Genomic DNA, 72,089 nt, shown 5'->3' with positions numbered 1-72,089 from the left:
CTCTGAGGAAATCCAGAGAATCATCAGGGCATAATTGAAAATCTGTACTCCACAAAATTTGAAAATTTAAAGGAAATGGACAATTTCCTGGATAGATATCAGTTGCCAAACCTAAATCAAGAACAGATAAACAATCTAAACAGACCTATAACCCCTAATTAAATAGAAGCAGTCATCAAAAGTCTCCCAAATAAAAAAAGCCCAGGCCCAGATGGCTTCAGTGCAGAATTCTACCAGAAATTCAAAGAAGAGCTAATTCCAATACTCCTCAAAGTATTCCACACAATAAAAGCAGGAGGCTCACTGCCAAACTCTTTCTATGAGGCTACAATTACCTTGATACCCAAGCCACACAAAGACACAACTAAGAAAGAGAACTATAGACCAATTTCCCTCATGAACATCGATGCAAAAATACTCAATAAAATACTCGTAAACCGGATTCAAGAACACATCAGAAAAATCATCCACCATGATCAAGTAGGCTTCATCCCAGGAATGCAGGGATGGTTCAACTTTAGAAAATCTATCAATGTAATCCACCATATTAACAATCTGCGAAAGAAAAACCACATGATCATCTCACTAGATGCTGAAAAAGCCTTTGACAAAATCCAGCACCCCTTCATGATAAAGGGTCCTAGAGAGATCAGGGATAACAGGAATGTACCTGAATATAATAAAAGCAATATACAGTAAACCAACAGCTAACATCAAACTAAATGGAGAGAAACTCAAAGCAATTCCTCTAAAATCAGGAACAAGACAAGGCTGTCCACTGTCTCCATAGCTCTTCAATATTGTACTTGAAGTTCTAGCTACAGCAATAAGACAACAAAAGGAGATAAAGGGGATACAAATAGGGAAAGAAGAAGTCAAACTTTCACTATTTGCAGATGATATGATAGTTTACATAAGTGACCCAAAAAACTCCGCAAGGTTACTCCTAGAGCTGATAAACACCTTCAGCAATGTGGCAGGATACAAGGTAAACTCAAAAAAATCAGTGGCCCTATTATATACAGATGATGAAGTGAATGAGAAAGAAATCAGAGAAACATCACCCTTTACAATAGCCAAAAACAGCATCAAATATCTGGGGATAATGTTAATCAAGGAAATTAAAGACCTGTATATCAAGAACTTTGTGTCTTTAAAGAAAGAAATCAAAGAAGATACCAGAAAATGGAAAGATCTCCCATGCTCTTGGATCAGTAGGATCAACATAATAAATATGGCAATCTTGCCAAAAGCAGTCTACAGATTCAATGCAATCCCTATCAAAATTCCATCACAATTCTTCAAGGACCTGGAAAAAACATTAATCAGCTTTATGTGGTAAAACGAAAGGCCCAGGATAGCTAAAACATCCCTATACAATAAAGGAACTTCAGGAGGCATCACCATACCTGACTTCAAGCTCTATTATAGAGCTATAGTCCTGAAAACAGCTTGGTATTGGCACAAAAATAGGCAGGTAGACCAATGGAACCAAATCGAAAGCTCTAATTTTAACCCACACACCTATGAACACTTGATTTTTGACAAAGAAGCTAAAACTGTACAATGGAAAAAAGAAAGCATCTTCAATAAATGGTGCTGGCATAACTGGGTACTGGTATGCAGAAGACTGCAGATAGATCCATGTTTATCTCCTTGTACAAAACTTAAGTCCAAATGGATCAAAGATCTCAACATAAATCCAGCCACACTGAAACTTTTAGAAGAGAAAGTGGGAGATACTCTTCAACGAGTTGGTACAGGAGACCACTTCCTAAACATAACACCAGTGGCACAGGCACTGAGATCGACAATTAACAAATGGGACCTTCTGAAACTAAAAAGCTTCTGTAAGGCAAAGGACACAGTCAAAAAGACAAAAAGGCAGGCCACAGAATGGGAAAAGATATTCACTAACCCTACATCTGACAGAGGGCTAATCTCCAAAATTTACAAAGAACTCAAGAAACAAGTCTCCAAAACACCAAAGGATCCAATTAAAAGGTGGGGTACAGAGCTAAATAGAGAATTCTCAATAGAGGAGGCTAACATGGCCGAGAGACACTTAAGAAAGTGCTCAACATCCTTAGCCATCAGGGAAATACAAATCAAAACAACTCTGAGATACTATCTTACTCCTGTCAGAATGGCTAAAATCAAAAACACCGAAGACAATTTATGCTGGAGAGGATGTGGAGAGAGAGGAACACTCCTCCACTACTGGTGGGAATGCCGACTCGTACAGCCTCTTTGGAAATCAGTATGGAGATTCCTCAGGAAAATGGGAATTAATCTACCACTAGACCCAGCAATTCCACTCTTAGGCATATATCCAAATGAGGCAAGTTCATACAATAAGGGCATCTGCTCCACTATGTTCATAGCGGTATTATTTGTAATAGCTAGAACCTGGAAGCAACCTAGATGCCCCTCAACTGAAGAGTGGATAGAGAAAATATGGTACATTTACACAATGGAGTATTACTCAGCAGAAAAAAAAAAACAATGGAATCTTGAAATTCGCAGGTAAATGGATAGCACTGGAAGAAACCATCCTGAGTGAGGTAACCCAGTCGCAAAAAGACAAACATGGTATGTACTCACTCATATATGGATTTTAGACATGGATCAGGATAGTGCCAGTCTGCACTTCCACAGATAGAGAGTCTAGGAAATAGGAAAGAACAAAAAAGATATGCATATATGCATAGTACCCAAGAGAAGAGGTTTGAGACAAGATCCTCTGAATGGATGGGGAACACGGCGAGGGGTGTGGGGGAGTGGGACCGGGGAAGAAGAGAGGGGGTGAAGAGGAAGAGAGTTGGTCATGGGGGAACAGGAAGTTGAGTGGGGTGGGTGGGGGTAGAGTAGGGGGAAGAGGGAATCATAGGATAGAAGACAGATCAGGCACCAGAGTGACCTCGAGTGATCTAAAGGGATAACACCAATTGGCAAGCTAAGCAATAGTGGAGAGACCACCTCGAATGCCCATTCATGATAATGAACTTGATGTCTATAACCATCCGGGAGCCTTCATCCTGTGACAGATGGAAGCAGAGGCAAACACACAATTAATCAATGAACTGAACACAAGGAACCCAGTGACAGAGAGAGAGGAGTGATGAGCAAATTGGCAAAGAATGGGCGGGCAAAACCAGCAGAGACAGCTGATCTGAACAGGGGAGAGCTCTTGGACCCCAGACTGACAGTGGGGAGGCCAGCATGGGACTGATCTGGACCCCCCCAAGTGTGAGTGTCAGCGAGAAGGCCTGGGCAACCTATGGGGCCCTGAGCTGTCGATCAGTGTCTATCCCTGGTATACAAACAGTCTTTGTGTGCCTATAGCACAAAGAGGGATGCTCTCTCAGACTGGACTCGTAGGGGAGTGCCTGGACCCTACCAAGAGTAAAATGACAGACTCTAGATATCCCCTATGTGGAAGGATTTGGCAATAGGGTGGGAGAGTGGGGGAAGGGGAGTGCGGGAAGAGGGGAGGGAGAGGGAACTGGGATTGACATGTAAAACAAGCTATTTAAAATTAAAATAAAAAATGATAAAATAAAAAAATAAAAAAAAGATTTTAGTACACAGAAAATGCTTATACGTATGATCTCTAAAATTTAAAAAAATCTAAAATCAAATGGCAGGTAGTAATGGTCTAAAACTCCACAAAGCCAATGGGAAAATAGCTACCAACAGCCAATGGGAAAATAGCTATCATCAGTATGGGACAGAAACAAGTGAGGAGAGAAACATGTGAACTTTAGGAGGCAGAAACTCTAAGTTATAAATCAGAGCCCTAAATTTAAAAGTTTCCGAGAAACTTAGAGAACTCTTAGCCCCACCTCAGTTTTTAAGAAACTAGTTCTTCAAGACATGTCATTAAAGACTATAGATATAATGTCAAGGTACAAAGTCACTTTACACCCTGGGTGAAAAAGACTGGGTAAGACTGTATTTATGATACAATAAACCTGAGACTCCAAAGAATGTGGGACAATGACAAGGACTGTTCAGTGTCCACAGGTCTGCCTACACCCAAGCTCCTTTCCAGAATCAGTGCATTTGATTCCACCTAAATTTGTGTTATCATTATAGTACAGAACAAGCACTCAAAGTCTTAGCTGTGGAAGGGGATGTGTCTAATACCCCAGGGCTGATGTTTCCTAAAAGCATTAGGATATTTTCATCACTCTGAACTCAGTGTACATGGTTTTTTCCATACTGAGTCTTGTCCATCGGGAAACCTGAAATCCTCCAACATCCCTTTGCAATCCTACGCAATTTTGTAGAATACAAAAATGCTCAAAAGTTTATCTAGTAATGAAGTAGTTGATAAATCAAAAGAAATCAGGGAAGTCCCAAAGAAATGCTGTTTGGGGATGAAGTTTGACTACAAATTATACTATCATATGTAGCTCCCTTGTTAACTTCAACAGGAGATCATTCCCTACGTACAAAGTGTGTCGCCTAGAAAAACTATACAAATGTCAATACACACACACAACGGGAGGCCCAGGGTTTTTCCTTACCTGTGTGATCTAAAGAGGTATCTGTTTTGTGTACTTGAAGATCAATTTAATTTTTTATTTTATTTTTATTAATTTAATTTTAAATACCTTGCTTCACATGTCAATCCCAGTTCCCTCTCCCCCTCCTCCTGCACTCCCCCACCCCTCCAGCTTCCCACCCTATCGCCACTTCCTTCCACATAGGGGATATCTAGAGTCTGTCATTTCATTCAGGGCAGGGTCCAGGCACTCCCCTAAGAGTCCAGGCTGAGAAAGCATCCCTCTTTGTGTTATGGACACACGAAGTCCGTTTGTATGCCAGGGATAAACACTGATCTACTGCCCATGGCCCCATAGGTTGCCCAGACCTCCTCACTGTCTCTCACACTCAGGGGTTCTGGATCAGTCCCATGCTGGCCTCCCAGCTGTCGGTCTGGGGTCCAAGAGTTGTTCAGATAAGCTGAAGATCAATTTTATTTAAACATAGCTTTTTTGTTCTCTTCTAGCTCAGAATAAATACTAAATTTCAGTATATTTGTTATCTGTAATCTGATATGTCTCTCTATGCCACATTTTAAACTTTTCTCATTTTTTGCTTCCTAAATATATGTAATTCACCTCAAACTTCTTCAAGAATGAACAAGAGACAAAAATTGATTTCGAAGGAGGCCTAAACTTATATTCAAATGAGTTTCTTTCTTCTTTGAAGGTGACAAAAATAATTAAAAAAAATAGAACACAAACTGGATACTCTCAAAATGCAGTCATCCCCAGTTCTGCCTGTGCCTATGCACAGAAAAGCCAGATCTTCCAGGAGTTAATTCTTACTTATTCTTACTTTTCTTTCAAAAGAACAAGCATGACTCATCTCTGGAACAAATTGTTCTTCACCTACATGAAATTCCCAAAAGTTACATCATTTTATGCCTTTAGGGAGTTTATGCTTCTGAAGTGTACAGCATCTTGGGAATTTTGTTGTTGAATGATAAGTAAATTAAATGTACTTGATGTCATGAAATTCTTTAAAGAAAAAAACAGTGAAGTCAACTTAATTTGTTTTGGATATTTGAGTGGATAACCTTGTTGTGCTGAGCTAATTCCAAAAGAAAGTTTGAGACAAACTTGCTTTAATAAATAAAATAAGTAATGCATTTATACATTAGAAGACAGTTTGACACTATATCAGTTTAGCCAAACAACAATAGTAAGTTCTTACTCTAGAACCTATGGCTTCCATTGACCATGGACTTTTGAACAGGCTTATAGTACCAGGTTTGTATTTCTTCTTTCAGAGCAGGCCTCAAATACATAGAATTGTTGGTTACTCCAATAACAGTTGTGCCACTATCTCAGCAGTTGGAACATCTTGCTGGGAGTTGATATTGCAGTTGATAGTGTTCATATTTGGGTAAGACCATTGATGCTTTTTCCTTCCCTAGCAAGCCTTGTAGTATCTTCCAGCATGATGAAAGCTAGCAAGGAATGATGAAACTCCCAGCTTAGTACCAGCATTATTTCTGTCTGTATCCTGCAACCAATGTTTGTAATGTCTTCAGCAATAAGGTCTTACCCATAAGTTCTATTGGACAATTAAGAAAAATTACAAGAGTCTGTGTAATTTGTGGAGCCTCTAAGCCCTCTCTGACCAACAAATAATAATAAAACACTGGATACCTGGCAATGGGACTTGTGTTTAACAGTCCATAGTATCTTGGAACTATCATATCCAGCAAATCAGAGTATTTCCCTCCTACCCTTTACTCTTCTTATATTATATTAATTATCTTATAAAATAGTATGTTTCTGTATGTCTTTTTCATACCATATTTATTTATGTTAACTCTCCCTTGCCTACTTATTTCTCTGTCAATATTACCATCTCCATCTCTGCTTAAACCTTGCTCAACTTTCATAACCCCTTCTCAACTTTCATATCTTCTATGTCCTAATTCCCTCCTTTCAAGTAGTTCTTCTCCCAATATCCCCTTTCTACTTTCTCTGCTTTGGGAAGACTATGTATTGGTTACTTTTCTGCTACTGCAGTAATAAGACACCATAACCAAAGCAACTTATTGAAGAAGGTATTAATATACCTTTATGATTCCAGAAGAATAAGAAGCCATCATTTCAGGATACTATGACAGCAGACAACAAGCATGGTGGCTGAAGAAGAATTCTAATAAGTCATAGCCTTTATGCAAGCAGAGAGAACTGGAAATGGCATGTATCTTTAAATTCTAAAGGCACACCTCCAGTGACATAGGCCATACCTCCTAAACCTGCCCAAATAGCACCACCAACTGAGGACCAAGTGTTGAGATCCTCAATGCTATGAGGGACATTTCTCATTCAAATTACCACATACAAGTAATCCAAATTAAACACATAGCACTAAAGATTTGAATCCTTTATGAGCAAAAATATGTAGCATTTATCTTTCTGTATCTGAAAGTCATTCAGCATAATATAGCTGGAAAAATTACTGTGCTCGGGATTGAGATGAAGTAAGCTAATCTTATAGTGGGAGAATCACTTACATGAGAAACTGACAACCCAAGGTCAGTACTCCAATAGTCTCTGCTGCTCTCCAAGACCCGACTGGAACCCTGAGAGAGAGAGAGTTGCCTTCCCGAGGTTTTGATCCCACACCCCATGCATGCACCTGTGACCACATCAGTTTGGGCATGGTCAGCACCACAGGTGCCTAGTAAGATCTCTCCCTACAATTCCCCTTTCAGTCTAAAGAAAAGATTCAGACTTTATACAAAACTATATACCAAGAAGGCAAAATTCATGTATGCACTAGGAAAAGGAGAAGTATGAACGTACTCCCTCAGGATCTAAAGCCAGTAAACAATGTCGGGAGCCTTTTGCCATAATTCTGCCATAGCATTATCACATCCTCATAGAGAAGAGGTGACTCCAGGTCACATTGCTGAAATACCACCTCTTAAGATAGGAAGCAAGTTCTGAGAAAACAAACCTGCAGCTTATCTGCCTAGTCTAGGGCATAGGTTTATATGATAGAAGGAGGAATGTGAAAGTTAGAATCTGCAGTTACCAGTTAGGTTACCAGAGGACACAGGATGACCTACCCATCCCACTGACCTTTGCTCCCTCAGGCTCATTGCAGCTGCAGTACACCCCCCCATTCCTTCCTCTCCTACCTTCCACTATATAAATCCCTTTGGGATGAAATAAAGCCATTGCCTTGATCAGAATCCTGTTTTGTTATCTTTCTTCATATCTCCTGTCCCCCAGCTTTCTCCTAGGTGCCCTCAAGCCCCCATGTTGAATGTCCCGTGAGTCGGGGCAAAACAACAAGAGCAAATGGCAAGAATCACTTATCCAGTCCTAGAGTAAAGGCATCACAGAGATTATTATATGCCTGTACTAAGCTGGAAAATTTAAGTCTACTACCTAATATTTCTATGTAGGGAGAGAAAACAATAATTGTAATATCATCTAATCTTCAACATCATCAAAGACATGAAAAAGAAGATAATAATACTAGGATAGGCAGGAAGCACAGGTGAGCAACTTCCAAAGGTGCAGCAAAGACAGAGGTGGTAGGCTACCAAAGCAGTCACCCAAAATCTCATAGCAGCATAGGAGCAACCAGCTTTGGCTAAGGCCTAGAGTATCAGACTGACCAACACAAAAGCAGGGAGGTAGAAAGGCTGTCTTACCCTGCCTTTGCAGGGTTCAGCAGTCTTCTAAACTATGTCCTGCAAGCACAGTAGAACAGCATGTCCAAAGTCAGTGGTAGAAGTGGGGGCACTTCTTTTCCAGAGAGGCCATTAGTCGAGGAGAGAACAGACTCCAGAAGGAGTGACATTGGTGCCCAACATTTTCTCAGGAAGTTTAGTGCTGTCAGGAACAATTATGTCTCATGTCAACAGAGTACTAATATTAAACCTTTAAAATGCCATTTTTTGTAGTTCTATGAAGTGTTTGAAGACCAAAATGTATGTGTAACTAATCTCCAAGAAGTAAGAATCTGAATGAAAATATCTGTAATTCTCACAGAACCTAGATATAAAACAGCTTTAGCTTCCAAAAATAATTTAACAAGGACCAAGATTACAGCAATATAACTATACATACAGCACACACACACACTCACACACACACACACATACACATATGTGAATTTCTAAAAGAGATGTAGAGTTGAAGTATCTTAAACAGAGGTAGAATTGCAAGGTGCAAATTGATACAAATATACTAAATTGTGTCAATATACAAAATATCTTAAACACATGTAAAAGCATATATACATAAATTATGATAAGAATGTTTGTATACCAAACATCATAAATGGAAAGAAGACCTTACACAGTATGACAATATGCAATATACAAATTATGCAAGAAAAGAATACAAGTTGATTGTACATAAGTTAAAACATACAAGAATCTATAACAATGTAATTTGTCTATAGCTAATAATTAGAGGTAAATCACAAGAAAATATATTAATCTATCTATATCCCATCCTAACTATATCTTTTCCATACATGCCCTATGCTTATCTAAAAGAGATACCATAGAAGGCACACCTCCTTCCCTACCCAACCCTAAACAGCTGAAAACCAACTCTAAATAGGCGTAAATTATGTAAACATTACAGAAAGGGGGAATTGCATTCTAAAAATTATTTCTTGCTGAAATGGGATGGTGACAATCTCATGGGACCCTGTAGGAAGAAAATTTTTTGAGTAACAAAAGTATTGAGATGACTAGATGTAACATTTGTACAAATTTGTAAAAATGTACATTTTACAGGAGATGCTTGACAGGAGTTATACCTGAAGCTCTGGCCAGAGTGTAATAAGAAGATACACGATTTCAGAGAACTAGCCTGTAGTTGTCTGGAGCAATATAGTCCTAAACTGGTTTTAGGATGTCAGTTCAAAGGCATCAAAATTGTTGGGTCCCTTCCTGTTAGTTAACAAAGCCTTAATTTGACTTTTAGAATCAAATCGGAAATCTTCCCTCTGCATCAGTCCCTGAAGGGTATTCTCTAGGTGGAAAATTAACCAAAATACAGTCTAGTTCTGGATCTACATGGTCAACATGTGCTTCCAGAATCCTCTTTTCTACTCACTGTAATTTTTTTCAGCTTCAGCTGTTAATATTCATGGATTATTTAAGACCTTTTCCCCTTTTAGGGCCATTTTAAATGTTTCAAATCATGCCCTTCTACTCTAACTGTCTGTAGTTGAGAAATCCCTCCCAGTAATATTTGAAGATTATTAAGAGTCTGGTAACAATCTCTCCTGATCTATACTTTTTGTGGTCTAATTTTTTGTAGACCTATTTTATAACCTAAATAATTTATAGAATCTTCTCTTTGCATTTCTTTTTTTTGGGGGGGGATCTGCAATCCCAGTGAGGAAAAACATCCTTTATAGTCTCAAGTATTTTTCCAATGTTCCTTCCTCAGTTTCAGCCAGCAATATATCATCCATATAATGGAAAATTATGGATTGTGGAAATTGATTACAAATTATTTCCAAAGGTTTTTGCACAAAATATTGGCACAGGGTGACACTATTTAACATTCCTTGTGGCAAGACCTTCCACTGATATGTCTTAACCAGCTGGGAATTCTTATAAGTAGGCATCATGAAGGCAAATTTTTCCCTATCTTTTTCTTTGTAAAGGTATAGTGAAGAAGCAATCCTTTAAATCCAAGAGTATAATAGGCCATCCTTTAGGTATTAGAGAAAGCAAAGGCATCCCAGGCTGTAAAGAGCCCATGGGCTGAATTACTTTATTAATGGCTCTCAGGTCTATAAGCATTCTCCATTTGATAGATTTCTTTTTAATGACAAATACAGGAGAATCTCAAGGGTTTGAATATTCTTCGATATCTCCAGCATTAACTGTTCCTGAACCAGCTTTTGTAAAGCCTCTAGCTTCTCAGAGGTCATAGGCCATTGCCCTACCCTGACAAGTTCATCCGTAAACCATCTTTTTTTTTTTTGCTTTTTTTATTATTTATTTTTAAGCCATAAACCATCTTAAAGGTAGGGTTTTTGGTACCTCTGTAGGTCTGGCACTTACATTCTGTTTATGTACAGCCTGGATAGAAGGTATCTGGTTTTTGTAGTACCTTACAATATTTTTTCTACCACCATGAGCTTGTTTATGATTCATATCTGGTACTGGATGAATGTTAATCTGGGTAGTCAATGACTGCAATATATCACAACCCAAAAGAGATATTGCTATGTCAGCCTCAGTCTTCCTCTTTGTCCTTCTGGACCTATACATTCAACCCATCTCATCCCTTGTTTTACTTGAGATAGGCTTCCGATTCCTAAGAATTGAACATTTACCTTCTTCAGAGGCTATCTTGGAGGCCAAAATTTTTAACTTCTGATTTATAATAGTTACATCTTATCCTGTGTCTACCAAACCCATTAATATAGTATTATTTATTTGTACTATTAATTTAGGTCATCGATCATCTATAGAAGTTTGTCAAAATATGTTTTGTGTTTCCTCCAGTTACATTTGGCTCATTCTCCATAGCAAATTTATCATGTAGAGTGGTATCATTTTGTACATTAGGCACTGGATATTCTAATCATCCTGGGGAAGATTGTCTTTCACAGTGATTGGGAATGACCAAACCACCTTTGACATGGGGGTCTTCGAGAGGCCCTCCAAGGAGTTTCCTGATTGTAAAGGATTTTGTTGCTTGCCTCTGGTTGATCTAAATTCATTGGTCCAGTATCAGCCTTTGCCACATGTACATAATCCAGAAGGTTGAGCCCTTCTGTTTGAGTCACTCCTAACAGGAACATTATTTCTAGGAATGCTTTCCCTACAATTTCTTCTTAGCTGTCCTATTCTATCACAGTTAGGACATCTGGTACCTTGGTATGTTTTTAAAACTTTGAAGATCACTTCTCCTACCCAAGCTCCAGTGTCATAATCATTGTAATCAATGCTGGTTATATACAGGACCCATTCATCCAATGGTGCTGATCTGATCTTTAAGGGCCAAAGCAACTTTTTGCATTGTGGATTTGCATTCTCATAAGCTAGAGATGCTATGAGTATTTGCCTAGAATATGAATCTGTTACCTGTAATACAACTGCTCTAGGCAATCTTTGTAAGAATTCACTGTATTGCTCTTTTGATGCCTGTACCACATTGGTATAGGATTCTATTCTCTCTCCTGGTTCATGATCTTTGTCCCAAGCATTCAAAGCTTCTATATGACATAGGGGACAAGATGTGTTCATCATATGTAGCTTGAGCTTCTGGGTCAGCATAAAGACCCTCACCAAGAATCTTATCTTGGGGAGTTTTATAACCTGTCTTTAATCCCTCAAGTTTGAGGACTTTTGCTTCTTTCCACCAGATGTAACTGGATAAATTACGGTACACAGGATTGGGATAAAGTAAGTTAATTTTCTTGATGGGAGAATCACTTACATCAGAAACCAACAACCCAGGGTCAACATTCCAACAGTCTCTGATGCTCTCTGAGACCAGACTGGAACCCCAAAAGAGAGAGAGATCTGCCAACCCTAGGTCTTTATCCCACACCCCATGTATGTACATATGTCCATACCTATTTGGGCATTGTCAGCACCACAGGTGACTAGTAAGATCTCTCCCTACAGAATAACCTTTTCTAGTTCCATCCATTTATTTATGAATTTCATATTTTCCTTTACAGCTGAATAAAATTCCAATGTGTACATACATAGTTTTTATTCTGAATTAAGTACCTTGAGTCAGTGGAACATGAATTAAATTGTATTAAATATATTAATTCTCTCTCATCTCTCTCTCTCTCTCTCTCTCTCTCTCTCTCTCTCTGTGTGTGTGTGTGTGTGTGTGTGTGTGTGTGTGTGTGTGTGTGTGTGTTTATGGTTTCTCTGTGTGGCCCTGGTTGAACTGGAACTCATACAGATCTGCCTACCTCTTGAGTGCTGGGATTAAAGGTATATGCTACCATACCAGGCTTGCTTTCATTTTTTATTTTTTTATTGTTTAAGGCTTTGATATGGGACTTGAAGAAGTTATAGAATCACTTTATTTGTTATCCCTTCTCACCATCCATTCTCAGGCTTTTCTATTCAGGTTGTCCAGTCCCTGATAACAGATGGTGGTTTTTAAAACTCTTTATTCCTTATCTGATTAGGAGAGACATTTCTCCAAAAATGTAAAATTGACCAACTTACCTATACAAAACTCATAATCACTAGGAATGCCTCAAATTTAAACCACAATAAGATATCACCTCACTCCATTGACATCGATTATTTAAAAGAGAAGAGAGAAAGGAAGAAAAGAAGGAATGATGAAGGATGGAAGGAAGGAAGGAAGGAAGGGAAGGAAGGAGGGAAAGAGGGAAGGAAGGAAAAAAGTCCTATGAAATGCCAACAAGACTGTGATAAATGACATAGACAGAAGGTAAATTATGGCAAGCATTATAGAAAACATTGCATTTCAAAACGAAACCATAAATATTACAAAATCTAGTATTACTACTGATGGGTGCATATCTAAAGTAAATGATGAAATTCCTTTATAAATATTCACATTGATATTCATTACAGCACTGTTAGCAATTATCCAGATAGAAATCATTGTAACTGTCTACCAGCAAACACATAATAAAGTATTGTATATAGTAGCTAACCATAAAATGATTAAATCCTTGTATTCATGACAACATGTTAGATCCAAAAAACAATTAATGTATCCTAATTAAAAGTAAAAAGAAAAGAGGAATTTCTTGGTCAAAAAGAAAGATCCCATGGAGAAACACATACATGCACACATGCACAATTTTCTCAAAAATCATTTCTTTAAGGTAAGACATACTTAGAGAATAATAACCAAATACTCCTGAGATCATATTAATCTTTCCACTTTGGGTATATGTAAGCCTTTGAGGTTTGAATTCTTTAGAGATCTGGCTCTAAATTGCATGTTCCCAGGCTGAGGTCCCTAGCTGTGTACAATATGTGAATGAGGGATTCTTTCTTCATGTCCTGGATAGGAACTTCATTTCTTCTCAATCTGTGTAGAATCTCTCAAGACCCATCACCACCATGCAAGGGGTTGACTCATTCTTCCTTTTAGAAAACGTTATAGCTTTTGAAGAAGTTAAAGCAGTGGTGATATCTTGGTTGTACAAATAAAGCCTGTCTGAAAGTCAGAGAATGGAACTTGCCACTAACTAACCATAGAGGTTTCAAGGTCTGCACAGACAGAAAGAAAGTGAGTTAGCTGGGTAGAAACAGGATATAAGCAGGGTGAAACAGGAACTTGCTCTCTTGTCTGCAGAGACACTAAGGGGATAAGGTGTTGTAGAGGCATTCCCTATATTCTTCTTCCCAGCATTTTCCTATGCTGGCAGCCCCATCTATACTTCCTGCATGGCTATATCCTGCCTGTCCATTGTCCACAACAGTCTTATCAGTCAATACAAGAAATCACATATATTCACAGAATACAGAAAGACATCCTCCATCATAAAGCAGTTGCAGAATGAAGTGAGTACCCAACATTTCAGGCTATTTGTTGTGCTTGAAATATGGAAGAGAAACATCAAATTCTTTGAGCGGCTCAGAATTAAGGGTTTTCTTCACATTGTCATAGGGCTAAAACATAATGTAATAAGTGTGAAGTTTTCTGAATTGATACGTCTAGATTTTGAAAACTAATACAAGATATTTTTAATATGAATATCCTGTATTGAAATTATCTAGGATGTGTTAAGTGTCTCATGTTTTTCCATCATAGGTGGTAGCAAACCATGATTAGATATATGGAAAAATTATATAAAACACCACAATGTATGTGGGAATGCATAAACTTTGGTAGCCATTAACAATAAATAACTATTTAAGAAAAAGTAATAATGTTTAGGGCTGTTGTTCTCAACTTGTGGGTAAGAACCCCTTCTTGGGTAGCATATAAGATATACTACATATCAGATATTTAAATTATGATTCATAACCGTAGCAAAATTATAGTTTATAAGAAGCAATTTAGTAATTTTATGGTTTGGGGTCAACATAGCATGAGGACCTATACTAAAGGGTCACAGCATCAGGAAGGCTGAAAATCACTATTTTAGAGAAAGATGAAGACCACATTAGACATGAATGGTATAAGGATTATTTTTTCATTCTATAGAAGACTCAAAGTAAATAAGCAAATAAGTAAAACTTGAATATATTAACTAGTGATTGGCAACAAAATATAATGGCATAGTGTGTTATCATACATCTGAGAACTTATGGATGATGCTTGGAAGTGCTATGTATAACATATCACTGCTATCAGGAGTACAAATTGGTTGATTTTGGCGGTTTCCAATATCTATTTTACAGTAGACATATGGATTCTGTAGGGTTCAGAGGAACAAATAGAGTACAGAGAGATAACAGATTATCTCTCCTGAAAATGTCATACCTTAATAATAGTAGTAAATTCTAGGTTGGAGTACTCTGGAATCCTATCAAAATATTGACTGAAAGAAACTTAGAACCCATGATAGCCTTTCATACTAGTGAAGTTTTCATCTAGTTAGAACCAGTATTCATTGTTATATTTATTTCTTGCTATAATGGAGGAAGTAACCTTGGGGATTTCTCAAGGAAAACACTCATGAAATGATAAATTTCTTGGTATTATGTAATTAAGGCCCTTGAAAGCATGTTTGTACTCCAAGTCTTCAACCTTCTATCTCAATAACATTCAGTACTGTATATAACTTACATGGTGTACACAATTATATGGGAAACAGGAAACAAACTGTATACTTGAGCAGTCTTCTCAGTATCTCTCAGTATCCCAAAGTACCTGAACATCATCTCTTCTCTCTCCTCAACTTTCCCTGTCTATATCATATATAGAACTAACAAAAGAAGTCAACATGCTAAAATCCATGCAAAAGTACCAACAAAGTATCCTGTAGATATCTTTGCCAAAGAAAATTACCTACACAAACTCATAACACAGAATTTTAATAAAACATAAATTTCATCAAAGAATTTAAGGAATTTAAAGATGCAAAGAAACCACTTAATGAAATTGAGGAAAAAGAGTTACAATGCCCATGAAAACTCAAGCATAAAGCTAACAGAAATGATGAGAACAATCCAAAATTTGAGAACAGAATACTTCAATAAAAACATGACACTGTTGAAGAGTGAGCTAGCTGAAATCAACATGGAATTAAAAAATCCTAAGTAGAAAACTCAAAGTAAATCTGTATCAAATAATCACGGAATACTGAAAAAGAAAGCTCACTGGAAAAGCATATATAGGAAACATGTGATACCATGATAAAACAAAACCTTCAAATTATAGGCATAGATGATTTACAAAAAAAAAGAATGCAAGTCAATGCATAGGCCACCAGATCTTTAACAAGTTGATAGAAGAAAATTCTCCAAACTAAGCAACAACACAAAATATCAAATAGACGAGGCCAGAAAAGAAAGCCTTGATTTCATGTAATTGTTAAAACCCTAAGTATTCATAATAAAAGTATATTGAAAGCTGAAAGAGAAATAAAAGAGAATCACAAGTCATATACAAATAGTAAGGCTGATTTCTAAATGGTAACTTTTAAAACACAGAGAGAATGGAGAAATACATCCAAAGCTCTAAAAGACTATGATTCCCATTTCTCTTCTCTGCAGAGATATTTAGGGACAGTCACCATGTAGTGCTTGAGAGAAGTAACAGGTCCAGACCCTTCACCAGTAAGATACGACAAAGTAGAAATACATGGATTAGTAATTATGGCTTAATAATTAAGTCAGAGTTAGCCAATAAGAAACCACAGATAGTGGCAAACAGTTTCATAATTATTATAGCATCTGTGTGATCATTTGGGAGTAAAGCAGTGGTGGGGCCCAACCATGCGAGAAAACTTAATTAGTGAAATGGCTCCTGAACTTGGGACACAAATTTCCACTTAAAATTTGACAAAGGCTTAAAAATGGATGTTAGAAACAAAAGAACAAAGTCAAGCATCGCTTCTTGGTTGCAGTATTTTCTTGGGTGATCTCTGTTTAGCTAAAGACAAGCAGAAACTCACATGGATCATTTAAGAGATGTTTGCTGACTTGGCTTAAGTGACAAAAAACTGCAAGGCTCTTGTTTGGCCTACTACCAAACAAGAATGGTGTATACTAGCAGCTGACAGTGGCAGTGACGACATCTCCAAGCCAGCCGCATGCTGCTCTTTGGCAGCGTAGACCAAAGTGGTGAACACAATTCCCAGTGATAGATCCCCTGTCATCTTGGAAAGCCACTAGCTAAAACAGCCACAGCTTTAATTTTAGCAATGTTGTTTAGCAGATAAAAGTCTCATGACCAGAAAAAGATAAACATATACAGTAAAGGCAGATTCAGATTAAGTAAAACCTCTAAAGTGTGTACAGTGTGTTTAAAATACATGTAGGCTTTGGAGAAAAAAAGGGAAAAAGAAATAGAGTAGCTAGGTGTGGTAGCACACACCTTTAATTCCAGCAATCCGGAGACAGAAGTAAGCAGATCTCTCTGATTTCAAGGCCAGCCTGGTGTACAGAGTGAGTTCAAGGGCAACCAAAGTTACACAGAGAAATCCTATCTCAAAAAAGGGAAAAAATATAAGAAATAGAGTAATGAAAAAGACACATAAGGATACTGTATGCTATAGTGTTGTCTTTGAAATTTTTGATTGCTGAGGAAAGAGCTACAACTGCTAAAATACACTTTATTATAAATGCTGTTGGATTAATACAATTTATATATTTAGGAAACACTTTGACTTTAAAATTTAAGTCTAAGGAAATGTTGTTTTGGAAAAGAATTTCTTCTTTTTTTCCACAGAAAATGAGAAGCAGTGTATTCCTTCTAGACTAATATTTTTTGATAAAGCAAGACACCCTGAAAAAGTGTCCCAGGTGATCCAGCATCTAAAACAGATGAAACGATGCAGCGTTGCAGATTACAAAAGTAAAGATTTGGCAAGGCTTCTGTTTGCTCATGATCCCATGATATTTCAATGCCCCTAATAACTTGAAGCAGTTTGGAGAGAAAAATGCCCACATTCACAAATATTGTTTATAAATTATTTTTCATTTAAATGGGGATGATTATGAATGGTTAATGATAACAGTCAATCTTCTTCTAAAGAAAAAAGAGAGAAGTGATATATAAGTGAATATTTTGCATTGGTGTGGGTTTTCATTTATTGATACAAATTTAGGTCAATTTTTTATGTATATATTTCTCCTCTTATTTAGGCATTGTATTTATATACCTCATTAAAATGCAATACATAATTAATTACAGATTATAGATAGTTACCTATAATAGTCAAAACATACAGTTAGGTTTGTTATGTTTTCTAGCTATATAGAAATATATTTGAAATGGATAGTCTTTAAGCATTTCAAAGACCTTCAGAATATGGCATTTAAAACATTTTGGGGTTTTTCATGACAGTGAGGCACAACTGCTCCTCACAACACTAATTACATCTGAGAAGAAGATGGACATCAAAGAAACTAATTATGGAGTTTGCTTTCAATATGGTGAAACTGGCCATTTGAGCAAGAAACCACTCTTGCCTGGACTGTTTGACAATATATAAAGTGGACATGCAGGACCCAAAGGAAAGTAACTGCTGAATTTGCCAAAACAAGATGGGTTACTGCCAGACATGGATTAGTAGTTATGGGTTAATAATTAAGTCAGAGCTAGCCAATAAGAAATCATAGGCAGCAGCCGATAGTTTCATCCTTAAAAAATAAATAAATGAATAAGACTTTGATTCCCAGTCTGGAATAATATACCTAGAAAAACTATCTGTTGAAATCAAGAAAGATAAGATATTACCACAGACACTTCATTTCAATCAAGACATTACCCAAGAAGACATTACTATCCTAAACTCAGGGGTACCAAATTTCATTAACTATAGATCGGCAGGTAGACAGATGATAGATAGATAGATAGATAGATAGATAGATAGATAGATAGATAGTGATGTGGAAGTCCTGTGTATATGTCAATAAAACACTGTTGGCCAATAGGGAACCAAGATAGGTGGGACTAGGAGTCCAGGAGTACTCTGGGAAGGAGAAACACAGGAAGTCACGATGTAACGCCATCAGGTAGGAAGCCCAGAAACCTCTCCGGTAAGAGAAATACTTAGATTAGCAATTACAGGATGAATACTTAAGTTAGAGCTAGCCAGTAAGAAACCAGCAAGGCCAACAGCTTCATAATTAATATAGCCTCCTGTGTGTTTATTTGGGACTCTTGCGGCTCTGGAACCAGGCTGGCGGGAAGGCTTCTCTCAAGGAAGGCTTCCCTTTACAAGATAGATAGATAGATAGATTATAGATAGATACAGATAGATGATTGATATATAGATAGATACTTATATGGATACAGATAGATTTAAAGACACAGCTTTGTATCAATCCAGCAATAGTATGTTGTGGGAGTGAACCCCACAAGCCAGCCATGCTTCTAACTCCTGGTTTGTGCAACTCTCTCTCTCTCTCTCTGGTAAATAAATATATTGTTTTCCTTATAGCATTGAATATCCTTGATATCTGGTGTCAGCTGAATGGATTGGAATCCCATGCCTCTGTGGCCAGTGGCCGCTTGACTCGGCATCCTGAGCTGAGTGCTAATCGGCATTCCAGCCGCCCAGCCTCTCACTGCAGCGGCAGCTGTATTGTGCATGCTCGCTCCCGTTTCTCCTGAATTCCATTTATCACGTCTTCTGTTTCCCCACTCCGGATACTGGGGTGGGACGCTGCAAAAGACTCCCTGCTGCCACCACACGAGACCGCACCCGGGCCGTCTGCTGCCCGTGGCCATCTGCTACCCATTTCCCCTGCCACCCACCTGATTCCCTTGCCCAGTTCTCCCTTCCACCTCCTTAGCAGCTACCAAAGCCACTGCAAGCTCTGCTGCTGTGCAGTGAATCTGCCTTCCCAAATCTGTTCACTATGTTTCCTGGGGAGCATCCGATTTTCCGCAGAGAATCAGTGTTTGGCAGTACATCTGCGCTGTCTGCTGCCAAGCGTGGTAACTACAGGTATTTTAATCTGAGACAAATCAAGAGGTGACTTTTCCAATTTAGGAATCACCAACTGGTGGTAGAAACATCTAATTATAACATGGCAGGTAATTTAACACTACAGGATTTTAGAGATTTCCTTACCAATGTGATGGATTATGCAGTAAAAGACAATTATGATATTTTTCATATGTATATGTGTGCCATGCTTGTGATTAATACATGTAATCACATGGAAGAAACATGTTCATATGATTCGAAAATTAGAGTCAAAAGTTCAGGAAAAAGGTGATTTAGTTACCAAAACAGATCATTTGGAATTTGATCAGAACAATCTTCGAAGCACATTTAATTCAATATCTACTGCATTTATAGCTAATACTGAGTCTAACCAGGTGGAACTTTCCAAATTAGCAGAGTCAATTGAAAAATTAGAGTAAAAAATTCAGGAACAAGGATATTTGGTCAAATTTTATCAGGAAAACCTTTGAGACACATTGAATTCAATGTCCACTACATTTATGGCTAAGATGGAGTTTAGCCAGGAGGAATTTCCAAAATTAGCAGGGTCAATTCAATCTATTTCTGACAATAATGACTATCTAGCAGACAGAATGTGTTTTCTGGAAGGAAAAATAGATGCCTTTGGAGTTTTTATGGAGGATGGTATGAAAAGCTTGGAATCACGTTTAACTGAACAGTCCAATGACTTAAAACAATCTTTAACACAGGAAATCCAAGACCTCAATTAACACTCCAAGGACTTGGAACAATTTTTAATGCAGGAAATCCAAGACCTAAAGGATGACATGGTTGCAAAATTTCAGTCTTTAGAAGATACATCCTCTGAAACATCAGATGTTGAGTCAACAGATGCTAGGCTACCAGGAAATAAATGAAATATGACTACTAGACATCCTAAGGTGGCCTTTCCAGTAACCATGGTAGAAAAGCCAGCATCGTGGAGGAAAACTGGTTCCACTACACATAAATTGGAATCTATTCCCATGAAAGAAATGAAAGCTATAAAGCAAGCGATAATGTCTTTTGGGGTCCACAGCCCTTATGTAAAACAGTTACTAAACACATGGGCTACTACCAATAAGATAACTCCCTCAGATTGGAATGATTTAATATCTGCAGTGCTGGACCAGTCTTCCCAAATACAGTGGAAAGGTTTGTGGAGACAGGAAGCCAAGGCCCTTGAACTTCAAGGTTTGAATGATTGCTTTGAAGCTCCCAAAAGTAAGATTATTGGGGAGAAGCAATTTTCTGACCCGCAAGTCCAAGCTGGTTATGATGAGCATACATTTGATTTATGCAAAACAGCAACACGAAATGCTTTGGATAAGGTTCGTGAACCAGGGGAAAAAGTTGAATCATATTCAAAAGTGATAGAGGGTCCGAGAGAAAGATTCTCTGAATTTTTACAAAGATTATCCAGAGCAGTAGTTTTACAAATAACTGATCCTAATATTAGGTGACTTCTTACAGAACCTTTGGCATATGAGAATGCAAACCCACATTATAAGCAGATACTGTGGCCATTAAAGGTAAGATCAGCACCATTGGAGGAATGGGTCTTATATACAACTAATGTTGAGTATGACAATCCAGAGGCAGGAACCTGGATAGGAGAAGCCATTTCTAAAGGATGTAGGAGGTATCAGGATGAAAAATGGCCTACCAAAGAGGTGATACCAAATTGGGTTGGGGAAGCAATCTTTAGAAGTTTCAAAAGACATCGAAACTTTAGATGTTTTAATTGTGGTAAAATAGGACATCTGAGAAGGAACTGTGGACAACACATTCCTAGAAATAATGCTTTTACCAGGAATGCATCAAACAGAAGTCCTCAGCCTCCTGGTCTCTGCAGGAGGTGTGGAAAGTGCAGACATTGGACTGATGAATGCTGGTCCACAAGAGATAGACAAGGTAGATCTTTACAGCTGGGAAACGGAATCAGGGCCTCAAGCAGGCCCCAGAAAGAAAGAGTATCCGGTCATTCCCAGTGACAGTGGAGGACAGCCTCTCCCAGGACATTTAGAATATCCACTGCCCATTGTAAATAATACGGCACTGGATAATACATTAGCTCCAGAGGATATATCAATTATATCAGGAGGAAATACAAAATATATATTTTGGCAAACTTCTATACAATATCATAGACCCAAGTTACCAGTTAAAGTAAATTATATGGTAATTAATGGCATTTTAGACACGGGACGTGACATCACCATCATTAATCAGAAGTCCTGGCCCCCAAATTGGGCTTTAAAAGAGGTTAACGTTCAATTCTTAGGGATTGGAACCCTATATGAAGTTAAACAGAACGTCAGATGGATTGACTTTATTGGGACAGAAGGACAGAGAGGAAGGTTAAAGCCATATGTTGCAGATATTGCTATAAACCTCTGGGGTCGTGTTCTATTGCAACAATGGAATACGCAGATTAACATTCCTCCTGTATCAGCTAGGAATTATAGACAAGCTCTTAGTAGTAGAAAGAATATAGTAAGTCAGTACAGAAAACAGATGCCAAATGTACAGGCTGTACAGAAGAAGTATGCTAGTGCCAAACCTACAGAGCAAACCAAAAGCTCTACCCTTAAAATGGCTGACAGATGAACCTGTCGGGGTGGGTCAATGGCCTATGACATCTGAGAAGTTAGAGGCTTTGGAGAAGTTAGTTTAGGAACAGCTAGATGGTGGACATATTGAGGAATCAACTAGTACATGGAATTCACCTGCTTTTGTTGTCAAGAAGAAGTCTGGTAAGTGGAGAATGGTTACTGATCTTAGAGCCATCAACAAGGTAATTCAGCCTATGGAGTCTCTACAACCTGGGATGCTGTTACCTTCCCTAATTCCTAAGGATTGGCCAATCATAGTTATAGACCTAAAAGATTGCTTCTTAACCATACCGTTACTAGAAAAAGACAGAGAAAAGTTCGCCTTCACGGTACCTACCTATAATAATTCCCATTCGGTACAGAAAATCCAGTGGAAGGTACTACCTCAAGGTATGTTAAACGGCCCAACTTTGTGTCAATATTTTGTGAATAAACCTCTAGAAATAATTCGTAAAAAATTTCCACATTCGTTAATATATCATTATATGGATGACATATTATTGTCTGATTCAAATGAGGATATTTTGGAAAAGATGGTTGAAGCAGTAAAGGAAACTCTGCCTCACTGGGAATTACAAATTGCCTCAGGAAAAAATACAAAGAGGAGATTCTATTAACTATTTAGGTTATAAAATAGATACTCAGAAAATTAGACCACAGAAAGTACAGATCAGAAGAGATACTGGACTCTTAATTATCTTCAAAAACTATTAGGAGAAATCTCTCATTTACAGACAATTATCAGTATAGAAGGGCATGATTTAAAACACCTGAAAATGGCTTTAAAAGGAGATAAAGACCTAAACAGCCCCCAAGTACTATCAGCTCAGGCTGAAAAAGAATTAGAATGGGTAGAAAAGAGACTATTAGAAGCACATGTAGACCATGTGGATCCAAAACTGGACTGTATTCTGGTTATTTTACCATCTAGAGAATACCCCTCAGGAATATTAATGCAGAGGGAAGACATCATACTACCATGGGTATTTCTGCCACATAGACAGAATAAAAAATTGAAAAGGTATATAGAAAAGATCTCTGATTTGATATTAAAAGGTAAGTTAAGGCTTCGTCAACTGACTGGGAAACACCCAGCTGAAATTATTGTACCTCTAACAAATGATGAAATTTCCTCCTTATGGAAGGATAATGAGTATTGGCAAAGAGCTTGAAGTGACTTTTTGGGAACTATTAGTAATAACTATCCCAAAACAGAGAGAATCAAATTCATAAAGAAAACAATTTGGATTCTTCCATGTATCGTGAGACAAACACCTATTTCTGGAGTTCTTACCTTCTACACAGATGCAAACAAATCAGGTAAGGCAGGGTATAAATCAGGAAATATCAGTAAAGTAGTTCAAAGCCCTTACAACTCCATACAAAAGGCAGAGTTATATGCCATTCTCATGGTACTTAAAGACTTTACAGAGCCTCTCAATATAGTCACGGATTTTCAGTATGCAGAAAGAGTTGTCTTGCACATTGAGACTGCAGAATTTGTTCCTGATAGTACAGAATTAACCTCATTATTTTTACAATTACAGGAAACCATCAGAAACAGGACTCATCCTATATATATAACACACATCAGATCCCATACAGGTCTGCCAGGTCCTCTGGCACAAGGCAATGATGAAATTGATCATTTATTAGTAGGTAATGTGTTGGAAGCTTCAGAATTTCATAAGAAACACCATGTTAACAGCAAAGGCTTAAAGAAGGATTTTTCTATCACCTGGCAACGAGCCAAAGAAATAATAAGAAATTGCCCCAGTTGCTCATTCTACAATCAAATTCCATTACCAGCAGATTGTAATCCTAAAGGTATTCACAGAAATGAACTTTTGCAAATGGATGTATTACACTTCCCAGAATTTGGCAGTTTGAAATATGTACACCATACCATAGACACATTCTCAGGATTCCAATGGGCTACTGCGCTCAGCTCTGAAAAAGCTGACTCTGTTATTACACACCTTGTAGAGGTGATGGCTGTTATGGGTGTACCTAAAACAATAAAAACTGACAATGTTCCAGCATATGTCTGCAGTAAATTCAAACAATTTTTCAAATATTATAATATAAAACGTGTAACTGGTATACCTTACAATCCCACAGGACAAGCAGTGATTGAAAGATCTAACCGAACCTTAAAAGAGATGCTTCATAAACAGCCAGGGAGAACAAAGACCCCCCTAAACATAGGTTACATAATGCTTTACTTACATTGAATTTTCTTAATGTTGATGAAAAAGGACAAACTGCAGCAGAAAGGCACTGGACTACAGAAAAGACTTCTGAACTGAACCAACCGGTGTATTTTAAGGATGTTATGACCTCAGTCTGGAAACCAGGATATATGTTACATTGGGGAAGGGGTTATGCTTTTGTTTCCACAGGAGAAGAAAAGCTTTGGGTCCCATCTAAATTAATTAATATTCGATCAGAACAGAAAACGTCTCAGGAGGAGGAAAGATGACGGCTCATCTACAAGGTCTGCTATGTATAAGGAGACCTCATCAAAGGAAAGAGAAGTATTCTGTTTGTGTCTTTACAGGAAAAATTAGTTCTGAACTAGGTATATGGATACCTAAAGAAGAAAGGATAGCTACCCAGAGGACCACCAAACATGCAATAATATGATGTGTTATCAATGTCTAAATCTCCATATTTTGTTATTATAATTTCTATTTCCTCCACTTCTTAATATGCCTCAGTCCCAATTCATCTAATTAACGCTGGCTTTGGAGTTGGATTGGCTCTCCTGCTTTAAACCCAAGCATATTGTTAAAATGCAATTCAGACTTTCTGTATTATATCAAAGAGCCATTGATATAAGACAGAAACAAAAAAATATATTTAGGGACTGTCATCTGTGTATATTTGATTCTTTTCTAAAACTCTAATCTTCTTCATGTGTATTATCTTCCTTAGGGTCGCCTTTCCCAGTATTCATACACATAAAAGTTAAAAATTTCTGTGCTAACATTAATATTTCAGTTTTCCAGAGAAATAGGGATTTCTTGACAGTGACCTTCAACTGCTTCAGAAAGAGAATGTGTATTCACTTCCCCGACTCTGCCTGATTCGACTGGATACATCTAAACTGCCCCACATCATCGACCCCACCTGACAAGCACCATCCGGAAACCAGCTTGGAACTACATCACTCGACACATCTTCAGGCCAAGGAAGTGATACAGTGCATCTTCTACAATCTGATCAGAGCTTCAGACAAGAGCTTCAATCAAAATTAGAACTCTAATCCAGAACTTCAGTCAAGCCTCTGCTGCAAAACAGAGACTAATTGACCTACTTAAGACTCTTGTTACTCTAACAGTTTCTTCCCACGTGTCCACATGATTATCATTGTCCCACTTCAGCAGGAAGTAAATTTGAGAATTCCACGTCCCTTCTCCCTACTATTGATATTAGAGGATAGTTTACACCTTTTAGTGTTAATTTACAATTGTTTCAGGATTGGGATTGGAAGGAGGTGTTCAGACTTAGGCATCCTTTTCATATAAGTTTAGAATTTAGGTGGAATGGATATGTTTAGCTTAGGATAAGTAGATTACAACTTAATTATCACCGTCTATGTATATATGTTGTATATGTTTGAGTTTGTATCAAATTTAAATCTTCTATTTAGACTAAAAGGGGAATTGTAGGAGTGAACCCCACAAAGCTATCTGCCCATGAGGGCTGGGACATGTAAACTGACACAGGTAGATATAAAAGGAAGTGAAAGGAAAAGGAACCTCCCTTTTCTCCTGGAAGCCAGCCACGCTTCTGGGAGGGTATGTGATTTCATAATACCCCATTTTCTCCAATTGGCATGACATTTGGACTAAAAATGAACAAAAAAAATCAGAAATGGACTTAACAGATATCTACAATATATTCTATACAAACAATACAGAATACACATGTTATGCATCATCAGAGAAAGCTTTTTTGCAAATACAAAAAGACTGAAATCACTCATTATATCCTACTTGACCACAATACAGCAAAACATAATATTGACAAAAACAAGTCTCTGGTAAATACACAAACTCATAAAGATTAAACAATTTATTACTAAATGATGAATGGGTCAAAGAAGAAATCAGGAAATAAATAAAAATTTCATGGAACTAGGCAAAGTGGAGAAGGCACATGCCTTTAATCCCAGAACTCGGGAGGAAGAGGCAGGCAGATCTCTGAGTTTGAGGCTATCCTCGCCTACAGAGTGAGTTCCAGGACAGGTTCCAAAGCTACACAGAGAAATTCTCCTGTCTCAGAAAAAAAGAAATCCAGGCTGTGGTGGCCTACATCTTTAATCCCAGCACTCAGGAGGCAAAGTAAAGCAGATCTTTATGAGTTCAAGGCCAGTCTGGTCTACAGAGCTAGTTTCATGACGGCTAGAGTTATTACACAGAGAAACCATCTCAAAAAACTAAATGAAAGAAAACATATATGCTAACAAAAAGTCTTGGACACCTTTTAAGCAGGCCTATGATGAAAATTTATAGCTGTAATTGCCTACATTTAAAAATCAGGAAAAGTATAAATAATTTAATAATGCAACTCAAAAAGTTGTAAAACTAAAAAGACACCAAGCACAAACCAAATCAATGGCAAGAAAAAATTTAAAAATCAGAGCAGAAACCAATGAAGTAGAGATAAAGAAAACAGCACAAATAATCAATGAAAGTATGAGTTGATTCTTTGAGAAGATAAAGAATGTTGACAGACCCTTGGCCCAATTAATCAAAATAAGTAACTCAAATTAACAGAATCTGAAATGAATAGAAAACATTACCATAGACACCAAAGAAATTCAGAATAACAAGTGAATATGTGTGGGTTTTCTTATTATTTTTTTATCCTACCAAAGCTTCTCTTCCCTGCCCTCTTCCGAGACATCCCCACATCCCCACCACCTGACCTTATCTACTCCTCCTCCAGTATTCCTCTTCAGATACAGGAAAGCATCCCATTGATATCAGCCAGTCATGATATATCAAGAAGTAAGACCAGGCACTCCCTTCTCCACCAAGGTTGGATGAGGCAATCCAGCAAGAGGAATGGGTCCCAAAATGAGGCAAAGGAATCAAAGACATCCCCCACTTTCACTTTAAGTACCTCACACAAAAGCCAAATTACATAACTGTATCATATGCATAGGGCCTACATTGGTCATATGTAGGCTTCCTAGTTATTAGCTCATCTCTGTGAGAACCTATGAGCCCAGGTTACCTGATTCTGTGGGTTTTTTGTAATACCCTTGGTACCACTGGGTCCTACATTCTTTCTACTCCCTCTTTTGCAGGATTTCCCAAGCTCTGCATAATGTTTAGCCGTAAGTCTCTGCATCTGTTTCCATGAGTTGTTGGGTGAGACTTCTTTGATTACAGTTGAACTAGGCATCAATCTATGAGTACAGCAGAATATCATTAGGAATCATTTCATTGATGTTGTTTCTATTTGGTTCTATCCCAGGTCTCTGAGATATCCAGCTTCTGGGTACTAGCCCTCAGTGGGAGCTCCCTCTTAGGGTATGGGTGTCCAGCTGTGCCAGTCATCAGTTGCTTACTCCCATAATTCTGAGCCATCTTTACCCCTAACATCTTGTAGGCAGGACAAATTGTTGGTGAAAGAATTGTGGCTGGGTAGATGTCCCAGATCCTCTAATGAAATTCTTGCCTGGTTACAAAAGGACAGTTCAGGCTCCATTTCCCCTATTGCTAGGAATCTTAGCCATGCTATCCCTCAAATATTCTAGGGAGCTTCTACTGCTCTAGGCTCTAGTTCATCCCAGAGATGCCCCACCATTCAAGTTGTGTCTTCTGGTACTCTCTCCTTCCATGCTTCCCCCTACCTGATCCCTCCTGTTGTCATCCCCACTCCCCATTCCAGGTACCTCCTCCCCTACACTAGCAATGTCCATTCTATTTCCCCTTCATGGTAAGTTTCATGTATTCTCCCTTGACCACTACTTTTTACTTAGGTTCTCTGGATCGTGGGTTGTAGCATAGTTATCATTTATTTTACAGCTCATATTAACTTATAAGTGATTACATACCATGTTTGCCTTTCTGGGTCTGAGTTACCTCAGCTCAGGATGATTTTTTCTAGTTCCATCCCTTTGCCAACAAATTTCCAGATGTCATTATTTTTGACAGCTGAGTAATACTCCATTGTATAAATTTACCACATATTCTTATTCATTTTTTGGTTGAGGGACATCTAGGTTATTTCCAGTTTTGGATATTATGAATAAAGCTGTTATTAACATAGTTGTGCAAGTGTCCTTGTGATATGGGGGAGTGTCCTTTGGGTATATGCCCAGGAGTGATATTGCTGAGTCTTGAGGTAGATTAATTCCCAATTTTTTGATAATTTTTTTACCAGGGAGGGTAAGGCCTGCCATGAGGGATTTTCAAATCTGTTATATCACACCAGGCAGAGAGTAGACCCTCCCCCATGTGTCCAGGCTGAGAGAGCCTCCCTTCCGGTGGAGTGGACTCCCAAAGTCCATTTGTGTGTCAGGGATAGATACGGATCTACTATCCAAGGCCCCACAGATTGTTGAGGCCTCCTCTCTGAAACCCAGGTTCAGGGGGTCTGGATCAGTCCCATGTTGGCCTCTCAGCCATCATTCTGGGGTCTATGCATTCCTCCTTGTTTATGTCAGCTGCCCCTGTGGGTTTCATTAGCTGGGTCTTGATTCTTTTGCTTGTCACTCCTCTGTGCAGCTGGGTTCCAGGAGTTCAGTTCCGTATTTAGCTGCAGGTATCTGCCTCTGCTTCTGTCAGCCACTGAATGGGAGTTCTAGGTAGTCATTAATCTCATTATCAGGGGAGGGTATTTAAGGTAGCCTTAATGCTAGTTGATGTCATTCTTGTAGATCTATGAAAACTTATTAGTGCCAGATCTCTCTTTGAACCTATAATGGCTCCCTCTTTATGGTATTTCTCATCCTGCTCTCCTATATTCTTGCCCTGACTCAACCTTCCTGCTTCCCCATGTCCTCCTTTCCTGTCCTCTTCTCCTCCTTTCTTTCTTCCATCTTCCTCTCCCCTCCTCTCCCCCCATGCTCCCAATCTCACCAGGAGATCTCATCTCATTCCCCTACTCCTGGTTACCATCTCTCTTAGAGTTCTCCATTTCCCAGAATCTCTGGCAGTGGGATTGTCAGCTGGCAATTCCCTGATCCATGTCTAAAATCAATATATGAGTAAGTACTTGTTTCTTCCAGTGCCATCCATTTGCCTGCAAATTTCAAGATTGCATTGTTTTTTTCTGCTGAGTAGTATCCCATTGTGTAGACGTATCACATTTTCTCTATCCACTCTTCAGTTGAGGGACATCTAGGTTGCTTCCAGGTTCTGGCTATTACAAATAATGCTGCTATGAACCACCACTTATGGCAAACAATTGAGACATTGAACTTCATGAAAACAAAAAACTTCTGCATAGCAAAATAAATAATCAACTGCATGAAGAGGCAGCGCAAAGACTGGAAGATAGTTATACACCTGAAAGAGGAACAATATTCTTGAATATATTTTTAAAACTCAAAAAACAAAGAATTAAACACACACACAAATTTCTCACTCAATAAATTGCTCCAATACCTTGTCTTATTCAGTGTTCTATTGCTGTGAAGAGACACCATAACCATGACAACTCCTATAACGAAACATTTAATTAATTGGGGCTGATTTATTTACCAGTTCATAGGTTTAGTATACTATCATCACTGCGAAAACATGGCAGCACACAGGCAGACCTGGCACTGTAGAGGTAGATGAGGGTTCCAAAACAAGACAGGCAGTCAGCAAGACGAGAGAGTGACACTGGGCCTTGCTTGAACTTCTGAGATATTGAAGCCCACCCTCAGTGACACACTTCATCCAACAAAGCCATACATACCTACTCCACCAAAAAGGCCATACCTCCTAACAGCGCTACTCCCTATGGGCCTGTGGGGCCCATTTTCATTCAAGCTAAGCACATACCTGAATAAGATTTCCTAAAAGTAGAAAACAGTTACTGAAAAATATTTTTTGAATGTTCATTGTCCCTAGATTAAGGAAATGCTAATCAAAACAATTTTGAGAAGTTGCATTAGCTCTATCAGAATGGCAAAGATCAACAAGAACAATAATAACAAATTCTGAATGAGACATGGTGGGAAGGAAACCCTTGTTCACCACTTGTGGGAATACAAACTAGGGATGACGTTAGGGAAATCAGCACTGGAAACTCTCAAAAATCTAAAAGTAAATCTTATATAGGACTCAGCTGTACAACTCATTGGCATATGCCGAAAAGACTCAACATTCTACTTAACAAATACTTGCTCAATGATGTTCATGGCTGCTCTATTAATAATAGCTAGGAAATAGAAACTACTTAAATATCTTTGACCTACAAATTTGTAATGAAAATGTGGCACATATGTACTACAGAATAGTATCTATCAGCAGAAAAAATGAAACAATACACTTTGCAGGTGAATACAAAAACTAGAAAAGATCATGTTGAGTGACAAACATCACATGTTCTCTTTCATTGAAGGATCCTACCTCCAAATCTTCTGATTAACAGCAGAAAGTAGGAAAGTTAAAATGGACCTTTGCCAGTGGAGAATAGTAGGGTATAAGTGATCTGGTAATGGTACTTAGAAAGGGGGGACATTTAATTAGTAAGGAAGCATTGAAATAAATTCGAAGAAAGAATGAAGAAGGCAAAATGTCAGTAAGAATGTTTGAAAAGTAAGAAACAATCATATTATTAACTCCCTAAATTAATCTTCAATACCTATAAATCTATGTATAAATATGCATACAGAGGTGGGAGCCAAAATGAAATTTTCTAATCTGGACTTAAAATGCCCCCTTTAAGAGTCAAAGACCACTGTAGTTATGTATTATATATGATTTATTAAAACTGGCCTGAGGATTCAGAAAGCAAAGTCAGCCATAAGCCATAGAAGTCAGGCACACACCTTTAATGCCAGCAGCCAGAAGCTAGGAGGTGGCGGTACACACCTTTAATCCTAAGACTCAGGTTTAAGAGATAAACAGATCTCTTTGAGTTCAAGGCCACCCAGATCTACACAAGATCGAACCAGTCTAAAAGGGAATTATAGCTCACACATTTAGTCCTAAAATTTGGGAAGCATATAAGAAAGAAGTAAGGAAGGTTTCACAGAGGCATTTGTTCTCCTGCCACAAAGAAAAGAGGCAGCAGTTTGAGTGTGGGTATCAGCCTTTTCAGCCTGAACCAGAAATTAGAACTAGTGACTAACTGCTCTCTGATCTTCAGCATGAACCCAATATCTGTCTCTGTGTTATTTATTAATTTGAGTTCTATTTTGGTGCCCAATGTGAGATATGAACCCATGACCCTAAGATTAAGAGTCTCATGCTCAACTTACTGTGGTACATACAAGCAGTAAGTTCGTCAACAATGTCTAGTCCATTTGCATTTGACAAATTCAAAGAAAATACTTCATTATCTGTCCTATTTTGGTGAGTTCAAAGACTTGTACTTAATTGATTTTCTAATTTGCATTATCAAATTATCTTTTAACGTCTTTCAAATCACTTACACTTCACACATCTTTAGTTTCCTTTCTGAGTCTTGTAAATTATGAAAACTATAATTGCATAAATTAGTCTCCAACACCCTCAGAGATCCAAGAAGGAAATAATAGTAACTAAGCAAACAGGAAGTACAATCAATGGATGTTCCAAAAATGTGAGAAATTATAAAAGCAGTTGGCTACCTAGACAGTCACACAAGATTCCTCTGCAACATTCTTCAGTCTATAGGCATAGCATATCTGACAGAATTTTCTGTGAAGCAGGATTTTTTTTGAAGGGCTGTCACTCCTTGTCTTGGCAAGGTTTCTCCAACCTATCTGAGGACAGGTTACAGTCTGAGTCTTGGTGACAGCTCATGGAGACAGAATCAAACCTTTTAGTCTGAGTAAGAGGTGAGGGCTAGTGGCTGGCTGCTTTGCTTCTCTGATCTTTGGCTTAAAACCCATTATCTGTCTCTGGGTTGTTTATTTATTTGTGTGACAGACTACCTAACAAAAGCTCTCAAACCAGGCATGAAAACCTTACTTTGAGTTGTTGGTCAACTTTGTTGATGGAATTCCCAAAATTGGCTATTTCTATTACCCTTTACTGTCCATAGAAATGAAAGATAAGTCCCTATTGCTGAAGACACCATAAATTTCAGCACTGAAGCCCCTGATCTAGAACTATACTGAATGTCCCCTCTGTGAGGACTAGCTTTCATGGTATCATTAGGCACCATGCATGTATGAAAGAAGGGATACACTCGAGAGTTCAATGATGCCTATGAATCATAACAGTGACTAGTGTGACATAATAATGCTATGAGTGAAGTAGTGGCACATATACTTTGGTGGTAACCAGCAGGTCTCTAATTAGACTTAAAACACATACACACACACAGACAGAGAGAGAGAGATACTCTTCTCCATTAATCCATACCTTCCATGAGGACTTTTATTCTTAAAATTCATAATGTCTAATGACACGACTGACCCATAGTAGACACATTTGTTAAACTAATAACAGCTTCTTTTATTCCTCTTCTGTTGCCTTTTTCACATGTCAGTGTTTATTGAAAACTGGTAGAGATTGTAGTGAAGAAACAGGAACAGGCCCAAAATTATTCTAGAACATTCATTATTACTTGTATCATTCACAGTATGGGAGCTAAAAGAAATTTCCTTCAGGAAGATCTTAAAAGAAATGCAGGATGTGGATTTTAAATGAGTTTTACATCTATCCTTGAAAGTATAGATTTTATCCCCTCATTGTTGAAATATTATTTTTGTTCCAGTAAAGAGGCATACAACAATGAGTAGGAGGATATCACATTGAAAGGAGAAATCGAACTGCATCACCAGGATACAGAAAAGGTTGTGATTATCTCTGGATATCATGTTTTTCCTCTGTAAAATGATGTTTATCTTATGGCACAAAAACCAGTAAGACCTGCCACTTAACATTCATAGCTCCCCAACCCTGCAACAATCCCCTTTTACTTTCTAGTTTCTTCAGTTACTACAGGTTATATACTCAAATCTAAAGACTGCATTTGTTTTGTTAATATATGTAGAGAGAGATGAAAGTAGGTGTATATAGATAGATACCTTTCCCTCTCTCAACTCTAAACACTTATGCTTCTTGATTCTGTTTTGTGTAATTTAATTAAAATTTAGAGAAAATTCATTGTGAGTTATCACATTACTAATTTGAGATGACTTTTGCATATAAAGCAAGCATTTCCACCGTAAAAATCTTTATCATAGATAATCAAGCATATTCATTTGTTAGGAACTCCATACGGAAACACCACACATCAGGCACCCATTTACTTTCTCAGAGTTCTGAAGGCTGAAAGTCAAAGTTCAATGGTTTGACAGAGCTGGTTTCTTCTGAGGGCTCTGTGCCTGTACTCTATGTTCACAAGAGACCTCTCTGTTTACTGATGTCTCTCATGTCTCATTATCTAGCACATCTTTGGGTGTATGTATCCTTTGTTTTTAACCACCACTCTAAAGGCTCTATCTCAGAATAACTTGCATTTTGAGGCACTGAAAGTCAAGCCTTCAGACTATTAACTAGGGGAGACATGAGTCACTTTCTAAGACTACAGAAGGATAGTAATCTGTACACAAAGAATACAGAAATGAAAAATTCTGGAACAATGATATATTCTAGAAAATTCTGAGTAGTGTAATTTGGAAAAGTTTTATCATAAGATGTTTTATGCTTATATTGTAACTTGGCTGTACATGCACAACTTTTAACAAAGCACTATGATTATACCCTAATTGATATCATCCCCAAACTCTGAGTGAACTCTAATTGTGTCTTTGGAGAGTGACATGTATATTTCTGGTTACTATGTAGAAGTAATCTATTTCCTGTTACTGTGTAGAAGTAATTGGCCTCAATAGGCAATTGAGGAAATAAATACATTGGGTCAAACAAAGACACACCAAAATACCAAAGGAAGCAAAATTGTGTCACTTCCAAGAACTGGTTTTGCAGACAAAGGGTAAGTACCTGGGAATGAGGGAAAGTTAGACCACAGTTTTCTCTTTCTGGGACCACAACTACAATAAACATAAGAATATTATGTAGAGTCTGGTTTGGCCAATCAAAGATCACTTCTTACTAAATATGAATACAGATGTATACACACCCCCCCCCACACACACACACAAGAAATGCAAGCATGCACATTTCATTTAAAATTCTATTTGTTTGTATATAATTTGAATACATGTTTTATATTTATACTGACGCATTATTATTAATTACACAGTATGTGTGGGTTGCTTTCAACTCCATTGTTTGCAATACTTTATGCATTTCCATCTGTGGCATGTGTTTCTTCCCCTAGAACTGAGTTTTAGATGCCAGAGAGATACACTTAAACAGTTTGGTTTTTCACTTCATCGAAGCAGCTTCTAACAGGGGAGATGCACAGGCAATACATTTTAAAAAGCCATCCTGCCTGTGTGCTGTATTGTGACTTGTTCAGACATCTTCTGTGCTTTGTATTTTTATAACCATGTATAATCAGCAATTTGTCTCAAATTCAGAATGTATTTGAGATTCTGAGTATGGGTTTTCCCTTAGTCTTCCTTCTTGCTGTGACACAGCATGCCACTCTTGACAGGTTTGTGTTGTCAGACATTTAATGGTAATACTATTCTGAATTTTAGATCTGAATTTTTAAATTTCTGTTGGAAATGTGCAATCATTTAGGAAATACAAGTCCAAGAAATGTGATCATGTATTTATTTATTTACTCCATGAAATTTTTTCAATACCACAATATAGCAACAATTATCAGATATATATTTTGGCCAGTGGAAGTTGCATTTTAGTGAAGAGAAACAGACAATGGATATATTAGAAACTGATGGGAGTTGTTATAAATATTTCAACACAGTGATCAACAGAGCAGGAGCTCAGTAGAGCCACAAGGATGACCACTGTTGGTGGGGAGAAAGGTTGTTTTTAAGTGATTGATGGTGGCTCATAGTCAGAAAAAGATATTTGGAAGGCACTTACAGAGAATATGTATTAGCCATGAAGATGTCCATCAGTTAGTGTTTTAGGGACTGGGAATGCCCTGCTAAAAATTCTTTGATAATGTACATGAATGCCATTTTGGAGAAAGGAAAAGAAAAAATGGTTGAAGCAGAATTGGAGGTTATAGAGAGTGTTAGAGATAAAGCCCTATAATGAGGGAATTCCAGAACAACAAATCCATAGTACGGGAACAAGACAAAGACAACTGGACACTGTGGAACATCTATGTCATGTTATACATTATGGGCAAATCAGATTTGCATATCAAGCATGTTTGCTTCCTAAATAAGAGAGGACTGGTAACAGTGGTGTTCTCAAGGTAAGTTACAGCTTCCTTAAAGAACCTCAAGGGTAGGTTTAAAGGGCTTGTCTCCTACATGCTAATAGAAGTGATGCATAGATTAGCAGTAGTGAGAGATGTAGTCTGTCTTTACATCTATAAGCTTCACTGACCACAATGCATCAGTGGTTAGTGAAAAATATGAAGTGCCTTGCCTCCTTAGTTTGAGGAGGGCAGATAAAACTAAAGGTCTTGAGTGCATCCTTCTAGTGACAATGGTGACTGGCTTTGCTCAAAGGTAAATTTTTGAAAATTGAAATTCATCAGCAACCTCTTCTAGTTTCTTGACTGTCACTTGGCATTAACAGCTAGAGATAAAATCTGCTCTACATTGTAGTTCTAATCTTGGTTGTACTTTGGGGAATTTCTGGAATTTTTTATGAGAGCAACTTTCTAACTTCATGATTCATAGTTCCTTGATGCATTATCAGTAATACAAATTATTTAAAATAAAAGGTTCTTCCTAGTGTTTAGTATCTACCACATTAAAAAATGCTTGACAAATTCTTCTGTATCTCACATTGACTGGAATAAAGTGAATAGTAAGTGGTTTTAGTTTATATAAGAGCTACAGCTTTATAGTTTTATCCACCTTAACATGGGTGAAATAAGTAATCCTTACAAGACACACAAGGATCTTTGAGAGCATGACTCCCTTCCCTCACTGCTTCCATCTCCCTGACTCATTTTTGCCCTTCCATTCTTTTCCCTGCTTCTTCCTTCTTCCTTCTTTCTTCATCCTATTCCTCCATCCTTCTTCCTATCCTGCTTTCTGGCTTGCCTGTCTTCCTGCCTTCCTTTCTCACTTCTTTTCCCCACTATTTCAAATTTAAACTAATTTTTAATGACATCCTAAAGACCTCATTAAAAAAACTGTGCAAATTTATGTAAATCTGGTATTCAGATCCAGTGTGGAATATTATACTTGGATTAAATATAACAATATCATCAAACATTCATGTTTTCATATATTTTCATTTTATCTAGATTTCTATTAGGTGTGTGTGTGTGTGTGTGTGTGTGTGTGTGTGTGTGTGTGTGTGTGTGTGGTGAAGGTCAGAGAACAACTTGGAGAAGAATCATGTCTCTCCTCCTACTATGTGGGTCCTGAGGATCAATCTCATGATGTCAGTCTAATGAGTCATCTCACTAGCCTCATTAATCACTCTTTGATGGGAGAATGTTCAATTTTTTCTAGTGTTTGAAATAGTCATTACAGTTGTCTGTAGTCTATGACACAGCAGCATACTGAAATTTTTTTATACTTCTAAGTCTCAGCTAATTCCTCACAACACACTCTTGGGTAAGCTGATTCAAGACATAAATATCTATTTTGTTGATGACTTGGATTTGTGGCTGGTTATTTACACTCTACGACTTGTGTTTTGTCAATTCCATCATGAATTATGAAATACCTCTTGAGCTATGCAAAAATAATGAGAATTGTGTAAATTAAATTAGTCATAGAGTTTAATGTAGAACCTGCTGTATGATCTGTATGTGTCTGTTCTTTCAGTTTGTTACACGAACAGAAGGAATAAAGTATATGAACGTTTAATTCTTATTTTGTTTGTTTGTTTTTTTGTTTTTTGAGACAGGGTTTCCCTGTGTAGCTTTGGAGCCTGTCCTGGAACTAGCTCTTTAGACTGGGTTGGTCTTGAATTCACAGAAATCTGCTTACCTCTGCCTCCCAAGTACTGAGATTAAAGGTGTGCACCACCACCACCTGGCTATGACTGTTTAATTCTTGACACATGAAAATTCTCAGTTAATTATGGAAGAATACTAAATTTGTATGTGTGTGTAGGTATGAATTTTCTGTTGGAGATACTATGAAAGCTTAAGATTAACCTGAATTTAGGATTTTCTTGTCTCAGTTACCTATGTATAGTTATGTGACACCATGTCCAGCTTACCATACTTCAGTTTTATGAATGGTGACTACTGACCAAACTTTCTTCTGGGCATCTTCATGTATATATTCTTTATATAATCAGAAATGATACCAATTCTGTAAGCTCTTTCTCTTATCCATTTCACGTCCTGCATTAAAGCTATTATATATAATTTCCCTAGTTTTAAATTCATTCATACCACAATTGAGGTGATCTTTCAAAGTCACAGACTAAAGTTCTATAATTCAATATAGTAAATAATATAGATTAGACTTCCTAGTAATTTCTAAACTACCTGATATGTTTTCTATCATGATTTACTGTTTATTGATAACCAGGTTCTCCTCTGTGACCATGGAGGTTGACAACCGAACCATCCTGACTGAATTCATCCTGTTGGGCTTCTCAGCAAACCCCCGCTGGCAGCAGATTCTATTTGGAATATTTCTAACCATCTACTTGTTGACTTTGTCAGGAAACATGATGCTGGTTGTCTTAATTCGTATTGATTCTAGACTACATACACCTATGTACTTTTTCATTGGCAATCTGTCATTTCTGGATTTCTGGTATACTTCTGTATATACCCCCAAAATATTGGCCACTTGTATCTCAGAAGACAAGCGCATTTCCTTGGCTGGATGTGGGACTCAGCTATTCTTCTCCTGTGTTGTAGCCTACACTGAATGCTACCTTCTGGCAGCCATGGCCTATGACCGACATGCAGCAATTTGTAGCCCATTGCTCTATTCAAGCATCATGTCCAGTACTCTCTGTACTGGGCTAGTAGCTGGCTGTTACATAGGAGGGTTTTTGAATGCCATAGCCCATACTGCTAACACCTTCCGGCTAACTTTCTGTGGTAAAAATATTATTGATCACTTTTTCTGTGATGCACCACCATTGGTAAAAATGTCCTGTACAGACACCCGTGTCTACGAAAAGGTCCTCCTGGGGGTGGTGGGCTTCACCGTGCTCTCTAGCATTCTTGCCATCCTCATTTCTTATTTCAACATCCTCCTGGCTATCTTGAGAATCCACTCAGCCTCAGGAAGACGAAAGGCATTCTCCACCTGTGCGTCTCACCTGGTCTCTGTCATGCTATTCTATGGCTCCTTGCTCTTCATGTATTCAAGACCTAGCTCAACCTACTCTCTAGAAAAGGACAAAGTGGCTGCCCTCTTCTACACTGTAGTCAATCCATTGCTCAACCCTCTCATCTATAGCCTGAGAAACAAAGATGTCAAAGATGCCTTCAGGAAAGCAACACAGACAATACAACCACAAGCATGAAGGTTATTCCTCTTAGCTAGGTGCTGTTAATACATTCTCCCAGTAATACAGTTTTTCATGTGCTCACACATTTATGTGTTTCACTTAAATTCAACAAGTGATCCTCTAAACAATGAAATGTTGAGCAAATGACTTTTATCTATTATCATTTTCATACTGTGTGTAATATAAATCATTAATACATATAGTTTATAATAACACTCGTTAATATTATGTCTTAATTTTTCATAAAATTCATCTATTTGAAATGATTTAAAAGAAAAGAAATTACAGTTTCAAAGGATATGGTCTAATTTTAAGTTTTTCTAGGCATTGTTGTTCCCTGAGAAGAAGGTTCAGACTGCTGAGATCCTTGGGTGTGTAGGCATGACTATAGAATTTTACTTTGGTACAGTGCTACCTCCAATCAACTCCTTAATAAAATATAAATGGAGTGTGTAGAAGCACTCTTCGCAAACCACATATCTTTTATATCAATGTAGCATTAGTCAAAGAATTTAAGAGTTATAGAGATTATGAGATGCTGCTAAAAATACCAATAAAACTCTTTACAAATCTATGAAAAAATATGAGTCCTTCTAGGTGTGTAGTCTCCTAGGTAGAGTATGTACTTGACAGGACCCTCTCTCAGGTCACATATTAAAGTGGCTCAATTGTGTGAGGGGGCAACTTTAAGATTAAAGAAAATGCCAAGGTCATTCTGCTTGTATCTGTCGAAATCAGGCAGTTGCCTGTTTGTCTTTTAGGAACAAGCTAGGGAATTATAAGCACATTTCTAGCCCTAACAAAGCTGTTTATGTTGCTACTGGAAACCCTGGAGGATCAAATAGTTGGTACCCCTGGCTCTGAGCCAACTGCCTTATACCTTCATATGAACTTAAAGCCATAACCCTCTAGTGAATGGATACCACAAGGTAGAAAACCTCTGCCTTAAGGACCTGCTATAATCCTCTTAATATCCAAGTTACATTAATAAATGCAGTAGATCAATCAACATGATTTATTTTCTTGGAATCCCAACAGATGGTGTTTTAGGATAATATGGAGCAATACCTTGAAGCAAATTCTCTGCTATCTTTTCAAGTGATTTCTACCTTTATGTTCAAATAAATGAAGCAATGCTCTAGGTACAACACTAGTATTATTCTAACAAGCAATTAAAAACTATACTTCAAAATTTAGTATATGGCAGGTTTGGTTATTAATTAAGTTTCTAGATCAGAGATTAAAGAAGGGGTTCCTTTATCAGAGATTAAATTTCATTGTTACAATTGATAATAATGAGCACCTTATATATTCAGTAAAATTTAAATATAGCCAATATTGGCAGACACTACATCAGGTGAACTATCTCCCAGATCCTCATTTTTCTTTTGTCTTTAGTTGTTCTGTCATACATAATTTTCCCTAAAACCAATTTAACATTGCACATTTATTGTTCAATGAGAAACCCTTACCAATACATAACTATTAAAACTTGCAGATTGTCTTACATATATTAATAATTCATAATGCGTTTCCTTCGCATGTCTACAATACCTATTGTGCAAGGACAAGAATGGATCAGTCCTAGGAGGGAGAATAAACTAAGCATCAATCCAGTAACAAAGTATAAGTTTTCATATTTCACATCCAATTAATTTAGTTTTTTTGTTTTAAAACTGCATTAATAATGTAAATTGATAGTCAATACCAGACTTCGTCCAATTACTCAACAACTAATACAAAGCAAGTGAGAAAAAGATACATTGTGTACAATTATGTACTCACATGGAGACAAAAAATGAAATCCTTAACATATTAGAAAACAAAACTGTTTATATTTTTTGGTTGTGAGCCTAGGTGAGCTATCACTGAACTGAACTCTTGGAATACATTTACAGAGAGCGAGGAGTGATGAGCAAAGAGGTCAAGACCAGCCTGGAGAAACTGATAGAAACAGCTGACCTGAACCAGGGGGAGCTCATGGACTCCAGAACAATAGCTGGGGAACCAGCATAGGACTGTTCCAGACCCCTGAACATGGATGTCAGTTTGGAGGTCTGGGCAATCCATGGAGTCCCTGGTAGTGGATCAGTATTCATCCCTAGTACACGAATGGACTTTGGGAGCCCACTCCACATAGAGGGATACTCTCTCAGCCTAGACACATGGGGGAGGGTCTAGACCCTGCTCCAAATGATGTGACAGACTTTGAAGATGCCCCATGGAAGCCTCACACTGCCTGGGGAGCAGAAAGGGGATGGAATAGGGGGTAGGTGAGGGGCAGAAGAGGAGGGGAAGGAGAGGGACCTGGGATTGACATGTAAAACATGCTTGTTTCTAATGTGCTTAGGAACTTTATTGTTAATAAAAAGCAAGGCATAATAATGTCACTGGTTCTTCATTTTGTTCCTGTTACTTAAAACAGGGTCATGTATAGTACAGAACAGACATCACCTTCTCTCTGTAGAAAAGATGACTTTGAAGTTCTTTCTGATTATCCAGCCTCCACTCACTGATGACTGGAATTACAGACATATAGCACTATGCCTGGCTTTGTTTCTTATAGCAGACTGAAGAAGCCAACGCTGCCTATATGCTAGCAAGAATTCTATCAGCTGCTACATCACTAACCAACAACTTCACTTTGATGTACATATTTTTTATGCTGTTCCCACAAGTTTCTTTATCCAGGCCCTATGTTAGATGTTAGGATTCTCTCCTAGCATCTTTTATTTACCTTCATTTTTCACCAAAATCTATAAGTAATTTCCATTATTTCTCTTTATTTCAATTTTGATGACCTGTGGGGATTTTAAACACATTTGGCTTGTACTTTAATTATATCATTATATATAATATATATACATAAATAATATGTTGAAAATAAAGTAAATATCCATAAAATGCTGTTTGAAGACATTTTGTTAGAATTATCACTGTTTTAGAAAATCATCAATCTATATGAAGAGCATAGTTAGAAACTATTGACTTAATTCAGGAGAAAGCATTTCTGTGGTCATCCAAATTGTTTCCCCACTTATCCCAACCAAAAACACTCATGCCATTACTCTTTTCACCTCCACTTAATCCAAGCACAGACTTCGCTTGAATGCTATTTCAAGAATATATTACAAACATTTTTAAATCTTTATATTCATCTTTGATTTTTTATTCAAAATCTGATCTTAGAATTTTCACTATAAAAGGAGAAAGTTATTCAAATGGACTTTTGTATGTCTTTCTATTTTTAATGTCATTCTCTAATATTTTCTCTGAGAAGGTTAGTATTTAGTTACTAATTTCTGATGACATGCAAATACTATATTGATTGCATACTAAGCTGTTTAATCTGCTGATCTAAACCTAGCTCCTCTTGATCTCTATATTCTACAAGATGTTAAATCTGTAAAGAGTCAGCTATACAGAAAATTATTGTGCTCTGCTCTTCCAGTATTATGATGTAATTGTTATCAGACTGCATTTAATTTTCTATTGTTAGCACACTCTCCATAATTTAAATTTTATTACATTAAAATTTCACCAATATAAAAACAAAACAAAAGAAAACATGTGTATTAATGAAAATTTTTGTTGAGTTTTGAATAATGGAAATTTTATTTCTAGATTTTCAGATCTTTAACCATGCCCCTAAGTAGTTTGCTATCAGTTAGTCTTATCATGCAAAGCATGTAACAAATTAGACGTCAAAATGAGCTAACCTGAAGAGTTTTCTCAGAGCTTCCTTCACATCTTTATTCTTCAGACTATAGGCCATGGGGTTCAACATACATAATAAAATAGTACATAAGGTAGACACCATTTTGTTCCTCTCCAGAAGGTGGCTGCAACTTGTGCAAAAGTTAAAGTGACAGAATTAAGTCATAGTACAAAGTCACAGAGATGAGGTGCGAGAAGCATGTTGAGAAGGCCTTGAGCTGGGTGTGCGTGGATCGGATCCTCCAATGGCAACAATAATGAAGAGATAGGAAGCCAAGATGAGCAGGGTGGGAGGAACGGCATTAGAGGCCAGGAGAAGCATATCATAGACTGGTAGCTTTCCCTGACATCACATGCCTTCTTCATCACAGGTGGGTCATCACAGAAAAAGTCATCATTGACATTGTCTCTGAAGAAGCCATTGTAATGTGTTGCTGGTTAAAATTACTGTGTTGATAAGCCCTCATGTATAGGAGTACACAAGCGAACAGATGCACAACCTCTTTGATAAGACCTGTACATGAAGTAAGGGCCACAGCAAACATAAACTATGTCACCTAGAAGGTAGTACTCACTACAGGCCAATCCGGCAGAGAAGAAAAACCAAGCCAAACTCCAGCAAGGAGATGTTTTTGCCTTCAGAGATGCAAATCACTAGGATCTTTGTGGAGTGTAGACCCAGGAAAGACACGTGGAATAGGATCCAAGAGACTCATTACACTGGGTTGGGTCACAGCATATGTGACTTGGATTTGGTCTTAGAATTGTGGAAGACAAAGGTGGCCTGCAGTCTCTGGAACTTTCCAGGCTAAAAAATTTGATTCTGATCATAAGACCTAAGGATATTGAGTAAAAACATTTCTGATCCAATTCATGATATAAAATCACTTTGGAGAGCATGAAGAAAGAACATGTCAGGGAGAAAAACCAGGTGGTGGCATCAGCTAAATGAAGAGGGGATGGTTCCTCTCTTTCAAGTTGCAAAGTGGTCACAAGTGTTCTCACTCTTCAAACATGAAAATGCACTTCCTTCTTGGTGTGAATCACAAAATCACAAACAAAATATCACCCTCATTGCTCTTCTCAAAGTCTCTCAATTGACTTCCCACGTAGAAATTAATGATTCTAACATATTCTACTTCCCATGTTTGCCAGGCTTGGTTTCTCTCAGTAAAATAAATCCTTTGCATACCAAGAAATGGCATAAAATGATACAAACCTTAAATGAACAGGTTGGTAAGTTATTACAAAGCTAAAGAATATCAGAACATATTATTTTCTGTCTATCTATGTTTTAATATCCATCTTCTAACATCTGACTATCCTTTCAGGCTTCTCAATCTCTAGTAACTGATACTGTACATTTAAATCAACTATTTTTTAATAATGCCTTTATTTTAAAAGTATGTCTGTAGAAAGTGCATATCTTACATGTTGGGGGTAAGAGTTTTATTATAGATATTTCAATTTGATTAAGTGTCCAGTATTATTTTCCAAAAGTAGTAATTCTGCTACATTCTATAGATATTTTGCACATCAAGGTGATTCTAATTAATAATATATTGTATCATGAAATTATCTAAAAGAATAGACCTCAGCCCTCAATTTGATTATTTCCTGGCGTCTGCTCCTCCTGGGGGAGTTTGCTTCTTTTTGTTCTAGAACATTCAGCTGTGCTATTAATTCTCTAGTATGACTGTTCTCCAGTTTTTTCATGTGGGCACTTAGTGCTATAAACTTTCCTCTCAGCACTGCTTTCAAAGTGTCCCATAAGTTTGTGTATGTTGTGTCTTCATTCTCATTGAAATCGAGGAAGTCTTTAATTTCTTTTTTTATTTGTTCCTTTACCCAGGGATGGTGCGATTGTGCATTGTTCAATCTCCATGAGTTTGTAGGGTTTCTGCGATTTGTGTTATTGTTGAATTCTAATGTTAATGCATGGTGGTCTGATAAGATGCAGGGGGTTATTCCAATTTTTTTGTATCTGTGGAGATTTGCTATGTTTCCTATTATGTGGTCAATTTTAGAGAAGGTTCCATGTGGTGCCGAGAAGAAGGTATATCCCTTTGTATTTGGGTGGAATGTTCTATAGATGTCTGTTAAACCCAGTTGGGTCATAACTTCTATTAATTCTTTTGTTTCTTTGTTAAGTTTCTGTCTGGAGGTCCTGTCTAGCGGTGAGAGCAGAGTGTTGAAGTCTCCTACTATTAGTGTGTGAGATTTTATGTGCATTTTGAGCTTTAGTAATGTTTCTTTCACGAATGTAGGTGCCTTTGTATTTGGGGCATAGATGTTTAAAATCGAGACCGTCTTGATGTATTTTTCCTTTGATGATAAGTGATCCAAAAAACTCCGCAAGGTTACTCCTAGAGCTGATAAACACCTTCAGCAATGTGGCAGGATACAAGGTAAACTCAAAAAAATCAGTGGCCCTAGTATATACAGATGATGAAGTGACTGAGAAAGAAATCAGAGAAACATCACCTTTTACAATAGCCAAAAACAGCATCAAATATCTGGGGATAATGTTAACCAAGGAAGCGAAAGACCTGTATATCAAGAACTTTGTGTCTTTGAAGAAAGAAATCAAAGAAGATACCAGAAAATGGAAAGATCTCCCATGCTCTTGGATTGGTAGGATCAACATAATAAAAATGGCAATCTTGCCAAAAGCAGTCTATAGATTCAATGCAATCCCTATCAAAATTCCATCACAATTCTTCAAGGACCTGGAAAGAACATTAATCAACTTTATATTGAAAAACAAAAGGCCCAGGATAGCCAAAACATCCCTATACAATAAAGGAACTTCAGGAGGCATCACCATACCTGACTTCAAGCTCTATTATAGAGCTATAGTCCTGAAAACAGCTTGGTTTTGGCACAAAAAATAGGCAGGTAGACCAATGGAACCGAATCGAAAGCCCTAATTTTAACCCACACACCTATGAACACCTGATTTTTGACAAAGAAGCTAAAACTGTACAGTGGAAAAAAGAAAGCATCTTCAACAAATGGTGCTGGCATAACTGGGTACTGGTATGCAGAAGACTGCAGATAGATCCATGTTTATCGCCTTGTACAAAACTTAAGTCCAAATGGATCAAAGATCTCAACATACATCCAGCCACACTGAAACTTTTAGAAGAGAAAGTGGGAGATACTCTTCAACGAGTTGGTACAGGAGACCACTTCCTAAACATAACACCAGTGGCACAGGCACTGAGATCGACAATTAACAAATGGGACCTTCTGAAACTAAAAAGCTTCTGTAAGGCAAAGGACACAGTCAAAAAGACAAAAAGGCAGGCCACAGAATGGGAAAAGATATTCACTAACCCTACATCTGACAGAGGGCTAATCTCCAAAATTTACAAAGAACTCAAGAAACAAGTCTCCAAAACACCAAAGGATCCACTTGAAAGGTGGGGTACAGAGCTAAATAGAGAATTCTCAGTAGAGGAGGCTAAAATGGCCAAGAGACACTTAAGAAAGTGCTCAACATCCTTAGCCATCAGGGAAATGCAAATCAAAACAACTCTGAGATACCATCTTACTCCTGTCAGAATGGCTAGAATCAAAAACACCGAAGACAATTTATGCTGGAGAGGATGTGGAGAGAGAGGAACACTCCTCCACTGCTGGTGGGAATGCCAACTCATACAGCCTCTTTGGAAATCAGTATGGAGATTCCTCAGGAAAATGGGAATTAATCTACCACTAGACCCAGCAATTCCACTCTTAGGCATTTATCCAAATGAGGCAGGTTCATACAACAAGGGCATCTGCTCCACTATGTTCATAGCAGCATTGTTTGTAATAGCCAGAACCTGGAAGCAACCTAGATGCCCCTCAACTGAAGAGTGGATAGAGAAAATGTGGTACATTTACACAATGGAGTATTACTCAGCAGAAGAAAACAATGGAATCTTGAAATTAGCAGGTAAATGGATAGCACTGGAAGAAACCATCCTGAGTGAGGTAACCCAGTCGCAAAAAGACAAACATGGTATGTGCTCACTCATATATGGATTTTAGATATGGATCAGGATAGTGCCAGTCTGCACTTCCACAGATAGAGAGTCTGGGAAACAGGAAATAACCTAAAAGATATGCATATATGCATAGTACCCAAGAGAAGAGGATGGAGACAAGATCCTCTGAATGGATGGGGAACATGGCGAGGGGTAGGGGGGGAGTGGGACCTGGGAAGAATAGAGGGGGTAAAGAGGAAGGGAGTTGGTCATGGGGGAACAGGAAGTTGAGGGGGTGGGGGTAGAATAGGGGGAAGAGGGAATCATAGGATCGAAGACAGATCAGGCACCAGAGTGACCTCGAGTGATCTAAAGGTATAACATCAATTGGCAAGCTAAGCAATAGTGGAGGGACCACCTCGAATGCCCATTACTGATAATGAACTTGATGTCTATAACCATCCGGGAGCCTTCATCCTGTGACTGATGGAAGCAGAGGCAAACACACAACTAAGCACTGAACTGAACCCAAGGAACCCAGTGACAGAGAGAGAGGAGTGATGAGCAAATTGGCAAAGAATGGGCTGGAAAACCAGCAGAGACAGCTAATCTGAACAGGGGAGTGCTCTTGGACCCCAGACCGACAGTGGGGAGGCCAGCATGGGACTGATCTGGATCCCCCAAATGTGAGTGTCAGTGAGAAGGCCTGGGCAACCTATGGGGCCCTGAGCTGTGGATCAGTGTCTATCCCTAGTATACAAACTGTCTTCATGTGCCTATAGCACAAAGAGAGATGCTCTCTCAGCCTGGACTCTTAGGGGAGTGCCTTGACCCTACCAAGAGTAAAATGACAGACTCTAGATATCCCCTATGTGGAAGGATTTGGCAATAGGGTGGGAGGGAGGGGGGGGGGGAAGGGGAGTGCAGGAGGAGGGGAGGGAGAGGGAACTGGGATTGACATGTAAAACAAGCTATTTAAAATTAAAATAAAAAATGATAAAAAAAAATGAACCTTCTTGGGACTAATTTTTCTAGATACAGCTGTGGTGACAGTGGCATAAACATCTACATCATCAATTTGGTACCAGCCATAGCCCACATGCTTCCAGCTCCTATATACTATTAATTATGCTATGCTTATGTAAATACCTTTGTCGTAGGTGATACTTTAAGAATATTTCTTTCTCTCTTAAAAATAAAAAACTATTTTCTGTTGTTGCTAGGAAGGCTTTCTTTCATGATTTAAGCACTGCAGAGTTTCAGTAAACAGCACGTTTTATCGCATAACTGATGTGCCCAGAATGAACTGAGTTTTCAAGCACATCTTTATGACTTAAATTTATTCTACATAGGAAACCCGTGTACAAAGTATTCTGCTGCAGTCTGTCCAAGATATGTCCAGACTAATGGTTCAAGAAAACCCAGCTGCCAGTGAACCCAGAACAGAACCCTATGAGATCTTTTGCAGCAGAATCCTGCTAGGCTGTCTCTACCTCCTGTGACAGATGCAATAACACGCTGAGAGCTGCAGTTGGGGAAGAAAACAACAGAAACTATGGAGCTAACTTAGGCCAATAAAAAGAGCGTCTTGCGGACAGTTGCTCCTAACTTCACGAAGATGGGGTGTATCGATTTAGTAGTTACCCAGTGGTTCTCCCAGTTCCCCATGATGACTGCAGGTCCAAAGGATCGAGCTGGATTCATGCTGGCCCCGGTGTAATTGATCTGCAGGGGAAAAAAACCAGAATCTCAGACGTTCTGGAAACAGGGTCTTAACAGGTGCCAATTGCTGCAACTTGCTGCTGTCTCCTCAGAGGAACATTGAGATTTAGCCACTTTGTATAAAAAAAAAAAAAAGAATAGACCTCATGTGGTATCACAAAGAATACATATGTTAATTAGATTGATTATTTTCACAATTTATACATGTGCCAAAATATAATATTGAATATAAATATTACCATTTTGTGTGAGCACACTGGGGATTGAATCTGAGACTAGATATATGTTCTAGTGATGAGATATCCCCAACTCCATCTATGAAAGTTTTATTTATATCTAGGCCGTAGTAAATCTAGTAATAAAAATGTGTTAACATTTTCCTTATAGACCTTATCTCTTGGGATTCTGATTCCTTGAGGGAGTTGAAGCCAATTTATTCCCAGTCTTTAGGAAACACTTTTCTATAGCCTGTGCTGAATTAGCTCAGTGAACATCTTATTAGGCTTTAGCTTCAAGATGCTATGGCATAGCATTTATACTTCTGGATAACCAGGAATGCTGAAGGTGGCAAGTGTATATTTTCAGGGTAAGTCATCTCATATAAACAATTATAAATCTGATACTTGACTGTTACATGAGGAGGTGGGTTTGTGGCATATTTCTTCTGAAATGTGAATTAATTGATACATAAATACCATCAGGGACCAGATAGCCAAAATGAATTCAGTGACTTGGCAAAGTACCATTTGTTCATTAACCATGAAAAATAAATTGAACATTGGTTGATTATTTCATCCATCACACGATTGTGTTATTTCTGTTGATGTAGGGGTGTGAGAGCTGACACAGAGTAATGCAATAAGAAGGAAGGTTAATTGGCTAATCTAATGTTAGAGTTGAGAAGTCTTGTTTTGGTTGGATCTAATTTATTCACCTTTTACAGCTCCTTTAATTATAATTAGAGAAAAAAGGACACATCTAAATCAGCTCATTTAAATTCTCAGTCAGCTAGTGTCCAAGGTAAGACTGGGAAACACAGCCTAACAAACTTTTATACAACCAGAATATCATCTCATTTAGCATTTCAATTTGAACAGAGTTTAAAAGTATAATATTTATCAAATAAGTTGTATTTTAACATCTTTGTTAATAGAGGCAATTATCTGGTACATAGTTTTGTGCATTCTCGTGTGCCTTGCCATTTTTATATAACTTTAATAACATCATTAAATGCTTTATATTTAACCTCTTGATTTATTAATTAAAAAATATAAATGTCCAGAAGTGAGTTTATGTACATACAAAGTATAAAAATTTTGAAACATTCATAATGCTATGAGTTTTTCTGACTAAAAATCTTAGTCATACTCATCTAAATGTTTTCTCCCATCCCATTACTCTTGACATTGGGAAGTATTGGCGGCTTTTCTCATTAATAGCTTTCAGTAAATCAAAACGCTAACAAACTTTTCCTGTCAGAAAGTCAGTAGATACATGTCAATAGTTTCTAGTATTGCACCTTAAGGTCATAGCATACCCTGAGGTTGGATTTGTACAATTTTTCAAATAGCTATGATTGTTTCTACTGCGTGTCCCTCTTCCCTAGTTGATGTGGGATGTCTTTCTGTATATTGTGATTATGTATTGCTCTCATTGATTCATAAATAAAGCTGCTATGGCCTATGGAAAGGCAGGATAGAGTTAGACAGGAAATCCAGGCAGACATACAGGAGAAGAAGTACAGAGTCTGAGAGATGCCAGCAGCAGCCCAAGGAGCAACAAGCCAGAGTACCACCCGTAAGCCATGGGCCACGTGATGATACACTGATTAATAGAAATGGGTTGATTTATATATAAGACCTAGCTAGTAATAAGCCTAAGCCAAATATTTGTAACTAGTATTAAGTCTCTGAATGATTATTTAGAAATGGCAGTGGGGCCATGCAAGACATGTAAACCTCCGGTTATACCTTGTTTTATTGAACTGTTCCTTCTTCTCCTACTCCTCCACATTATTTCACTCTTGCTAAATAAGTGCTTACATTAGAAAAATCATAGATGTTCAGAAAACAAAGGGTATGTAGTTTATGTCCTTAGTAATATTTTTTCTAATTTTTATTGGTGGTAAAGTATCATATGACTGTGGTCCATGTCATGATCAATAATGATGTGGAAACAGGATTCCATCAGGAGGGTAGATTTGAAAAAAAAACACAGCCAGAAATGCCTCATCCCCACACAGACAAATGCAAGACATTTCCTCTATAGTCACAATATCATTGACACTCAGGTGTTTTCCATTCCTATAATTTGCCTCTAGAAGAATGCTGTCACATTGAACTCATAAACTATATGATATTTTAGACCTGGCTTTTTTCAACTCAGTCAAATGCTTTGGATACCCATTTATGTTGTTGCCCAGATCGTACTTGAATGTTTCACTAACTTAGGGAAATTTTGACCATTTAAAATTCTTGGCTACTATAAATGATGTGAACAATTATGTAATTTATTATGTAGATATAAATTATTTCTCTGCAATAAGTATGAAATGTCTGTTTTTATTCTTAAATCACTTACTTTTCTCTCCAAAGATCCTGTCAGCAATCAATACTTAAGATTGAACCCTTCTTTGGGAGTCTCAGAATATATGATGAGTTAAAGCTGTAATATGAAGCATTTAGATGTGTCAGAGAATGTGTGACAAAGAGTGTACTGTGTAGCTGTGTGAGTCCTATCCCAAAGTTTTGACTTCTTTCCTTAGTACACAATTCTACACCTTAGGCATTGGAAATTATATCTTAGACAGCATGAATACTTAAATTTGTAGGATATAAGCATGTAGGGATGGAGATTACATGTAACACTTGCTTGTCTTGAGTTCAATCTAAACTCACTGATTCATCCAATTACTTTTTCTCATGTAATGTTCCCTAAAATATCATTGTTTTATAAACAGGTGTTTTGAGACAGACTAGCTAAGCTTGAAGTTAGGGAACATCTGAAACATAAACTCTAAGGTTCACACTGTAGGTCTAAAATTCTCATTCATTAAAAAAAACAAAGCAATCAAAGAATGCAGTGAGGTTTGTTTAGCTCTGGAGAAGGAACCCCTAATGAATAGCAGGAAGGCAAAGCATAAATCTCAAGAAAAATTAAACTTTAATTGTAAATTTACTGCAGAGAAAGAAAAAAATCTGTCTTTGTTTTAAGACATTGATCCAGAGGAATGAAGCACAGAAATCAAACTGTAGTGACTGAGTTCTTCTTCATGGGATTAACCAGCTCTTTCAAGCTCCAACTTGTCCTCTTCCTGATATTTATCTGTGTTTATCTCGTAACTCTTCTGGGGAACCTGGGAATGATCATTCTTATCCGTCTGGATACTCGACTCCACATCCCCATGTACTTTTTGCTCAGCCACTTGTCTTTTGTGGATGCCTGCTCCTCTTCAGTCATCAGTCCTAAGATGTTGTCTGACATCTTTGTGGAGAAAAAAGTCATCTCCTTCTTAGGTTGTGCTGTCCAGCTTTGTTTATTCAGCCAGTTTGTAGTGACAGAATGTTTTCTCCTGGCCTCCATGGCATATGATAGGTATGTCGCCATCTGTAAGCCTTTGCTGTATACACTTATTATGTCACAGCGTGTCTGTGTGCAGCTAGTGATAGGGCCTTATGGCGTAGGCCTTATAAGCACTGTGGTCCATATCACTTTTGCCTTTATCCTGCCCTACTGTGGTCCAAATCTCATCAATCACTTTTTCTGTGACCTTCTTCCTGTTTTTTCACTGGCATGTGCAGATACTCAGGTGAATAAACTTTTGCTTTTCATCTTGGCTGGGATCCTGGGTGTATTCAGTGGTCTGATCATCTTGTTGTCCTACATTTACATTGTCATCACTATTCTGAAAATTCGTTCTGCCGATGGGAGGCGCAAAGCCTTCTCCACCTGTTCTTCACACCTGACAGCCGTCTCCATCCTTTATGGAACTCTCTTCTTTATCTATGTACGTCCAAGCACCAGCTTCTCTCTGGATATCAATAAAGTTGTGTCACTATTTTACACTACTGTGATCCCTATGTTGAACCCATTCATCTATAGTCTGAGAAATAAAGAAGTCAAAGATGCATTCATCAGAACATTTGAGAAGCAAATTTGCTACAATTTGCAAGATAAAATACTATAGATATAAAAAGCATTATTAGATACCAATTATCCTAGTCATTTTTTTTCTATCACAAGAAGTTTAGACCTTTAAACTTGGATGTATGGATTATAGGATGTACAACTTTAGCATAATTATGAGGCCTTGTGACTAAAAACGACAGACTCTGTTAAGCTCTGAAACAATAAAAACTTAGTAAGCAATGAACTTCATAATATCTCAGGTGTGCTTTACAGGAGGCCAAGTTCCTGTGCTATCTTCTATAATAGGATAATTCATAATGTGTGGTGGTTTTTGGAATACAGGAATGATGAACAAAGGGGTCAAGACCAGGCTGGAGAAATCGATAGAAACAGCTGATCTGAACAAGGGGGAACTCATAGACTCCAGACTAATAGCTCCAAAACCAGCATTGGACTGATCCAGATCTCCTGAACCTGGGTGTCAGTTAGAAGGCCTGGGCAATCTATAGGTCTTCTGGTAGTAAATCAGTATTTATCCCTAGAATATGAATGAACTTTGAGAGCCCATTCTATATAGAGAGATACTCTCTCAGCCTAGACACATGGGAAGAGCCTAGGTCCTGCTCCAAATAATGTGTCAGACTTTGAAGATCCCCCATGGAAGGCCTCACCCTGCCTGGGAAGCAGAAAGGGGATGGAATAGGGGGTCAGTGGGGTCCAGGGGAGGAGAGGAGGGAGAGGAAACTGGGATTGACATTTAAAACAAGCTATTTTCTAATTTAAATAAAAAATAGTCCCCATAGACTATTGTGTTTGAATGCTTGTCCCATATAAAGCAGCACTATTAGGAGGTATGACCTTGTTAGAGTAGGTGTGGCCTTGTTGGAGAAAGTGTATCACTGTGGAGGTGGGCTTTGAGTGCTTTGGTGCTCAATCAAACCCTAATGTGACAGTCTTTTTCTGCTGCCAAGGGATCAAGAAGTAGAACTCTCAGCTCCTTCTCAAGCACCATATCTGCCTGAGTGCTGCCATGCTTCTCACCATGACGATAATGTACTAAACGCTTAAAACTGTAAAGCCAGCCCCAATTAAATGCTTTCCTTAATAGGAGCTGCCAGAGTTATGGTGTAACTAGTATTTTGTCCTTCAACACAATGGTAAATATTATTTAACTTTTGGATAGATTCTAATTTGTTTGTAATAAAGATTTTGGATTCTATGTTTTCATATTATAATATTAATTACACATTTCTCCATTCTTTTTCTTCCCTCCAAAGCACCCACATACTCCCTCCTTTCTCTCTTTCAGATTCATGACCTCTTATTTCTTTTCTTGTTGTTAAATACATAAATACAACATGCTCAGTCTGTATAATGTTACTTGTGTTTGTATCTATGTTTTCATTACTGACCATTTGGTGTTAGATGATCAGTTGCACTCTTCTCTGGGGAAAACTATTTCTTAGAGTCTTAGCAGTCCATAGTTACCCATAGTTCTTTGTTAGAATAAAGACTTTTTGAGCTTTCCCACAACCATATTGTTACTGCTTTGGAAAACTTGTATTTTTGCTGTATTTAATCATATGTGTCTCCTACTAAGACTGCCTGACACTCCTGTTCACCTCGACTGACCTTTAGACTGACTTATCATGGAATGTAGGGTCCTTGAAGGTTTTCATGGGGAATTATTCTAGTAAACTCAAAACTGTGCATTCCTTCTTGATCCTTTCAACATGTTGATAAGCATTTCTAACATGTAGTCAGTTTTACAACTGATTAGACAACTGGTACTACATGGTTAGCTCCAAGTCTATCCTCAAGGCTTTGATAATTAGATCAGAAAGAGAATGGCTTTTTCTTCTGGTCTCTGTAAGAGCAATAATTCAATTTTCAGCAACCAGAAAAGATAGATGGATAAGTACATAAATAAACTGGCCTAAGAATTTGCCATTTCCCTTCATTAACACTTTGGTATTTGCTTTTGAGATTTTATTTTAATTACATTTCCCCTTTTCCTTTCCTCCCTCTAAACTTCCCATGTACATTTCTAAACTCTCCTTAAAATTCATGGACTCTGGTCATCAATTGTTATTGAATGTACATGTGTATTTGTACATACAGATATATTTCCAAATATAACCTGTTGAGTCCATATAATGCTACTTGTGTGTATGTTTTGGGCGCTAACCATGTAGTACTAGTTATCTAACCAGTCTCTTTACTGAAGAGGGTCACTTCTCCTGCTCCCTGCTCTCCTCAGTTGCCTCTAATGCTTTGTGTAGGGCTGAGTCCCTATGGACTTTTTCTGTCTAATTTGGCATGCTTATTGGTATCATCCTTTTTCAGCTCAAATTTAGAAAGTCATATTAGTGATGCTTTGAGTGTAGCTTCTGATGTTACTAAGAGGCACAGTCTTACAGCAAATTCCTTTATCCTCTGGCTCTTACAATTTTTCTGACCCCTCTAAACCTGAGCCTTAGGTATGGGAACATTTTATAGATGTATCCACTGGGACTGGGCTCCATAACTCTCATTTTGATTAGTTGTGGGTTTAGATAGTGGTCTCTCCTTGCTGAAAAGAAATATTTCCTTGATGAGGATGAAGACTACACTTATCTGTTGGTATAAGAATAAAACAGGGGAGGCCTTAGCCCCTCTGAGGAATGGATGGCAGGTGGGAAGGGAGAAAAGTGGGAAGACAGGAAAAGGGGAGAAAGGGGGAACTGGGGTTGGCATGAAAATGGAAATAAATAAATAAATGAATGAATAAATAAATTTAAAAACAGAAAACGAAAAAAAGAAACCAAATGTTTGTATAGTGTTGTTAGGTGTTATATTTGTTTAGCAAATTAGTGCTTACAGATTTCTCCTCCAATAACCATGGTTTTCCTAGCACTGAGTAGTTAGGTAGACTTCCAGTACCAGGCACTGCTTCCCTCTTCCTTTTTTTCCCAACATTTAGCTTTACATTATTTATTTGCATCATAAAAAGTATGTGCTAATGGATTTTAGGAAGTATTCTCTTCAGAGTCTTACAATTTAGTGGAGGGAACACACATAAACATAACTACTATCAGTATCACAAATCCTGTGTTAGTATTAACACCTCAAAAATAGTAGTCAGGGGCAAAGAGTAAACCAGCAGCCATGGGGAGTCAGTCACACTGTCTGTGCAGGAACTCTTAAGAAATCCTTGGGTTTAGAAGCAAAATTCCAAGTCTTTAAAATCACCTTGTGCTCTCCTCTTATCAAAGGTAGCTCAGATCTGTAAATTAGCACATGGAAATCCAAAGTGACAGGCAAGTGTGAAAGGGAACTCACAGAAACAGCTGCTTTCAGGGATAATGTTGAAAATACAAAAAGAAAATACATAAAACAGCTAACAAATAGAAAGAAGTACACATGTGTAGTTTTGAAAGCAAAAGCACTTCATTCTAGCTTTGTCCCACTCCCCAAGTATAAATGGATCAGAGAGCCTTCATCCAGTGATGACTGGAGGCAGACAGATTTAAAGACCCACAGCTGAGGAGTCCTGCTGAGGAGGGCTGGGTTGTAGGAAGCAAGGTATCTTGAGGTCAGTAACATCTCAGGAAACCCATATAAACCACCATCCTGGCTCAGGAAAACTCTCATAGTCTGAACCAATAACCAGAGAGCCTGCATGGGACCAACCTAGACCCTCTGTATAAATGTGACACTTGTATAGCTTGATCTAGGGGCCTCAGGACCTATTTCTGGAGACTATGATGCCTTTAGCACTAGGGACTTGCCTTTAACTTCTGGAAGTAACCAAGGGAAACAGCCATTTGCTACATGTGTTGAGAGTCTCTTAGACAGCCTTGACCAACAACTCAAAAAAAAAATCAATACCTGTGCCGTAACCAATAATAACACTCCTACCTTCTTCAGTCATATAATCTGAAAAATAACTGTCTAGTTAAAGATCCTTCAAAATAACAAACTAGTCACAACACAGATAGCATCATACCTACACAGTTGGTCACAAAAACAATTGCCATAGTATTGGAGATCTTAAAAATACATATGATTCAGAGACTATAAGATAAACTGTATTCACATTGTTTCACTACAGATATCTTGGGGCATACTGAAGTACAACACACTGAGACACTTATGTAGCTAGACAATAAAGGAGAATTATCATAGGAGCGAGTGATGAAAAGAAAAGGAAATGGTAAAATGATATATAAAAGGATGTATATTGGTGGCGGTGGGAGGGGCTTTTACTGGTCCAAAACCAAAGGTCATACTTGAACACCACACACAAGTTATATTCACAATGAAAGAGGCACAGGGTGCTGCTACACTCACCAGATGTGGGAGAAGTACATTCCATCCCAGTAATACTGTCCCAGCCCAAACATTAAATGGCACAGAAATCTGTTAATGTCAAGTGGGGAGGAGACAGAGCAGAAAAAGGACTCATCAGCGCAAGCAATCCTGTGACTTGATACACAATGATGCAGGAGAATCTGTGAAACTCAAAGCTAAAATGGTGTTAAAAGAAAAGAAAAGATAAAGCAGGATGGAGCTCAGTGAAGATAAAGCGGGAAGCTAACTTGTGTCTCAGGGTCAAAAGCAAGTCCATGCAATTTACTGCCAAGAATTACATGTGTTTTGAGTAGCAGCTTCTGGTGTGTTTCTACTCCCTGATAAAGAACTAACTTTTGTGTATGAGGTATCCTCTTGCCATGCATTCTAGCCTGCCCCATGAGCAGAATCTAGTCACATCTTCCAATAAATGAAGCTAGATAAACACAGCAGCAGTCCACCATAAGGAGAAAGGGTCCATCTAGGCTGAGCCTAGGAGAAACAGAAAGGATGAAAGGACAGGGATCCATAGGTAGATTAATAAAGCTCTAACATACTGCCAATCTATTCTTGACTAAGTAATCAGTATCCACAGTTAAGTGAATGTTCTTTCACTATTTCTCTAGGTTCTACACAAATGTCTATGCATGCAGATGTTATTCATATATACATTTACAATTTTTGAAAATCTAGTAATTACAGCAAAATGATTCGCAATCTGATTTTTTCTGTTACTGTAACAATATCAAATTGTGCTCTATCATTCAATTTGTAAAGTGTGCAATATTTATAAAAAATGATCTTTACTTACCATGGTATGTATTTGAGTTATTTCATCCTGTTTGCATTCTTTTCCATTACTGCTGCCATATGTATAACTGTATGCATTGGCACTTATGTATATGAGATATAAATATCTTAAAGTGTTTTCTGAAGAAAAATTCATGTAAAATTATCATCTTTAATAGAAACTACCAACAGTCTTTGTGATTAGGATTGAATAATCATAAAAAACAGTTAAATATATAATCAAACAGGAATCTCATTAACCATTAGTTAAAAAAATCTTGCAATGTTTCATGTGAGATGAAACCTACTACACTGGTTGATTAATTAAATTATTCTTCCTTGGATGATTTAAAGAAAAAGCAAGGTTAACTTTCACATATTTGGTGATTTATGCTCTCATTTATGTTCATTGTCTACTGATAATTTTCCAAGTTAATTACTTTCAACCTTTGTTTTTTAACATAAACCTCTTTTATACATTATAAATGTTATTTGTGATGGAACATATTTGAAAACGTCTTTTCTTCTATTGTATTTTATTTTACATGCTTTGATATATTATTGATAGCATTTAGTTTTTATGTCTATATTAAGAAATACACATGCATTCATATAATATTCATCTAAATTATCTTCTAATATGTATTTGTACATCTCAATATATCTATTATTTGGCTAGAAAAAGACTGGGCAAAAAATATTTAGAAGAATCTTGACTTTGGCAGGGAGGGGCATCAAATATGAAGTTTCTCTGTGTACCTCTAGCTATCCTGAAACTAACTCTGTAAACCAGGCTGGCATTAAACTCAGAGATCTGCCTCCTCTTCCTCACGAATGCTGAAATTAAAGGAATTTGCCACCACTGCCTGGCATGTCTTCACTTTTCAAAAAGACTTCCAACTGCATTGCCAGGTTCATAATGTGACCTATGATTCCCATCCCAGTGTTCTTTAACATAAATTTTGCACCACCATCCTAAGTGTGACACAATGAGAATTCTGTCTTAAGCACCTATTAGGAAGTTCTTCCTCTCCAATGTTCTACTTAAGGCATCTTTCACCTCTTTGTTCCTCAAGCTGTAGATGAGGGGATTCAACATGGGGATCACCACAGTATAAAATAGGGATATCACTTTATTGATATCCAGGGAAGAACTTGCATTGGGTCGGATATATATGAAGAAAAGAGTCCCATAAAGAATAGAAACAGCTGCTAGGTGAGAAGAACATGTGGAGAAGGCTTTCTGTCTCCCATCAGCAGTCTTGATCTTCAAGATGGCCACCAGAATGCAGATGTAGGAGACCAGGATGATCAGACCACTAGGAACTCCTATCATTCCAGCCAGGACAAAAAGCACTACCTTGTTAATCCATGTGTCAGCACATGCTAATGAGAGCAGTGGGGAAACATCGCAGAAGAAATGGTTGATAGTGTTTGGACCACAGAATGGTAAGCAAAAAGTCAAGGTTGTATGAGTTGTGATATTTAAAGCAGCTAGGACGTACGGTCCTATGACAAACCACACACAGACCCTCTGGGACATAATGAGTGTATACAGCAAGGGCTTACAGATGGCTGTATATCGATCATATGCCATGACAGCCAGGAGGAAACAATCAGTTGTCACAAAGAGACCAAAGAACCACATCTGTGCGGCACAGCCCACAAAAGAGATGCCTTTGTTCTCTGCAAACATGTCACACAGCATCCTGGGAGCTATGGAAGAAGAGGAGCACACATCTACAAAGGACAGATGGCTGAGAAAAAAGTACATAGGTGTGTGCAGCCTAGGGTCCACCCATATGAGAGTGATCATGCCCAGGTTACCCCCAAGAGTGACAAGATAAACAAGGAAAAAGATGATGAAGAGAACAATCTTCTGATGGAGGTTATCTGTGATGCCAAGGAAGAGAAACTCTGTCACTGCAGTCTGATTCTTTTCTTCCATTGGTCAGTTTGGACCTGTCAAAAGAATAAAAATTATGGCTTACCAAACTCATTGAACTGATATTTGAAATCATTGTCAGATTATCTTCAGTATGTTTATTACAGACAACTCAGCAACATTGTTACTGTAATAATAGATCTAGGAAGTCATGCAAAAATCCTATGTAATATTCAGTAACTTACGATTGAGCTCTTTGGATTCTGTACCCCCTTCTTATCAAGAATTGTCTGGCAAGTGCTGTAAGGCTCTCTCATGTTATAAAACTGCATTTGACACGATAATTACTATTTAGTTTTAAACTTACTACGTGAACTTTATTACTTAATTATGGTCACTAACAGATGCAATAGTTTTTAATTCAATGTTCTTACATTAAGTATCCTGTAACAGATGATTGGAAGTATTATTGAACTGAGAAATAATTAATATTCTTAACTTTTATGTCTGGGTAGTTGTGGCAATACCCTTCTAAACCTTAGAGTTAGCTTACTCTTATCTCTTTGGATTATGTTGCTATTCCCATGATATGGTGACTGCCTATATGATCTAAAATCCTTCAGATTATAAAATAGTATTTAAATAATGATTAAATTACTGCATTTAGTAGTACAGTTACAATTGATCATAGTCATAAAGTTCTTCCTTAGAAATAGAAAAATGTAGCTCTTGGCAGATACAATGCTCAAACCAGCATCATAAAATGGAAGAAATCGAGTGAGGAATGGGGTGGTAGAAAAGTCTCCTGACTGCATATTATACATAAAGAATATGATGTCACCAAAGGACATCAGAGGCATGCCTCTGACATCAACAAATCTGATAAATATTTGCAAAAACTTACAATGAAACTTGTAAGGGAAAGGAATTCTACTGAGCTAAAACAACTAAAATATTTCACATGATTTGCAATATTTTATATAAATTCTTAAGTATAAATAATGAAATTAATTCAATGTATGGGAGATGTCAAATGTATATTTTGCAATTATGACTGGTAGTAAAAACTGTGCACATCATATAGGAAGAGAGACCTCAACTGAGAAAATCCCTCTATCATATTGGCTTGTATGCAATTGTGGGGCGTTTTCTTGATTAATGATTGACATGGAAGGGTCAACCCCTGGTCATGTAGTTCTGGATGGTATGAGAAAGCAGCCTGAATGAGTTCATGGAGAGCAAGGCAATAAGCAGCTTTCATCTGTGGTCAGTGTTTCAGTTCCTGATGCCAGGTTCCAGCCTGGAGTTCTTGCTTTGGTTTCTATTGAGGATGGACTATAATCCTGTAAGCCAAATAAACCCTTTCCTCCCCAACCCAAAATTGTGCATATTCCATGTATAACATAGTGGTTTGAAATATGTATATCATGTGATATTTATGCAAATTATTATGAGAATGTGGGCATATATGCTAATTATCTTATTACATAATATACAGAGCCATGTTTTGTTCACACTTGTGAAGGGTATGCAAAAGACATAAGGATGCTTAAACTCTCCTAGCAATTTTCAAGAATATATACATTTTTATCAAAAGTTAAGGCAATGAGACCCATGCCACTAGAGTGAGCTCACCCCTAACACTTCCTGGGGTGCCAGAATCCAGAGGCCATATGACCCAAAAACATAGGATAGAACCAAACATAACTGGAGAAAAGCAAAAAAAAATGTCAGCATGATGATGACTAACAATATTCTGCTATACTCATAGATTGGTGCCTACCCCAATTGTCATCAGAGAGCTTTTATCTAGTAACTAACGGGGACAAATGCAGAGACACACAACCAAATGTTAGGTTGAACTTGGGGAATCCTGCTGAAGACAGAGAGGAAGGATTTTATGAGCCAGAGGGTAAAATGATATCACAAGAAAACCCACAGAAAAAACTAAACTGGCCTCCTAGGAGCTCACAGAATCTGAACCAACAACCAGGGAGGAAGCATGGGACCCTGTGTAGCTGGGTCTACTTGTGGAACTTCTAACAGTGGGAGTAGAAGCTGTCTCCAATGCTTTTAGTGGCTTTTGGGAAACTATTTCTCATACTGGGTTGTGTTGACCAGCCTTAATACAGCCTTACTGCAACTAGAGATGCTATGCTTTCTTAATACCCATAAGAGACCTAACCCTTCCTGAACAGAAACAGAGGAGTGGATTGGTGGGTGGGTAGAGAGGAAGTGGTAGGAGAGGGAGGAAGTGGAAAGAGAGGAGAGATGGAAAACTAGGGTAAAACATATTTAATTTTAAAAAATCGAGGCAAATCAATTCAGAAAATGTGACATAGATCAGTAGTTTAGTCAACGTGAACAAAATACAGAACCTGAAGGAGGATTTGTAAATTGAGACCTATTCTGCGAGAGAAACCCGTGACAGAGACTGCCTGGAAGGCCAAGAACCAGAGTCTGGAAAACCCAGAGATGAAGGATAAAACCAAACAAGATCAGGAAAATAAATGAACGAACGATTGAAAGAATGAATGAATAAGTAAATGGATAGATAGATAGATAGATAGATAGATAGATAGATAGATAGATAGATAGATAGATAGATAGATAGATAGATAGATGCAGTGAATGGATTCCTAATGGTATTCTGCTGTACTCATAGACCGGAGTCTAGCATAGTCATCATCAGAGAGGCTTCATCCAGCAACTGATGGGAGAAATGCAGAGACCCATAGCCAGACATTAGGTGGAACTCACTCAGGGAGTCCTGCAGAATGGGGATAGGAAGGATTGTAGGAAACAGAGGGGTCAAGGACAGCACAAGCAAACAGCCCACAGACTTTACTAGCCAGAGTTTTTAGGAACTCGCAGAGACTCGACTCACAGAGAGCCTGTATGAGTCTGGAAGGATTGTGGGAACCAGAGAGCTCAAAGGCACCACAAGCAAACAGCCCACAGACTTTACTAACCAAGGTTTCAAGGGATCCAAAGAGACTCATCTGACAGTCAGGGAGCCTTTATGAGTCTGACCTACATCCTCTACACATACGTTATAGTTATGTAACTTTGTGTCTCTGTGGGACTCCTAACAGTGGGTGTGGGGCTGTCACTAACTCTTTTGCCTGCTTTGGGGACCCTTTCCCTCCTACTGGCTTGCCTAATCCATACTTAATATGAATGGAAGTACCTTATTTTACTATAACTTGACATGCCATGTTTGGTTGATATCTCTGGAGGCCTGCCCTTTTCTTAAGAGAAAGGAGGAGTAGGGGTGGGGAAGAAAGGATGAAGGGGCACTGGGTGAAGAAGGGGAAGGGAAACTGCAATCAGATGTAATATGTGAGAAGAGTAAATTTTAAAAAAATAAAGAAATCTTTATTTTACAATCAAATTTCAAACTGTACCTGGTACTTCTCCTCAGTATTTCAAGCACATCCCACAATGCAAAATGCAATGTACTCACTTCTTTAAAGATATGCTTTCTGCATCTTAAGTTGCTTCAAAGGCAGCAGTCATTTTCTAAAACACAGGAAAAATATTAATAGACTTTGTAGCAGTAACCCTTCTGAGATGGATGACATTCTAAGCAGGTGGTGAAAAGATGAACTTCTTATCCTGATGGGCCTAGACACAAAGGGAGAAAAATTGGCCTGATCATTGGCTCCCTTATTTAGCAAAATAAGGGACCTGAATATGTGATCTTACAATTATTCAGAAGCAAGTCCCCAAAGAACTTAACACCTTGGGGGCTTACCTCTGAAGGGACAAATCAACTAGATATCAACACTATGACCAAGCACAGTTTGTTTAAGTGCATCTTTTCTCAAAGAGAATATTACTAATGAAATTGTGTGAGAGTTGTGTGTGTGTGTGTGTGTGTGTGTGTGCGTGTGTGTATGCACGTGCATGCACATTCCTTCCTCGGACCCTAATTATCCAAACTTCCCTCTTTCTTTTTACATGTAATTATTCTTTTTTAAGAAAAAATAATTTATTTCCCTATCACATTTTCTCTCTTCCTGGTGACTCCAGGTTGAACACAATTTTCAACAGAATATTTATTACTGACTACGAATGAACACTTCACTCAGGTTCCACAAATAATTAGAAGATGTTACATATGGTGAGACCTTTGATGTACATGAGTTCATAAAGCTTTACAGTGTTTTTATTTTCTTTTTTTCAGTTTTTTCTCAATATATGTTTTTATTTAAATTAGAAACATGCATGCCTCACATGTCAATCCCAGCTTCCTCTCCCACCCCTCCTCCCTTGTCCCTCCACCAGCCTCACCCACCCATCCCCCAGCCCAATCCCCACATCATTACCCAGGGAGGTTGAGGCCCTCCTTGGGGGAATCTCCAGAGTCTGTCATTTCATCCAGGCAGGACCTAGGCCCTTCCTCATGTGTCCAGGCTGAGAGGGCATCCCTCCATGTGGAATGGGTTCCCAAAGTTCATTCATACACCATGATGAACACTGATCTACTACCCAAGGCCCCAGAGATTTCTGAGGCCTCCTCACTGGTACTGCATTTGTGGAGTATGGATCAGGCCCCGGTTGGCCTCTCAGCCAGCAGTCTAGGATTCAAGAGCTCCCTCTTGTCTTGGTCAACTGTCTTTGTGGGTTTCACTAGCACTGTCTTGACACCTTTGCTCATCACTCCTCCATCTCTATCACTGGGTTCCAGGGGTTCTGATGTGGGTATCTATCTCTGCTTCTGTCAGTCACTGGATGAAGGTTCTAGGATGGCATATAAGGTAGTCATCAACCTTATCATCAAATCAAAACATGACATCAAAGGTATTTTGTTTGCCAAATAATTATTTTCATAGCATGCTGTGTGCAATGTGAGACAAGATATAATGCCTCAATTAATGAATGTGTATATGGGGAATTGAACCTCTGAGTATCAACATCTTAATTTCATATCAAGATTATATATGATTGCATTAAACTCCTTTCTTCTAGCTATTTTATTGAATATAATTTTTTCACACAAGTTATCCTGATCATCATTTTCCCTCCATATTTCCTCCTATATGCTCCCCTACCTCCCACCCATCCAACATCAGGACTTTTTCCTCTCTCTTTAGAAAACAAAAAGGCAAATAAAAAATCAATAAAGCAAAACACAAAAGAACAAGAAACATATACACACACACCAGAAAAACATATAATATACCAGGAAAATGCCAATAAGATTAAAAAATAACCAGACAAAGACTATGAGACAAAAAATCAGCCCCAAAACACCACTGAGTTTGTTTCGTGTTGGCCATCTACTGTTAAGCATGCGCCTTCCCTTAACGTGGTTTTTATATCCAATGGTACACCATTGGAAAAAAATTAATTTTTCCTTTACAAGTACATGTCAGTTGGAGACAGGTTGTTGATAAGGAAAGTGCACTAACAATTCATTTTTTCCTCTGAGTTGGGATACTAGCTGGCTTGAACTTGTATATACCCTGTGTACGCTGTTACAGTCTCTGTGAATTCATATGTGCATCAATGCTGTTGTATCAGGAAGATGTTGTTTCCTTGGTGTTATCCATCCCCTCTGGCTTTTACAACATTTCTACTGCCTCTTCCACATAGAAGCCTGAGCCCTTGGGGAAGAGGTTTGATAAATACATTCCAATAAGGAGTGAATGTTCCAAAGTCTCTGATTCACTGCCTACTGTCTACTTGTGGGCCTCTGTATTGGTTTCCATCTCCTGAAGGAGAAAAACGTCTCTGCTGGTTCCTGAGCAAGACACTGATCTATGGAAATAAAAGAATGATGTCCTTTGTCATTTTATTGCTCCATTACAATAGTATTTGGTTTTCTACTAGGTCCATGGCATATCTAGTTTGAGATTTTTGGCTACCTGAGCAGTTTTCCATCTTATGGATTGGACCTTAAATCCAACCAGATAGTGGTTGGTTACAACCATATTTGTGTTACTATTACACAAGTTTATTACACATACAGGTCACTGTTGCAGATTTCAGGGTTCATTGCTGGTTTGGTATACACCTTTTACATCTGCATACATACAGAGCATAATAGAAGACAACAGCAATCAAACACATGTAACAAAATACAATACATATTTTTCATTTTTTATCTGAGTTGGATTTAGAAAAATCTTGGGGTGATCTTTTTCTAGTTCCATCCATTTACCTGGAATTTTCATTATTTCATTTGTAACAGTTAAATAATATTCCTTTCTGTAAATTACAACATTTGCATTTCTCATTCATCTGTTGATAGGTATCAAGGCTGTTTCCAAATTCTCTCTATTATGAGTAAAGCAGCAATGAAACAGATGAGTAAGTACCTCTGTAGTAGTGGCTGGAGTCCTTTAGGTATATGCCCAAAAGTGATATAGCTGGGACTCAGGCAAGATCTATTCCCAGATTCCCAGGAAACTGACATTTTGTAGCTCTACAAGCTTGCAGTCCTACCAGAAATATATGAGTATCATCTTTACTCCAAATTCTCACCAGCATGAGCTGTCACTTGCTTTATTGATTTTGTGCATTCTGAGGGGTTGTAAGTTATTATCTCAGTAATTTTGATTTGAATTTCCATGATGGTTAAGGATATTGAATGTTTTTTAAGTGTTTCTAAGTCATTTAAGTGTCCTCTATGGAGAACTCTCTGTTTAGATCTGTACCCCAGTTTTAATTTTCAATATCTAGTGGGTTTTTCAGTTCTTCATGTATTTAGGATCGATGTTAACCCTACAGTCAATGTGTGACCTTAATAAAAAATAATTTTCCCATATTGTAGGCTGCTGCTTGATCTAAATGATAGTGTGCTTGGTCTTGCAGAAGCTTCTCAGTTTCATGAGGTCCCATTTATCAATTTTTGATCTGTGTCTGTGCTAATAGTTCAGATAGCTCTGTCCAGAAAGTCTTTTCCTGTTCTAGTGAGTTCAAAGCTACTAACCACTTTCTCTTCTTTCAGAAGATTCAGAATAACTGGTCTTATGCTGAGTTTCTTGATACATTTGGAGTTGAATTTTGGGCTTATTTGCATCCTTGTACATGCAGCCATGTACAAACTGAAATTTTCCTTGTAGCAACTTCTGTATGTCTGAATTTACAGATAGTACCTAGATTTGGTTTTATCATGGAAAGTTTTTCTTTTGCCTTTCATTGTGATTCATAGTTTTGATGAACAGAATAATCTGGGGTAGCGCCAATGGCCTTGACCATCCATTGAGGCCCTTGTGTGTTTTAGAGTCCCCACTGAGAAGTCATATGTTCCTCTAATGAGTCTCCTTTTAATAATAGTTAGTCTTTTTCCCATGTGTCTTTTAATAGCCTTTCTTTGTTCTGCAAATTTAATGTTTTGATTAATGTGTGTCATGGGGAATTTATATTCTGGTCCTTTTTTTGTTGTTTTGCTTTTTGTTTGGGGTTTTTTTTTATGTCCCATGTGCTTTTTGTGCCTTGATAGGCATCTCCTTCTAGATTAGAGAAATTTTAGTCTATAATTTTGTTGAAAGTAATTTCTGTGCCTGGGTTTATTTTCCTTCCTTTATTCCTATTATTCACAGATTTGATCCTATTATACTGTTCTAGATTTCATAGATGTGATGTTCCTGGATTTTTTAAATTTGACTTTCTCTTTTACTGAAGTGTTCATTTCTTCTACCTTCTCTTCAACACCTGAGATTCCCTCTTACATTTCTTCTACTACTTCCATTTTTTCATTTCCTATTTTATGTAAAATTTTGGGTTTTATTTTTTATTCTCTTGATACTCTTATGTGCTGAACTGTTTTTATCATTTAAGTCCACTGTTTGTATGTATTTTCAAAGACTTCATTAAGGGATTTATTCATAGTCACTTTCAGGTCCTTGAATATATTTGTAATTGCTATTTTATGATTCTTTTCTTGTAGCTTATAATGCACTTAAAAGGGCCTTTACTATTTTATATTCTATAATATTAACTTTTACAACATTTTACTTATAAGTAATATTTGGTGTTTTCATCCTGTGTCTGACTTATTTCACCTAGTTTAATGTCTTCCATATCAATTAATATTTTAAGAAATAAAAGTATTTCATGTTGTTCACAATAGACCAGTAATACAATGTATTTGTGTGATATTCCTCTTATTTATTTGTTTGCTGATGAAAATTTCTGTTTATTCACTATCCTAAATATTATGAATTATAATAAATATTGTAGTAGTGAATTGTTGTAATGAATGCTGCAGTTGTCTATCACACATGGATTTTATTTCCTACAGACTTACATCCACAGATGGTATTGCTGGCTTGCTATTATTCTGTTTTCATTTGTATAGCCTCTATACTGTTTTTTATGAGGAATGTTCCGAATTTTCCTGGCTACTATATAATTTATTCATATACTCACAAGATACTTTTGTCTTTCTAATAATCATCATTGTTGATGTAGTAAGATGGAAATCCACATGGTTTTGATTTCCACTTCTGTAGTAAGAGTATTTAATGTTCTTCGTATACATGTTAGGCACATGTATGTCTTTTCAAGAAATTTCTCGTCTATTTTAAAGTTAGTTAAGGCAGATACCATTTTTTAAATGTTCTTCTACAATCAGATAACAAGCAACAGGAAAAGAAACCTACATTACTAAATAGCAAGATGTAAAAATAGAGAAATTCTGCCACTACACCTGACTTTTATATGGACCCTGGGGATCTGAACTCAAGTCCTCATGCTTGTACAAGAAACATGTTGCTGACTGAGCCATCTCTCTAGAGCTCTTTTATGGAACTTAGACCTAATAATCAGTAGCAGTGTTCAAGGTGATATTGTGTGAGGACTGGAGAAAATTTTCTCTAAGTAAAAAACAATAATCTTCTAAAAAAGTTACAAGATTTGGTTAATGTACATGGTTTAGAGCAAAATATTTGGTGGACAATGCCCTTGGAGTTAGAGAAAACAAAATACTCTCTATGGAGGAATTCACAAATCCAGGAGAATTCCAATAACTCGGGAGAAGGTTTCTAGTCCAGACATTAAGGACTGATCTTTAAACTGATTTTTTAAATTATTATCATTATATTTTAGTTTGGGGGAAGACTTTCCAAGGCTTAAAATTCACCTGTGGGAATTCAAAGAGGAATTTATTATATAAAATCAAGTAATATATCACCTGATGACTGTTGTCCTTACAAAGACCTGAGAAACATTCACAGCATTATAAGAAGGAAGGAATACACCAGTAAGACAGACTCAAGATTAGTCAATGCAGGTGATAGGATCATGAACACTTGTGTCAAAGAATTACTACCACTGCAGAAGACATAAGGTTAGCAGAAATTGTCACCACTCCTCCTCTCTTTTTAAATCTTGTTTCTGAACATTAAACACTCAGCTCCTGCACAATGATGAAAAAAAACTCTTCAGTTTCTGTCAATCACTCCTCCTACTGGCAATGGTACACCAAGTGTGCATCACTTATAAGATCTCAGAAGCAGGGCATATGCTGTGGGATTTGAGAAAATATTCTTTTCTATTCCACATTGATATTGTTCATTCATGTAAGATGAATGATATACAGTTACAATTATGCATCAAGATTATATTAGTATTTGATTTCTTCATAATATCATCTAAAGATATTTTACCAATCACCAGAATTGCAACTATATGGATCACATTCTTCTTACAGAGTTAGTTACATGAGTAGTTGTATAATATTGGAGATGTTTGGGGAAAATAATGTGATACAGAGAGTAAAAATATAAACCTTATTAAAATTTGAGAAGTCAAGTCACAGCACATTTGCTATCAGTCCTAGTGACCTGAGTTCAGTCTCCAGAATGCATGTGGTAGAGGGAGAAATATGTCATTGGCAAATTTCCCACTGACCACACACATACATGAACCTGGGCATGTACACAAGTGTGAACACTCATACACGCAAAGTTAACAAATATATGGAAAAATCAGGAATGTTGCACTTTTTGAAGTCTTTTACAGAGCCAGTGCTGAGGGCCATACTTAAGCAATTCTTCCAACGTGGAATATCATCTCCCTTGAAATGTACTGCATTGATTTCTTAATTTGACTTTATGGTCAAGACACAGATTTAATAGTTTTTGTTGTGTTTTGCATGTCTTTTTAAAAATACATAACATCCTCATTTCTGTGAGTTGCCTATTTCTTCATTTGTGTAGCTACTTAATTATCTTTATTATTATGGTTTTCAATTTGAAGTTATTCTTTATATATTATGAATGTGGTTTAATTGATAACACATGCATAACTCCAATTTGTTATTTTCTTTCGAACTTATTTGTAGTATTATGAACAGTCATCATTTAGTTTTTATTACTGAATTTAAAAGTATCAGCAGGTTGAACAACATACAAATATGGCAAATAATTGACCTTGAGTAGTCTTCTAGCATAAACTTATGCTTATGCTCCCAGTCCAACTCTGCATAAATTTACATTGGCAGATATATCACAAAAAACAGAAGCAGATATTTAAACCTCCCCTAATTTTCAGATAAACCAGACTCCTCCTACAACCTATACTCCACTCCAAATGTCCTTTTGAGAATATACTTATGCATTGACATTTAAGGCACAACACTAGCACAATTCGACCTTACTTGCATGCTGGAAAATGTTTCTTTTGCATCTTTCTCCTAAATGCACCCTTCACTTCCTTGTTCCTCAAGCTATAGATGAGGGGTTGCAGCATGGGGATCACCACAGTATAAAACAAAGAAATCATTTTGTTGATATTTAAGGAAAAATTTGCACTGGGTCTAACATAGATAAAGAAAAAGTCCCATATAGGATGGAGGCAGCTGCCAGGTGAGAGGAACAAGTAGAGAAGGCTTTTTGCTTCCCATCAACTGTTTGAATCTTTAAAATGGTCATCTAGATGCAGACATAGGAAACTATGATAATCACTGAACACACCTATTGCTCCCAACAAGACAAAAAGGATAATCTTATTTATCCAGGTGTCAGCACATGCTAAGGAATATAATGGGGAAACATCACAGAAGAAATGGTTGATGGTATTTGGACCACAGAACGGTAAGCCAAAAGTCAGTTGTATGAGTTGTGATGTTTAGAATAGCAAAAGCATAAGGCCCTACAACCAGATGCACACAGACACTCTGGGACATAATGAGTGTATACAACAAGGGCTTACAGATGGCTGTATACCGATCATATGCCATGACAGCCAGGAGAAAACACTCAGTTCCCACAAAAAGACCAACAAACCACATCTGTGCAGCACAGCCAGTGAAAGAGATGGCTTTGTTCTCTGCAAAGATGTCACACAGCATCCTGGGAGCTATGGAAGAAAAGGAGCACACATCTACAAAGGACAGATGGCTGAGAAAAAAGGCCATAGGTGTGTGCAGCCTGGGGTCCACCCATATGAAAGTGAGCATGCCCAGGTTACCCCGCAGGGTGACAAGATAAACAAGAAGAAGTATGGTGAAAAGTAGAATCTGATGGAGATGATCAGTGAGGCCCAGGAAGAGAAACTCAGTCACTATGGTCTGATTCTTTCTTTCCATTGTCAGTTGGGTTCTGTTGTGAGACAAATGTGCATGCTTTTATTGCAAACTACATTAATAGTTAAAAATATTTTGATTCAACAACAGGTTTCCTTAAAAGGTTCCTTAACAGATTATTGGCCGGTGTTTTTGAAATGGAAGATGGTATTTCTTGCTTCTGTGAGTGGTTATCTATGTAAATACCCAGTAAAATGTTGGGTACATGGCCTTGGTCTCTATGGATTCTGTAACACTTAACACAAAGATTGTATAATTATGGGATCCAAATATCCTTCAATAAAATTACATTTTAAGAGGGAATCACTATGTTTAGGGATAGTTATAATTGTTCCTGCTCTTAAATATCTTTCCATAAAAAGGAAGAATGTACAAAATCTTTAAAAGATGCAGCTAATGTCATAAGAGGACATGAAACTTACCTAGTAGATGGAAGAATCAGATGTTGACAGTCATTTGCCATAGAAATTATGTAGAAAACCAATCATACAATAAGCTAAAATAATGTCAAATTATATCACAATATTTCTAATATTTTATATAGGAGTCTTAGGTACACATGCTTAATCAATCAATAGCTTTCCTGAAATGTTGACTGTGCCTTTTGTTCATGATAATTTTGTGACTTAATAAGAACACCTGTTTAAAAGTCCTAGAAGAAGGTTGTGTATCATAATTATTAAAATAAATTTGGTTAATGCAATATAATCAACTCATGTTCTTTCTAAATAAAAGAAATACAGTATTGAGATTACTGATAATTTTTATAGTTCAATACACTTCTGAGTAGCTAACAGCTACTACTTTATTCAAATAGGCTCAGTAGTATAAAGTGTTGGAATTATTTTAATAATGCTAATTAGATGTTTTTCAGCAGTTACAAGCATTAATATGTAATTTATGATAGGGGATTGCTATCAATTATAGAAATGTTTGTGTTTATGATTCTATTATAATTTGTTGAGTTATGTTCTCACAAATAGCTGTATGGAGCAAAGGCAAGTAAGTACCCATAACATCTAGTTTTGGAGAAATCACTATTTACTTGATTGGATTATTTTATTTATTTATTGCAATTAATTTTGAACATTCCATAAAATGTTACATAATCTTTAT

The 72,089-nt window shown here is 37.5% G+C and overlaps 3 protein-coding genes and 1 pseudogene across 3 annotated transcripts; 2 read left to right on the top strand and 2 right to left on the bottom strand.

The window, feature by feature from the left end:
* Positions 1-37,954: 37,954 nt before the first annotated feature.
* On the top strand, positions 37,955-38,902 carry LOC101839083 (olfactory receptor 9G4). Its single transcript, XM_013119351.2, has one exon. It carries the CDS (start codon positions 37,964-37,966, stop codon positions 38,900-38,902), a length of 939 nt encoding a protein of 312 aa, XP_012974805.1. The 5' UTR covers positions 37,955-37,963.
* Positions 38,903-51,529: 12,627 nt separating this feature from the next.
* On the top strand, positions 51,530-52,486 carry LOC101839347 (olfactory receptor 1002). The gene has a single exon (XM_005065068.2). It carries the CDS (start codon positions 51,530-51,532, stop codon positions 52,484-52,486), a length of 957 nt encoding a protein of 318 aa, XP_005065125.1.
* A 6,066-nt stretch (positions 52,487-58,552) lies between these two features.
* On the bottom strand, positions 58,553-59,497 carry LOC101839619 (olfactory receptor 998-like). The gene has a single exon (XM_005065069.1). It carries the CDS (start codon positions 59,495-59,497, stop codon positions 58,553-58,555), a length of 945 nt encoding a protein of 314 aa, XP_005065126.1.
* Positions 59,498-70,042: 10,545 nt separating this feature from the next.
* On the bottom strand, positions 70,043-70,976 carry LOC101826055 (annotated as a pseudogene).
* Positions 70,977-72,089: the final 1,113 nt, after the last annotated feature.

This window comes from Mesocricetus auratus, unplaced genomic scaffold, assembly GCF_017639785.1.
Source record: "Mesocricetus auratus isolate SY011 unplaced genomic scaffold, BCM_Maur_2.0 Super-Scaffold_100004, whole genome shotgun sequence".
NCBI classification, from domain to species: Eukaryota; Metazoa; Chordata; class Mammalia; order Rodentia; family Cricetidae; genus Mesocricetus; species Mesocricetus auratus.
Note: the sequence above shows the minus strand (reverse complement) of the source record. Positions and strands in the feature narration are given on the sequence as shown.

Excerpts from the sequence above, each read along its gene's own strand:
- LOC101839083 (XM_013119351.2), top strand. The coding sequence starts at position 37,964 with ATGGAGGTTGACAACCGAACCATCCTGACTGAATTCATCCTGTTGGGC.
- LOC101839347 (XM_005065068.2), top strand. The coding sequence starts at position 51,530 with ATGAAGCACAGAAATCAAACTGTAGTGACTGAGTTCTTCTTCATGGGA.
- LOC101839619 (XM_005065069.1), bottom strand. The coding sequence starts at position 59,497 with ATGGAAGAAAAGAATCAGACTGCAGTGACAGAGTTTCTCTTCCTTGGC.